General features: G+C 38.2%; 1 protein-coding gene across 2 annotated transcripts; it reads left to right on the forward strand.

The window, feature by feature from the left end:
- Positions 1-1,587: 1,587 nt before the first annotated feature.
- Positions 1,588-51,236, forward strand: IFT56 (intraflagellar transport 56). Of its 2 annotated transcripts, XM_059816471.1 has the most exons (17): positions 1,588-1,725; positions 2,085-2,177; positions 8,574-8,688; positions 16,299-16,348; positions 18,020-18,165; positions 19,488-19,659; positions 20,072-20,146; positions 21,361-21,463; positions 25,615-25,670; positions 27,497-27,550; positions 27,976-28,039; positions 34,614-34,702; positions 39,864-39,947; positions 42,115-42,184; positions 45,051-45,157; positions 48,727-48,860; positions 50,170-51,236. In XM_059816471.1, exons 1-17 carry the CDS (start codon positions 1,588-1,590, stop codon positions 50,279-50,281), a joined length of 1,662 nt encoding a protein of 553 aa, XP_059672454.1. In that variant the 3' UTR covers positions 50,282-51,236. The 2 variants fall into 2 exon arrangements, with proteins under 2 accessions (XP_059672454.1, XP_059672455.1); XM_059816472.1 differs by lacking the exon at positions 2,085-2,177.
- The last annotated feature ends 6,793 nt before the right edge of the window (positions 51,237-58,029 follow it).

The following is a 58,029-nucleotide window of genomic DNA, read 5'->3' on the forward strand; positions in this document are numbered from 1 at the left end:
TGGTGCTGTTGTGCTCCCGTAGTTCCTGGTTGCAGAGTAACCTCTCAGGGACACTTGCAAGCTGGGTATATTGTTCCTGGGTCAAGCCATCTTGAAGTGATCAGGGGAAGGTGAACGTGGAACCCACGCTTTGAAGAAGCAGCACACAGTTCTTTACTGCTGGACTATGTTACAGATGATTGCCGTGTGCAGGATATATTTATTCATACCAAAAAAGCTTCTTTTTTTTCTGATGGAGTGCAAAAAAACCTTTCTTCTCAAGGAAGGAAAAATGGCAGAAATAACAGATACCTCATTAGTCCTGTCCATGGACATGTATTTTTCAGCTAGCTGAGTTGTCAGCAGTGGTGTAACGTATTGGTTGCCTGCCCTGGAATTGCTAATGGTGCAATTCAGGCAATATAAAAATGAAAGTTTGGGGAATTCCACCACATGGTGTTCCTCTGTAACTAGGAGAGATCCGTTTTATTCGCAGCAAACTGCAACATCAGAGATGCTACAGGAAACAAGCTGTGCTTGAAAATTTTCCAGTTTGCCAGAGAGATCAGCTATTGTATGCAGTTAAAATGTACACAACCCACACACCGAATATTTTATATTATGCTCTCCATCTTTATAATTATAGAAATACAGATGGAGTGGCTACATTTACCAGAAAAGTATAAACATCTGTGGGATTCCCTCCCCACAGGGCTGTCACAGAAGAGTGATCAGCCCGTCAAGATCAGCGGGAGAAGCTCTCTGGTCAATGGAAGAAGCTCGTTGGACCACCTTACAGACTGAGGGGGGTTGCTGACTACAAAGCATATGAGACTCATGATGGTACACCAGGGAAGAGCATTTCTGGATTGCACATGACTTACCATGGCATGTTCAGGCAAAGGACCAAAGGTGGGGAAAGGAAGAGAACAAGGGGGTTTGGGGAGGAACAAGTATGAGATGCAGGACAAGGGGATAAAAGGGGCTGGGGATGTGCAAACCAGTTGCTCATCAGCACGTTTTGCTGGCCGTGCCCTGCACCCGATCAGTGCAGTGTCTCTTGTCCTCCTCTTAAACTCCATTTCTAACGATTTTCCTGGGCGAGGGGACTCTGTTCTGCACGTGTGTGTGTATGGAGGTTTAAGTGCCAGCAGCTGGAACTGGAACACAAGTCATAGGGGCCTACGTGTGCGGGGCGCCAGCAACTGGAGAGACTGATTGAGGGGCCGACCCCCATCGGGTCGACCCCCATTGAGGGGCCGACCCCAATGGGCCGACCCCCATTGAGGGGCCGCGACAGAGACCGACGCCCGCCGCAGCGGAGGCGGAACCCTGGGGGGCGGCGCCAGTTGCCAGCCGGCGCCTATTCGCCGCTGCGCTCGGGTCTGGGCCGCCGCCTTCCGCCGTCCCGCGGTTACCCCGGCAACGGCGCCGAGAGCGGGGCGAGGAGGTCGGGCCCGGCGGCAGAATGGTGAGGGGCGGCGGGGTGGGGGGCTGCGGGGCGCGAGCGGGCGCGGCAGGGCGCTTCACTTCCCTCCCCTCACCTCGGGCGGAGGACGCTCCACCGGGGCTCCGCTCTGACCCGGCTCCGCTCTGCTCTCTGCCCAGATGCTCTCCCGGGCTAAGCCGGCCGTGGGGGGTACCCTGCCGCCGGCAGACAGGCGGAGGAAGAAAGGGAAGAAGGTGCCGCAGCTAGAAGAGCTCCTGGCCCTGAGGGACTTCACCGGCGCGATCGCCTTGCTGGAGGTAACGGCTGGGGCGGAGACCCCGGCCCGAGGGCGCCCGCCAGCACCCTGGCCCTCCCGCTCCCCTCGGGATAGCGGTACTGTCGTTGCCAGGCCTGTGCACGACACGGCTGCGGGGCGGGGGGAACCCTTCCCCTGCCTTGTGTCGGCACCCGTTAGGCCCTGTTGCGGCAGCTTTTGCCCTCACTTTGTAGAACTAGGTTTGGCATTTGCTGTTTGACTGCTGCTTCCCTCAGAAATGTGAGAGCAGCTGTTAAACCATCCGTGATATACGATGGCCTAGTATTACTTTGATTATTTGTGGGGCTTTGTAAACTGTGGCAGCTGACAAAATTCTTACGCTCTTTCTTCTCTACAAAGTTTAAACGGCATGTGGATGAGCAGGAGGAGGATGCTGACCTTTGGATCGGATACTCTGCCTTTCATTTGGGTGACTACAAGAGAGCACTGGAGGTAAGGTGGGGAAATCCTGCTCCCTGAGGCTGGAAATCGGGATGTTGTGATAAAGCAATGACAACAGGAGGAAGAAGTTCCGTAACAGGAAACAGTTCTGCCAGCCAGTTAAGGTACAAATGTACAGTAATAAGGCAGATGCTGTGGAAAGCAGTTTGGATTGAAAAAAAGAAAAAGTATTTTCCCATGAAAATAAACCTTTTTTAACGTTATCTGCTGTCTGATTTAATACTAGGCTCAGTATGCTAATTTGCCCTTTTAAGTGTCATGGTTCATGTCCTAAATATTCCATTCCCTTTTTGCAGCTAGCTTTCCACAGTTGGTTGGGGTTTTTTCAGGTTTAGTTATGTCTTTGTCTTCATTGTGTAGCTTATCTGCCGTATGCATGCTTTTTTAGTTCTTTCTTTAAAAGTTGATGCCCTTGGCCATTTAACAGACTTTATTGTTCTTGTATGTTTTCTTGTATTAGGTAATTCAATGAAATGAGACATTCTTGTTCTCCAAAAGCTTTAAGTCACTGAAGGACGTGTTGATTATTCAAATATGCATAAATTCTTAATATTTGCACCATACAATGCTGTTGTGTCTCTTTCAGTATATGAGTCCATATGCAATTCTTTCTCCTGTGTCCATTTATGTCTCCAGTGAAACTCAATTTGTTGCCAATCAATCTGTTGCCAGTGTCATTGGGGTCCCTTTGTCTTCTCAGTTGTCCTAGTGTATTTCTCTGTAGAAGTCTTAACAAATTTTTGTTGCCTGCCTTGCTCTGTACCTCCGAGGGCTTGGAATCAGTGTACACACCAGAACAGGGAGTGTTGTGGAAAGTGGTGTGGTGATACCCACAAGGCTATGTATAAGCTAGTGAAGATTTGGAAACAACTCAGTCTGCCTGAACAGTGTTTCTCTCATTGCTGTATTCCTACAGATGTGAATTGCTGGGTTCATACAATGCTTTATCGCAGCATTTAAGACTTACTGGTTTTGGTCAATGTCAGCCGGGGAGATCTCCATCACAGTGCACTATGAAGTACAGCTGTGCTCTGAGAAAACTTTTCATGGTCTTTAAACTTGTTTTCCCTGGAGGAAATATTAAAAACGGATGATAATTTGAAGTATTAACAAAAGAACATAACCATGGAGAAATAGATTATAGAGCAATGATTATATTTTCTCTCTCAGATAAAATTAGGTGTTTAACTATAGTAATACATGGTCACGTGCACAAGATTCATATGTGAGACAAAAACAGAATTTCTAAAGCTTATGAGTAAGTTCACAAGGCACTTTCCCCTTGCCTTAAAAAATTAAAGAGGAAATATCCATTGGAGACATTAGAAATGCTCAGTGAATCAAATTGACAGTATACACAGCATAGGATGTAGAATAGTAGTATAGAACATAGTGGTAACTTGAATATTCATGTTTGGAGTTCTGGAATTTAGAGATTATGAATGTAGCAAACAGTTGCTTTACTTAATTTCTATCTAGATGTTAGGTGTTAATTGGGAGTGAAAGTTTAGAAAAAGAAAAATGTTTGTATACAAATGAAAAATAACTTGAAATTTCTTTGAAATAAATGTTGCTATTTGGAATACCCAGTAGGTGCTTTTATAGCCAGAGTAGATTGTAAATGTTTCCTTCAATGAAAGAGTAACAGCATTTTTTTTTTTTTTCCTTAGAGATTAGGTTTTGTATGTGGTGTTTGATTCACCACTAGGTGATGCTGTTGATTCAGGCTTTTAAAAGCCTGACTCGTAGTCGTCTTTTTCACGTTTTTCTGCCCAAGTAGGGACAATAAAAGATTTGTATGCATGGTTTGTGGTTGGTTGGTTTGTATGTTTGTTTTAAGTGAGAGATCACAGGGCCTGTCTTTTCAGATTTAAGACTGATTTTTGGCACATTGATGAGTCCTGGTAATTTTGTCATTTTGTGGTGGCATGTGGGAAACAAGCCTGTGCATCGCAACCTAGTTTCTTTTGGGACAGAACACTGTGCTTGTAATTCCCAAGCTTGTAGTAATCAAGGGAAAGAGTGCTGAATGTGGAGGCTGAATTGCCTTTCAGTTATCAGCTTCAAGGTTGAAGTGTAATGCTATATCTTCTCTGCTATGTTATGGGGGCATTGTTGCTGTGTTCTCAAGGACAAATTCCTTTATTATCTGTACTCTGTAGATCTTGGAGCACTCTTTGGTGTGTGCCAGGAGCACTGTAAACAATATACTATGGGTAGAAGATTCTGCAGAATTCTCCAGAGTGACATTACACATGATCTAAATGATTCACCTGCAAGTGAATCTTGCACGTATCTGCAAGGTGCCTAAGTACCTGCAAGTGACAATGCATAGTCTGTGCCACTATATTCCCAGCCTATGATTTGTATTCCATATACCTAATGAGACTCTTCACAAATGCTTCTGCTCAATAATCCTTTTATTTATTATGATACTTTCATAGTGAGCCAGGCGTGCTGGTTGCATGGGATCTTTTGGAGAGGCTTGGGAATTGGAGTGAGGTGGCCATCTGGAGAGGCTTGGGAATTGGAGTGAGGTGGCCATCATCCACTACTGGGAGAAGCAGGGGGAAAATGAAAAACACACAGACCTCCAGCTCCAAGAATATCTTCAGAGAGAATGACAGCAAAATACCTGGCACATCCACATGAGAGAATTCACATTCTCTTATCATAGGCACACCAGCAGTCAGGTATTCTCTAGGTAGAGCACTAACCTCAGCTTCATTAGGGTCACACTTTCCCCTTCTTAGTAGGAAGATGCCTTTCTCAAAGGATATGCCACCCACACAGGTCTGGTGGGATCATCCCTACTGCTGTACACCAGTTTACAAATGGTACTGCACTGGACTCAACTCTTCCAGCAGTCATGGTGGCAGTCCCTCCCTGGGGACTGTCTAGCTTCCTTCACAGACAAATTGATTTTTACCAACACCGAGTGGCTAGTGTCTTCCTGGCATCAAATGGCAACCAGAACTGTCCTAGTGGATGGCACCATCTGATTAGTTTTCTGCAGGCTTCCACATCTACTGTCCCTAATGGGGAAAAACCCACCTGTCTTTCTGCCATGACTTGTTCATAGCACTAATCTTAAACTTTTCCTGAAAAATTTCCCAATGTCACCCAAGGACCGGAATCAGAGCATCAGTCCAATGATTCTGTTTCTGAGCTGCCTGATCTTATAAACTGAAGCAGCCAGAGCTTAAGAAAGGGAGGGTTATAAATCATCAATACCTCAAATATGTCTTAAGAGAGGAATTGGCAAGGGCAGGTGCGCTACTAGGTTGGGTTCAAGAACAGGTTTCACATTTGCACTCTGCACCCTCTGGCGGGGCTTAGCGCACAGGATGCTGGCATGGTACGGCTGCCAGACACAGTAATGCCATTTTGGCCCATCAGCTGCACATGTGAGAGCAAAGCATGATCCCCACGCCAGACCCTTCAATGCATTGTTTCTGTCAAAATCTCACAAGCTACAGCCAGTGATTCCAACAGTCTCTCCTATCTGCTGCCTCCCTCCTAGCAGAGAATCAGGAGCCATTCCCCCTCTTCACTGGACAGGACCTCCTGCGTAACCTGACTTTGCTCAGGACAATTTCAGTCAAATAGTAAATCATGAAAGGAAAAGGGCTACACTAGGATAATGGTTCATTCATGAGCAGTATCTGGTCTTGCTTGAGTACTTCTGCTGGAATTGTGAGAATACAGGTACACTCAAGTTCCTGACAGCTGAAGTTAGAAAGTAAAAGACGGATTTTTGGCTCTGGGAAGTTCTCTAGGCTTCTCTGTCATGACTGTAGCCAGGTTACGATGAGTATTTCCACACCTCCTTTGAGCACTTGTGGGGCAGCCCTATAGGTTGGCCTGTTTATTGGCTCTTCAGGGTCTGTGTTTATGGGCTTGGAGAATCCAAACTAGTAATAAGGGCACTGAGCAGAATCCTGCTGGCCTCAGCATTGTTAGTAGGTGTCCATAGTTGTAGGCAATCAACCTGGCAGCCTGCTTTTGAGGAAAAGTGCATGTGACTCGTGATAGGGGCGAGAGGTGGAGGAGGGTGAAATAGCAAGAAGTTGTTATTCTCCTGCTTGGCAAAAATATGCCACAGGTTGACTGTTGGGAAGCTTTTGGAGTATTTAGTTTGGTTGGTTTTGTTGTGTTTTTGGAGAGGAGGGGGGAAAGTTCTTGTGAAGTAGTCTTGGAGAGACTTATGTTGAATGCCTTTTAGTAAGGAAAGGAGCAACAGCACATAGTCTGGGCTCATGGCCCAGAACTACAGGGTAAGGAGCACTAATAGTCCTCACTTTTATTTACTGTGTTTCCATAGATTCACACTGGTATTGCTAGAGCACTCTATTTATTGCTTGCTTTGAATGGCCAAGCCAGAACATGACTTGTGTTTATGCACTTTGTCTCTTCTAATTAATCTGCCTGAAGCCATAGCTGAAAGAGACCTTCGAGTGCATTTAATCTGAATGGATTTTGAAAGATTCCAGATGGTCCCAATAAACAGCAGTGGCCTGTCGCTCAGAGCTCTGTGACAGGCCTACGTCAAGATTGAACTGGCCTCAGTAGGAAAGGTTGGCCTCTATGTAAATGTTTTACTTTTTTTATTATTATTTATTTTAAATCTTCTTGAAGGACAGCTAGTCCCTGAAGTACTAGCAAGACTGAGCTGGCTTTTAAGGGCATACCTTACCAATATCTTCTCTGTTTGGGAGTGCAGTTTACTTTTACTTGGCAACAGAAAAAAAAAATTCTTTATGCTTGCAAACTATAAACTTTATTGTTGTCAGCATGTTTCTGTTCTTGAGATTCACTCTCCTTTGGGCATGGCTTATTTTATCTAGTGAGATACATATATATATATATATATAGATAGATAGATAGATAGATAGATAGATAGATATGGAAATTCCAGTTCATATGTTTGGTGGAAGAGTACAGAGTCAGCAAGGGGTTGTGTTGCTGGGAGGGATGAGAGGCTTATTGTGATTGGGAGTATGTGGATGGCATTCTTTCAGCAGGTCTTGTGAGAACCTTGTGTGACTCTGCCTGCTTTGCCTTATGCTGCCTGTTGGACGTGGCTGGATGGAGAGCAGGAGCAGCAGCAAGAGGCATTTTCACTGGGATGGTCTTTCCTAGTAATTTAATAGAAACCTGACAGAGGGAGAAAAAAATGGCACTGAGGTCTCCCTGCCTCTGTTTTTAGTACCTATTGTTACGCAGAGCAAAGATGTTCATCTTTAGGAATATCACTGTTTGGTAGCTGCAAAGCTTTTATTCATTAAAAAAGTAGATTGAAAGATTGATCTGTTAAGTTTTTACTGTTTCACAAATAACAAGAAATGAAGCAGTTTATGTGACAGTATTAAGGGATATGTAATGAATGCGGATGTGTAAGAAATAGAATATGGTATCTAGTGGTTTTCTATAGCTGTTGGCTGTAAGTGTTAAAATGGGAAATGGTGAAGTTAGGCACAGTTTAGTAATATTTACTATATTTATATCTTTATCTATTAGGAAACCTTGAATTTGCCCAACACAAACTTGTAGGCTTGTATTTTAATGCAGTGGTCTCCAAACAATTTTGATCATGCGCCCCTATCAATAAAAATTTTTTGAGCACGCTCCCCCAATATGCATACATACGTATAAATATATGTAAATTATATACATGTACTAATATATTGTGTAATTATAAAACATACACAAAAATAGAAATTAAAAAAAAGATGAGAAAAAGATTAAATAAACACTATTTTTAAAAGATTTATTTTAGTTATAATGGTACTAAAAAAATTTTTCTTCCTGCACCCCATGGTATTGTCTTGCACAATGGCTGGGGTGCGTGCACCCCACTTGGGAGAGCACTGTTTTAATCTATACTAAGACACTGCCTACAGGTTTATAAAAACATGTTTAACACTTGCTCCAGTAAGTATTCACAAAGAGATTTCCCTGGTGTTTATGGCTCCCAGGCTTTAAGTGGAGAAGAACTTAGGAAAGCATCAGAAAAGACTGAGGAAAAGTTGGTTATGTTGATGCCTTTATAACTTTAACATATTAATCTTTTATAAATATAAATAATATAATTTTTTATCTATTCATAACTTCAGTATTGACAGAATTCATGTTCCTACAGTGAAGATTTATTGCGCTGCTTGTCCCTGTTGTCTGTTCTATTGCTGTAAACAAAAAAGAGCTAGGGACATGTCTTAAGTTAAAATGTAATAGTTTCGTTGTAAGAATTGCAATGAACTTGAGAATAAGTTGTTTGCTCTCAATAATTTAATGATACATTGTAAAATGGTGGAAGCAAGAATGATATTTAATACAAGTCTGTGCTATTATGCATTTTTAAAAAATTAACTCTTTCTTCTGTTACAGGAATATGAGGCCTTAACCAAACAACCGTCTTGCAATCCAGATGTTTGGGTGAACCTCGCCTGTACATACTTCTTTCTGGGGATGTATACGCAAGCTGAGCAAGCAGCCTTGAAAGGTGAGATGTGTGCCTCTGATTGAGAGAACTACTTGTTGACTTGAACACTTAAAGTGATTTCCAGAGAAAGTATTTGGTGCTTTTTTTCATAGGAATAAAGGATACTTTTGAGTTGTTTGGGTTTGGGTTTTTTGTTTGTTGTTTTTTTTTTTCATTTAGCGAGAGAGTTATGATGCAGTTTGCTTCCTAAAAATACCTTGGGTAGGTGGAGCAGCTGGAACTGAAAGAAGCATGTGGAAAATAATTTCTGTTATTAATTTCTAAATACAAAACCCAGCATATGCTGACCAGCAACAAGAAGTTACTTTTTTTTGACTGATTCCATGTCTCTGAGCCAGTGCAGATGAAGCTAATTAGGCTAGTGAAATTATCAAAAAATAAGCATCTGCGAGAGTTCAGCATTCTCCCTGATGTGGACAAGAACTCTGTTTACATAGTTGCAGTGACTTGGTAGGTGGTCTTGTTGCGTTATAAGTCAGATACTAGGTATCTGATTCTTCAGGGCGTGGAGTTCACTGCAGTCACATCATTACAGTTCTACTTTAATCTGAACATGGATGGGATCATTTAAAGAAGAGGAATGGAAATTAGATTCCAACGCAATTTTTACTGCCTAAAAATGTTTCTGCAGTTTAATTTTGTTACCCATCACTTTCTATTTACCATAGTGATACATATTGTTTCCCATAATCATAGTATCTCAGTGCTTTCTAACTAGAATTAGTAGTAATGATGTTCTCAGTCAATTTCTGACTCTTGCATTTTTAGGATAAGACTCTTATTGAAGTATGGGTTTTCTCTTTCTTTCTTTCTTTAGTCTTCTAGTCTTGGGCTGAAAATAGGGTAGGGAGAAAATAATTGTGTACTTTCTGCTACTGTGGAGGAGTGCCTTCAAAGAGGACAGTTTTGTAGTATTTTTTTAGAAATAATTAGATTCTTGTATCCCTTTAAAATCCTCTGAAAGATCATGCTGAGCTCGAATCCCACAACTGGAAATGTTTTGTTTCCAACTGTAAAAAGTTTCATGCAGAGCTTTGTGATCTGTATTGTTCAAGAGGTGTGTAAATTTCTAATATTCACAAATAATAATTTAATGTACCACAAATTTGAGCTTTGGACATTACAATCTAGGACTTAAACTGGAATCTAAAAATAATTTTGACTTTGACCTAAACCATGGAGGAAGCAAGCAGCTGCATCCTGTACCAGTTGGAGTCATTGTCATCAGCTTCACATCAAGTGAATTACAGTAATCCATTCTAGAGGTGACAGATACACAGCTGGGCATGCACCTTTATTAACTCTGAGCTGGAAGTGAGGGAAAGTTAATTTTTTTGTGCCCCTTCAGATGAGTTCCTAGTAGCATGGTGAGTGGCAGGGTAGGGGGTGTGGTTAGTGGTAGTCAGGTGCTGGAGGGAAGGGCAGGAATATTAAGAAAGGAGTGCAAGACATAGGGAGTGTAGCTGAGGGAGGGAACAGAGAATAACTGAGTGCTCACGCTAGTAATATTGGTTCCTGATTTTATGTCATTATTTAAGAAGGACAGCATACCAGTTTTTATAGTGAGGTGCTAAACCTTTCTTGTGATTACTGTAACACTGATGATTTCTGGCTACTTAAGCTTGGTGGGGAAGCAGTCACAGCTGAAGATTTGTAACACTTGTCCTTTCTCCATTGAAGGCTTCCAAGTGTGATAGTCCCCTTTCCACTCCCATTACTTCAGTCTTTCTTACATTGAGGTTGAACCATTTTATATCTGCTCAAGACAGATCCTCTTTTAGGTTTTTTTAACATCTTAGGATTGCGTCAGTGATGGCTGTTTGCAATACATTATTGACAGCTGAGGCCATAACATCTTGTGATCTCTTCCATGGTTTTGCAAATATCCTGAAAAAGCAAAATATTTCATTGTATATAGACACAACAGGTGAAGTCACTAGATGAACACGATTTATCCAGTACTGCCTTGAATACAGCTGAAAAAAATGGTAGATAGTGTTAGTGTTGGGCTACATACCATTGCTATTTTGGGATTATTTTGCCTGAATTCTTGCATACTGCTTGCTGTTTATTGCTGCTGTTATGCTAAGCCCCTGAAAATAGCATAGTGCTAAAACAAGTGAGGGAGAAATAATTTATTTTCAGCTATAATTCTAAATTTCTACAGTGATGGAATCTCTGTGTGAAAGTGAACATAAATGTCAGCTAGCTTTCTGGAATAGATTTTCCACACAAACATGTAAATATCTGGAAATCAAATAGAATACCTTCTTGCCATTTGCTGTAAGAAATTTATTGTTTACTGTCTGAGGAAAAATAAGCAGGATACTTAAAAATCAGGAAATTAGCATTAAAAGCCATGAGGTAATTATTGCATTTCATACAAGATATATAGTCCACAATCTCTTGTGGAGCAAGGTTTTACGTTTATTTTATAATAAATCTGAAGTTTTCTCTTAGCTTGTCGTTACTTAATTAAAACTTCATGGTACATTCTCTCAGGACAGAATAAATCTGCGTATCAAAAGTCATATAAACCCGAATTACTGCAAATATAACCTAAGAAGTAGAGCAAAAAGGCAATAAAGAAAAATCCTTCTTTGAAGGTTTTTCATTATAGTTGTACTTTATCTTCTATAGGCTTTCTTCCAAATTCCTTTCAGATATTTCTGGCTTCTCCTTTTTCCCTACTGTCCCCTTACATTACAGTTACTAACATTCCTGAATCTGAGGTGAAGGTCAGAAGTAGCTGACTTCAAGTCAGCTACTGTTGTTTCATACTTATCCCACAATGAAGCTACCAAGTGATGCTTTGTTTACTGCTTTTGCATCTGTGCTCACATACATTGGCTGAACATATGTTTTCCAAGCTGTGTGCTAGCCCATCTAGTCTTGGGAGAATGAGGCTGAAAGTCGTCTTCTTGGTTTAATAAATAATAATAAATTACTATTTTTTTCATTATAAAAACAAATAATCTTATGTTGCATTCCCAGTTCCTGTGCCTTGCAAAGGACAAGGACCAGAAACTCAGCCTGGCACACTTGCATGGTGATCCTGGCCACTGATCCTAGTGTTCAAAAGCCTGCATAGTTCTCTCAGAAGCCGTTGGCTAGCTCTGCATTAAGAAAAACAGAAGAACTAACAGTGTTCTTTTAAACCACAAAATGTGCACATAAGTGGGGCTGCAGTTAAATCTGTTATGAAAAACAGTCTTTTAAGGGTAAACAGAATTTTACAATTAAATTTAAGATTCATGCACAGATAGGGTTGTGTTGCTGAACCAGTCATTAGAGTTCTTTTTTTTTTTTTTTTGTCCTTTTTCTTTTTCTCCCTGCTAATTTTTGATGGGCAAAGCTTTGTAATTACTTTACTTCTTCACAACTCTGCGTGTGTCAGATCTGAATGTGGTTTAACTGAACAGAGATACTTCTCATTTCACAGCCTATACTGGAAGGAGCAATATTGTACAAAAGCAGAACAGAGATAGATTAGTAAGAACAATGACATTTTCCAAACCAGTTTTGCTTATACATGTACTAATGTTTGCCAGGTGTCAGATAGTTGTCACCAGTGAAAATGTGCAGTTAGAAGCAGGCATGGAAAAGTTGCTGGGTTTTCTTTTTCTTTAGAGTGCATGTTCACCTACATGCATAAATATCTGCTTTCTGCTTGTACTCTTGTATTTCTTGAGAACAGTAGTTCATTTTCATTGCATTTTAGCTGTGGTTTTGAACCAGCAGAGTTTGATATATGGAACTTTCAAAGTGCACACGTGAAAATATCGATTTATACATATATAAACTTTAAAAACTAATAACCTTATTTTCTTGGTTTGCTTCTTAAAGTATAGTGGAAGCTGCAGAACAGGAATAATTTTATTTTTCTTTCTTCGATGATCTATAACTTACTTTGCTTAGGCATGACTGAAATGAAATATGTATATATTGCAAGGAACTGAACATAGCTGAACTGGCTTTGAAGTATTTTGGGAATGGGAAAATTTCAATGAATGTCCTCTGTAAATTTCATTCAAGAAAATTCTGAACAGTTGAGCTATTCAAGTGTGTGTAAGTGTAAACCTCACTGTTGGACCATGTTTTTTCCAAATGTTTTTCCCATACCCTTGCATTTTCCCTCCATCAGTGAGACTGTGGTTCTGAGGCACAGAGGTCTTCATTCAGCTACTGTATTCAGGTGAGCAGGGCATTGTTTCTCAGGGACAGGAGAATAAGGTTTCCTCTGGTCATATTTTCTGTGCTGTCAGGCTGGAGCCTTCTCAGCACTGTTTCATTCCTACCAGCTCCTGTCTATGTTTGTTTAAGATGTGTTCTATGCCTGGTAATTGTGTGAAGTGCTGCTATAGCATATGCATTATGTCTGCTAGATGGGATTGTTAATGCTGGATGCATGACCAGCATTGCCTTGCACTCTTACGAGAGGGCACAAATGCCAGATTGTCCATGACTGTATTTCATCATCAATATGGAACCCACCAAGAGTCGGAGCTGCCATTTCTAGAGAGATTAACTTTTTGTTTAATAATTACTGAAGATAACTGTCTTCACTCTTATTGTAGCGTTTTATTATACTTCAAAAATACTTCACTAGGTGCCTGTTCAATGTCAGCACATAAAAATATACAGAACACTTTTAAGATCAATGTCAACTATGACTTTAGTGCCTGGAACGTCAGCACTGATCACGACAAAAATTCTAGCATAGAAATATCGGTGTGTTTGCTAGCTGGAAAGAGATATATCCTATCCAGCTATCTCAGTGATGTCTTCAGCACAAGGCCGATACTAGACCTGGAGCAGGGTCCAGTTTGTTGCCATGCAGCATTGTCATCATGTTTGTTATGATCCCTAGATTGCTTAGTACTGATTTAAAAAAAAAAATTTAAAAAATGTACAGTCTTGTTGAAAAAGGAGGACAGGAAAAGAAGATTGTGCTTCCTTGTGGCATTAATAGGTCAGTGACAATGAAATTCGGTAGCAGCAGAGAGTAATAAAAGAACAAGCCTAACGTCCCTTAAAAATCATTATCTCCGATGAGACAGTTATATCACTTCCTGCTCCAGTGATTGACAACAGCTTTATCCAATATTCATAACCAAATTCTTTCTGGAAACTAAGCTGACCTTGTTCATATGTTTCCTTGTCTTCCTCAAAAAATGCATTTGGCACTAGGAGAAAAGAAACAGCTGATATTGAATGTTTCCATGGTTCTGCTTACTATATTGACAGGACTATATTTTTGGGGGTTTTGCCCCTCTCCTTCTCCGGCTGACATTAAGTAAAAATGTCTTATTTTAAAGAATATCAAATCGATAATATCATATAGTATCTTATGAAGCAGGATATTTTTTGTTCATATATCCATGCACACCATCAGAACTCAGGTTTCATCTTTTGCTTGGTTTTAGGTGTAAAATAATGTGGACTAACCCTCCAGCTTTTGCCGAGAAGTAAATAGTAATTTTTATGTCAGATCAGATGACAAGTTTGCAAGGGCAGCACTGAAGTCTTTGGTTGACCAGTGAAACAAGAATTCCTGGGTTTAGATTCTTGAGGGAGTATTGCTTGCAAGTCACAATTTTCGCAGTGAAATTAATGCTAAAACCCACTCAAAAAAAAAAACCAAAACCAAACCCTACTCAAAAAAGGAACATTGGTGTCTCTACCCATAGTACTGTGATTATATAATATGTTATTTTCAGTGTAAATCCCACAATCTGTCCTGCTTGTATTTTTGGAGTCTTTGATGACCAAATGTTTTGAATTGTGAAGGGTTGTTGTGGTTGGTTTTAAGTTTTGCACAAAAGCACGTGTGGGGTCCATGTGCAACCCTTATAAACGTTGATATTCAAACCTATCAATTAATGCTGGGCCACATGTGGAGTTACCACAGTATCATTGCTGACAACATTTCTGAAGAACATGCATTTAAATTAAGGTGCCCTAACTTTCTAACTCAATGGATGAAATAATGTCTATAATGTACTATCATGTCAGTTATACTACTACTGCTTATACAATATTGATTGTAGATCAGAAAAACTTAACACTCTTTAATAATTAGGCTAATGAGAATTCCCACATATATCCTAGAATGAAGACCATTTAGCTTCTTAACAACTTGATGCTCTGTTAGTAATACCTCGCAAGATATTGTGGTTTTGTGATAACTCTCTTGTACCGCCTCTGCCTTTTGGGACTTCTTCATTCTAGCAGTTCTTTAAAGATACAATTCACTGTCCTCTTTTTCTAGGAACATGGTTAAATAACACAGCTTGAGAAGGAGAAAAGGGAAGAAATAATTGTTGTGCCTATCAGAAGTAGGTGGACAGCCTTACGCTGCCAACCTGATGAGAATGACCTGGCATTGTTCACTGTTACAAAGTTTTCTTACTATGTCGAGATAGAGTAAGAAGTCTGGAAATCTCTCCTTAAATTGCTTTTTTTAAAAAATACCTAACTTATTACTAGAAAATTCCATCTTAGAGGCAGGGAGGAAAGAGGTTTTGGTGGTTTGAGCCCTCTTTCATGGTTTAGGATGTCAGAAGAATTATAGCCTTGTGTTACAGGGCATTGCTTTGCTAGCTCTGCACTTTTGTGGCCTCAAAAACACAGTAAGTAATTCTGCTTTTTTGTAAAGATTCCCTATGCATCCTTTCTGTGGAACATAGGTTGCCAGCTGGTTGGTCTGAGCAAGAATGAGAGTGGTCATTAACCGAGTAGGCTAAAGAAAATACAGGAAACAAGGGAAGGCTTTTTGGAAGATTGCTTGCAAAAGAAATTAACAGCTCTGTTGGATGAGGACCTTTGTCACTCTCAGTGAAGCACAAGGCTCTCTAGTGACTTAAAGCTCTACAGTTAAGAATTTGTGTCATACAGAGAGAGTTAAATGGAATTCCTAATCCTGCTTAGAGCAAGAAATTTCATGAACTTTAGTGGCTTTAGAAAGGAGATGTCTCCCTTAAATCTTTCGCCATATCTTAGTTTGAATCTTATCTGCTCTGACTGCAGGATTCTTTCATGTGCCTTTTGTTCCTAAGGACAGAAGAAATATTAGAACTAAGTATAATATAATGTGCATACATAACAAAATGGTAGCAGCAATGGGGTTTGCAATACACTGGAAGTTGACAAGATTCCTAGAATTATGAATCACAACTTACTTCAAGTATGACATATCATAGAAGGAGCCTTGATTATGAGTTTGTCTGTTGCTGCTTTTTATTTTGTAAAAGGTGCTGTGCTGTGCGTTACTTGTGCAAAAACAGAGCTATCCAGAAGGCCCTGCAGGCAAATGATAGTGCAATTCATAAAAGTTTTAAAGCTCATGGAAGGCAGAGGCCAATGAAAAGTTATCTTCAACAGGGATTTCAAAAGAAATGGGGAGGGAATGAAGATAGGAAGTATCTTCATTTTAACCACTCTAAAATTGGTAGAACCTGCCCCGGGGCATGACCTGCAAAGAACTGTACTTGGGCTAGTTAATGAAGGACTATGGGTGCATGTATGTCTATTGAGAAAGGGAGTTAAAAATAAAATAGAGACACCCTGAGTTGTTCTTTGCAGCGATACTTACTGAATTTTCCTTACAGCACCTAAGAGTCGTCTCCAGAACCGTTTACTCTTTCACCTGGCACATAAGGTATGATGTCTTTTCTTCACTCATGCTTTGTTTGTTTTCTTTTCAGTTGGGTAATGTGTAATTTATGCTGGCAACCTGGCAGAATAATTAAAATGTCTGTGGTGGCAGGAGAACAAATGTTTTCAACAACCACCATACTGTATGAAAATGTGGAGATGAAAGTAAGTGTGAAAACATGATCTCAGGATAGATGCCCTCAGCATGTATCTAAGGAAAGTCTTACCAACTCACTTCACATAAGTCATACAACAGGAACCTGATGATATTTTTTGATCACGAGGAACCTGGGACTTGAATAGAATCAGAAATGTATTAAGCCACACATTCTCTTTTTCTTTGAAGTGTACCAAGTGTTCCTAGCTTGCAGCTGTCTTATACTTAGCAATTTGAGCAAAATGGTCTATATGCTATTACTGATCCTCCTAAGTCATTCAGTATACAAGAAGTAATATTGTTTGCAGCATGAAATTGACTTTACTTTAATTTCAATAACAATTACATGCTTATTTCACTTACCACACATAGCTATCTTTCCTCAAATTTGGGTTTATACCATCCTGTGTTATACTTAACAAGTATTGTGCTACTGAAGAGACTGAGTTTGGGGTGAAAGAAAGTATAAATCCTGAATGTTAGCTTTGATGTTAGATTCTCTTTACTTAAATCTCTGTTATGTTTAAGAGAGAAATCTTAAAACATTTTAGTAGTGGCACTGGCACTTATAAATGTCTGTGATAAAGGGAAGTTGGATAATTCCTAGTTCATGTAGTTAGTCTTTGGAAAGAAAGGGTTTTACAAAACTATGAAGCCTGCTGCCTTTTAGTTCTGTTCGGTGCAAAGGCAAGAGAAGTTGCTTCAGTATCATTTTGTGACTGGCTCAAAGGAGGAAAAGGATTTGAAGAAAACTGAGCAGATAGATAGATGAAAAATAAATACATAAGACAGAATTGGTGTGTAAGAGAAATTCATAATTGCTGTTGAACGAGCAGAACAAGCAAAGGGAAGCACTGGAATAAGTGATTTGAGTAGAATGGTTAGGTGAATAGCCTCAACTTTACTACTGTAATACAAATATAACAGGTATGTTTAACTCTGTTCCTTGTTTTTATCCTTGTGTGTGTGTTATGTGCTATACAGCAATGCTTTTAAAAATAAACCATTTAGTTAAAGAAACTGGAATTTTAAGGGGCTGATGAAAGAGAATTTGTTAGTGTTGTAAAGAAGTCTTGCAAAAATTAGTGGTTGTGTGTTGGCAAGTCTTGCATTTTTCTGCTATCCATGAGAAATAAGATTTGGATGTACAAACAGTAAAATTTCTGCTGGCTCAAATAATAACAGTCAAATCTTGTATTGCAAAATTCTGTTTGTGAAATAATTAATTCAGCTCTTCCCCTCTTATCCATCAAGGCATGTAATATGTAATTTTGTCTAAATCACAACTTAAAGGAAAATGTGTACTTAGTTTTAGTCTTACATTTATCTAGTTTCAACTGGTCTGCCTCTTTAATGTTTGGCTTTCTCCACTGGTCAAATTAACTTTAAAGTAACAGAGTTTTTTCCAGGTGCTTAATATGAATCACCTGTTTTTTGCCAGCAAGGACAAAATTAATCCAGCTAATTAAAATGTTTTTCCCACTGAACTCTTCTGAGAATGTGTCACACTCTTTTTAGTTCAGTGATGAGAAGAAACTGATGAGCTCTCACCAGAATCTGCAAGACATTACAGAAGATCAGCTTAGCTTGGCATCTATCCACTACATGCGGTCCCACTACCAAGAAGCTATTGATATCTACAAACGCATTCTTCTTGATAATCGGTGCGCATCTCTACTCTATAAACCTTATTGCAGTGTCTCTGATATTGTTGATATTTGAATTCCATTTAGTTGCTTGGTTTCTGAAAATAGGAATTTTCCCCAATTACTATGTCCCTTTCCCACCACAAAATGTGCACAAGTTGCAGCCCCCTCAATTTTGTTCATTGCAAATCATTATTGAAAAATGCATGGTTAAAAAGAAGTCTGCTGTCTGTTGCTTTCTTTTAGTGATACTTCCTTGTAACTCATTCTGAGATCCTTTTTTATTTTGCTACTTTTTTCTTCTGAAATGATACATAGTTATGTACCTGCTTTGTCTTTTTTTTTCCCCCATCTCTGATGGCCAGTCTGGTGACCCTTTCTTGTGATTATTGACTTCTCCTTCACCTCTTAGCCTTTCTAAGAAGGGTTCAGCTCCTAGTTTTTATGTAGAGAGTTCCTTGCATTCCTTTAACTCTGAAATTCTTTCCATTTCTATTTATCCTGCTATGACACTTTTTGGTGTTTTGGGGTTTTTTTTATCATTTTCTGCATGTTCTTAGTTCAGAATTTAACAAGGAACAAGTTAAATTTTTAAGTGGCTGGAAGTATTGTTTAACAAAAAATAGAAACTGCTGTCCAGAATACATAGCTATCTCTTGGCAGTATCTCCTCTTGAATACTTCAGTGAAAGCTGAGTCCATCATAATGTATGTAAGTATGTCATGAATGCTTGGGGAAAAGATTTTTAACTTCTAAGCCCTGTAGAAGCAATCACTCAAAACTAAATGAGTAACCTTCATAACAATTATCGCTTTACTTACTGTTACCACAAATGTCTGTCTTATTTCTGTGTCTAGTTCTTCTGGCTCGATAGCTTGTAATGGCAAGGATTTTTTTGAAATAATTGTACTTGGTATAAGATAATAAGATTCATTAAAATATTTTCAAGTTTTATGCGTGCATATTAAATGTCATTGCATGTATTGCATAGAAAATCCTATTCTGCCAGGCCAAGTACCCTGCTCTTGTTCTGTGTATTTCCTTAGTGTGAAGTTGCCACCATTTCCCAGATTTGCAAACCAACAGTTTTGTAGGTAATACTTTAAAGCTGCAGTAGCTGCCATTGAAAAAAAACTAATGTGAATCTATCCATATCTGTGCGATCTTATGTAACAAACTAGAGCTCTAAAGATGCCTAATAAGCATTTCTCAGAAACTACAGTTTTGATGTGCTTGTAAAAGATGTATAGACATATGAGAGCTTTATCACTGATTTTAATGTTCTGTAGTATCACTCTCCGGTGGGATTTAAATGTTCTCTTTAATCCCCTTTCCTGCAGGGAATACCTGGCTCTGAATGTATATGTGGCCCTATGCTATTACAAGCTGGATTACTATGATGTATCACAGGAAGTGCTAGCTGTTTACCTTCAGCAAGTTCCTGACAGCACCATTGCTCTCAACCTTAAGGCTTGTAACCATTTTCGACTTTACAATGGGAAGGCTGCTGAGGTATCTATTGGACAGCCCTTCAGCTCACCTTTATTTTAGTTCAAGATTCCATACGGGTTTCTTTTCCTTGTTATCTGTCTTAATCAGTAATGTTGATAATGGCCTTTATCTTGTCATTGTGTCCTTCTCTTAGGAATGTCACCCATTTCAGTTTCCCTGGTATTAAGCCTTCTGTCCACATGTGTGCACACTGGTCTTACAGTTTTCCCAGTCCACTTTTGACCTTGTGTCTATATGTCTAATCCAATTGCTAAAATCATCACATAGAAGTGGGAAGGCAAAAATCTTCCAGTGACCCAGCACTGCTGGAGATGCCTTTCTATCAGCTTTGGGGCTCATATGAAGCTCCATTTATTCTTCTTGTGTGCTTTCTTGGTTTTGTGTTAAGATTTTGGAATGTATGTCATTCCAGGCAGAGCTGAAGAACTTGACGGACAGTGCCTCATCATCTTTTGAGTTTGGCAAGGAGCTCATTAAGCACAATCTGGTGAGTAATATATTTCTCAGCTTTAATATGAACTGCACTCATTTGTAGAGCTTTTCCTGATGATTCATAAAATGGAATATTTTCGGAATTGCAGACCGAATTGAATCTCTGCTGCCATATAAGTCCCATTCCAGAAATCCTACCTGTATAATCAATGTGCCATCAAGTGATTTTTTTTTTTCCCCTGCAATTTTTCTGTCAGTTTGAGACTGTGTCAAGAAAATAATAATGCTGTTGCTTTTACCCCCGAAGGCATATTAAAATAACTTATGTCCTGTAAGAATACCTTTGGAAGCTATTTTGTGAAGTGCAGTCAATAAGGACACTGTAGAAACAAGTCAGAATGCATGACCCTGAACTCTTATTTAGTATGACAACAATGTGAGTGGAAGGTAACTCAGGAAAATGGTCTTCATCCAAAAAGTACTTAACAAGGAGTTCATAGGGAAAAAGATGCTGATAAAAGCCCGAACACCTGTGTGTTCTGCAGTAAAAGAGTCACTAATCACCTGTTAATTTTCCCTGCAGTGGTATTAGTACTTTGCTGAAAAAGCGGTAACAGTAGATTGCTCTTATTTAAAGATGGGCAGTTGCTTGCTTTGTCGTTTTTCAAGAGCAGTCACAACAAGTTAACACTTTTTTCCCCAAGAGTTAAAACTGCTTTCAAACTGGACTTTTGTAAGTTAACATTCTTTTTTTTTTTTGAATGTTCGTCTTTTTGCCAGTGTTTTATTGAATAAGTATGTTAGATTTTGTTGGAGGAACTGCCATGTGAAACTGAAGTATAAAGAATCGACTGATCCTGATTATTTTAGGATCTTGTGGCATTCTAAATAAATATATAGTTGTTAGCCTAATTTTTTCATACGAACACATCATAAGCAAATTGTAATTCTGTAGGTATTCTCCTCACTCTTGTCTCAGACCATATTATTCTTTAAAATCTCTGATATGTAATGTATCACTGCTTTGAGCTGCTAAAAGCTGTAATAAGTTAATCTTTACTGATGGATTAAATACTTTATATTCTTCAGAATAAAGACTGTCACATGTCGTAATTCTACGGTTATATTAAAGCAGGGATTATGCTAATGCAAGTACCACTGACTTCTTCCTACTGTTAGTATAGGAATTTAAGGATTCATTTCCTTGAATTAAGAAATCATAGACAAGATTTTGATACACAGTTATCAATATGCTGCTTTTCTCTGCAGGTGGTGTTCCGAGGAGGAGAAGGGGCTTTGCAGGTCCTGCCTCCTCTGGTTGATGTTATTCCTGAGGCAAGACTGAATCTTGTGATTTACTATCTCCGGCAAGGTAAATACACCTTCCTCTGGTTCTTTCATAGCTTCAGGGATGACATTCATTCATCTGATCTCAACTGACTATTCCATGAAATGCTTTTTGTTCTTTGCAGTAAAACATAATTTATTTCATTTTCTGTTTCTCTGGAAAATAGTGATGTTAAGAGATCCCATGGCTTGCAGAGAAGGGTTTTAATTGTGTGCAATCAAATAAATCTACTTCAGCAGAGTATTAGAGGTTCCTTGGGTTGCAGAAGATGACTTTGGGGATGGTGATGTTTATATATTTATAGTGAGAAGACCTCTCCTCTGCCTGGATATGTAAGAATGGTAGGCGTATGTCCTATGAAAGCAAGGACAACTATGTCCGTAAATACGGCACAAACAGAATATGAGCCAAAGTGACTGTGAACAAGGCTACAGTTTGTGAACAAGGCATTTCATTACAATTCTACTTTACAACTCTTAAAGAATGCAGGTAGGTAGCCAGAATCAGTGGGAAAGTATTTTCTACTTGTTTCTCTCCTTAGTTGGCCGACTTCTTTGAGTTTTATCAGAGTTTAGTTTCAGAGCCATTCCTATTCTCCCATTGCGTTCCTTTATTCAACAGTGGGTTGACTGGCTGAGTGATGAGTAGGTGTTAACTGCAGTCACCTAATATAAAGTGATGTGATGATTGCTTTTCCATCTACTGTTTTATAAGCCTTGTATTTTGTCACCTTTTAAAGGTAAACAAAATATGTTTAAATACGTTAAAGGTGACAAAATACTTTTAGATGACCAGAGCATCTGAAAGCAGAAAAATGTATTTTCTTACTTTTTAAATAAGTCCATGACTGCAATTTTTTTTCCAAAATGTTGAAAAATTACCATGAAAAAAGGAGAGATATTCTCCTGGCAGAAGTACGTGACACCAACTTTATATTCTTTGTATCCCAGTAAGTACACCAGAGAATCTGAGCATATGTAAACACAATACATCGAAAAAGTTTTGTGAGCTTTTTATAGTGTGACTGAATTTGAGTTTCAGATACTGATTCTGAGTAACAGCTTCATCATTTGTAATCAACAAGGTTGATGAGATTTAATCTCTGTAGTTGGAGTAAGTTCTTTTTGGTGCTCAGTTGTATCCAGGACTGCTTCTTTTGTCTGCATGCACGATTGAAACACTGCCTCATCATTTCAGTTCAGCTCAGACTGTGACAAATTTTAGAACATCCCACTACTGATGACTATAAGCGGTTATAGAACTTCTTATTGTGGCTAATACTGTGCAATGAAATTTAATTAATCTGACTCTGCTAATCTGCAAACATCACAGTTCACAAAATATGGCAATTCTATCCCTATTTTGTTTTATTTGATACTAGAGAATGACAATTAGGTTATTTAAATGTCATATGAGGATATTTAAATTTCATCATCGTTGTAAATTAGGTATACATTCTCGAGTAAATTCAAATGGTCACAATTGTATATTATTAAAAGTACATTAACACCTGCCTTATATTGTATAAATTTATAGAGTTCTAGGTAAATAACAGAATCACATTAGTAGTGAGAAGGGACCTCTGGAGATCTCTAGCACAACATTTTATTCAAGGCGGGTCAAATTAGATCAGGTTGCTTAGAGCCTTGTCCAGACAAGCATCTAGTCAGAACTTCCTCTGTTCCACCTTGTGTCCACTGCCTTTCATCTCACCCTATGGAATCTGTCTCCATCTTCTCTGCACCCTCCCATTAGTTAGTTGTAGATCTCCTTTGAACCTTCTCCTCTAAAAGCTAAGCACATGCAGTTCTCTTGATCTCTCCTCAGCCCCCTACCTGCCTTGGGAGTCCTCAGGTGGGCTCACTCCAGTATTTCAATGTCTGTCTTGATCAAGGGATCCCAAAACCAGACACAGTACTCCAGGTGCAGTTTCACAAGTGCCAGATAAAGAATCCTTTCCCTTGCCCTGATGGCTACATTCTTGCTAATATGATCCAGTGTGTGGTTTGCCTCCCTTACTGCAAGAGTGCACTGTCTATCGGGACCCCCAGGTTGCCTTTTAGCCAGTTAGCCCTCCCGCCTGTCTCGTTGCTTAGGTTGTTTCAAACCAAACAAAATGCAGAACTTGCGTTTTGCCTCCATTGAGCTTCATGAGATTTCTTTCAGCCCAATTTTTTAAGCGTGTTGAGTTTTTTCTCAATAACTGGGAGCTTTCTTGCCAGTCTTTTATCATTTGCAAACTTGCTGAGAGTACTCTCTATCCTATCATCTGGGTTGTTAATATAAGACATTCAACAGTATCAGTCCCTGGGGGATTCTATTAGTAATGAGCCACCAGTTGGATTTTGAACAACTTATCACCATCCTTTGGTAGTCCAGACAGTTTCACATCCCTTTATCATCTTACTTAGCCAGTCCAACCTCTCAAGTTTGGCTATGACAAAGGTATAAGAGACCATGTCAAAGACCTTGCTAAAGTCAAGGTGTACAGCATCCACTGCTATCCCCTTATCCATACATCCAGTCATCGATTGGGTTAGTCAGTACACTTTGGCATTGGTAAATCTATGCCTGCTCTTCCCAGCCACCTTTCTGTCCAGTATTATTGTTGCCAGTATCACTGTGGGTAATATTGGTATTATTAACAATTATCTTGTCCAATAATATTGTTAATAATAATATATGTTTCAAATTAAGTTCTACTTGCAGAAGATGTAATTTGCTTCTATGTATCACTTAAAAATCAGTCTTGTTTACTCATTTGCTGTCAACCTTGCAGTAATTTTCATTAGTTAGGGTCTGTTCTTCACTGTGGTATGCAAATGACTTGCATACTGACAAAGGAGGCCAAGGCGAATTAGGATTAAAACGTCTTTCCTGGTTAGGCTAAGTTTCCATTTTAAAGTCTTGCTAGTGTAGCAGCATCGGTTAAGAATGAGAGAAATCATTACTTCTAGTGACTACAGCTGTCTCTCCAAAATTTACATGGTCTCCGATAAAAGTAGGCTTGTGTTAAGACATGCTATGAACTGGAGTGACTGCAGCACAAACATGCGTCCCACTTTTTTCAACTCTTTAAGGTAGTGACTTTTAGCAGGGTTTGGGGCCAGGTATCCAGTTGTAATCTGCTCCAGTGAGATTTGCTAGAACCTTCTGTTGAAGCCTGAAGAGCATAGCTCTGTGTTGATGGTCTACACTGATGAAAATAAGGGCTGCTGGTTTTTTTTTTTTTTTTGGCTCACTGTTGGTGAGCTGAGCTAGCCAAAAATAACAAAAAATGTATTTCTATTTAGAAAGAAAAAAAAAAGAAGTTATGACTTTTGGCTAGTCTAGTACCTTGTGCTGGCTTACTATCTGACTGCTTAAGGGAATGGGTAGGAAAGCAAAGGGGTTGGATAGGAGCCTGGCAGCTCCAATGTATATTGCCTTAAGTCACCCTGGAGTACTGTCGCCGCACTGTGTGGATAGTATGTACTAGCAAAAAAAGTTTTGATAAGGCTTGTTCTTATGGGCAGCTGGTATAATGCTGTATTAAAATTTTTACAGTAAAAAGTGCATCTTTACTAGGTTGGGTTACTAAGCAGACCATAGTGCCAACGTCTTTTTTGATTTAAGTAAAGTTTAGGATCTTTTCAGCTTACTTATTTCTAGGGTGGGAAGGGAGTTGTTTACTGAATTTAAACTTTACATTTAAACTTTTATACTAGTAATGCTTTTGCTTGTTAGAATTAGGAGCAGGTAAGAGCTGCTGGACAGATTTTGAAATATTAGTAAAGAAAAGATGAAGTTTCCCTTCGGAATCATGTTACCCTATCCTCCTTGAGGGGTAAATAAATATGAGAAGAGAAGAGACAGGAATATGATGGATTTATTGTCTTGACCTTGTACTGTTGAGAAGGTAGCCACTGGATTATGAACAAGGGGGCCAAGTCATCTCTACTAGGAAAATTGTAGTAATAAAGAAGCTATTACTCACTCCATGTTTGTTATTTGAGTTCTAGAAAACCATCACCATTGTGGTATAAATTCACAGTGATTTATAGTTACCTTTCACCTCCTGTCTAAATGCTTTATTTCTTAGTCTGTGACTACTGAGGAATGTTGTAGAGGATGAGTGATTTGTTCTAATACAGTGTGCTATGGGTTGTCATACATTCTAACGTCTGGTATTTCAGATGATGTGCAGGAGGCTTATAACCTGATTAAGGACCTGGAACCTACAGCTCCACAGGTAATTGGAAACTGATGTCATGGTACATAACGACAGAAGTTATAAGTTGGTATGAAATCTGCCATATATAAAACTAGTATCCTGAGGACAGCTTACCCCATTCCCACTTTTAAAACTCTTGTGTTTTCCATCTTTTTATCAACAATAGACTTAATGTGCATGCGTAAAATATTATATATGAGTACGTAGCATGTTTGTTGCCATACCACCTGGGGACAATAAGAATACAGCTCTGTTGTGTGCAGACGTGATTCTAGTGAGCTGACCATCAGTGCATAGATAAAAGCCCTCTTCCAACTACAGCTACGTGTCCTTTCTGCCCTGGTGATAGTTACCATCCCTCAGATCTACTAGCTCAAGATGCTCATGTAGTTTGTCCTGAAGCCATTTCAATAAAAATGAGCTAGATTAGATTAAACAGTTTAAATAATAAGTCTTTTCTAATTCCATCTCACTTTGGCTGCAGTGAGTGAAAACTGCAGTGTCCCTTGGCTGCTACTGCAATTTTCTTTTGTGGCTGTTCCAACACCTTTGGTCTCTGATTTATTCCTCTTTGCAGTTTATTTTCCAGAGGTCATATAGCTGGGCATGAAAGGGACCTGTCATGAGTCTGTGTGAGGATTAGATGGAGGGAAAAGGAAAACATCAAGAACACAGATCTAGTAATTCTGTGCTGAGGAGTGTCTTCTGCTGTTGCTTTTCACTGCTTGCATTTTTTAGGATAGCAAGACTTACTTGAACAGTTTTCTGCAGTTATGGGTCCTTTAGCCTCTGTTTTCCCCATATAGGTGCCTAATATAAACAAAATTATATCATTCTTGATCACAATTTGAAATTAGTATCTTCGTGCTTTTTTTTCCATTTTCTCACTCACACTTGGAAGGAACTCCACGCTAAGACTTGCAAAACTACTTGTAAATCCTCCTTCAGTTCTCAAATTTCATCTTTGTCATGACATCTATAGGATAATAATTTGGCATCTGTAAGAGAGTTGGTGTGCTAAAATGATTACTTAGTGTACTGGCTAGTACTCTCAGATTGTTTCCTTGCACTCCGTTGTTGGTCTGTGTACATGTCTGTGTACGTGTCTGTTTCTCTTTTTTCCATCTTTACATTGGTGACAGGGCTGTCCAGGTTTATCAGGAGTACCTACTTCAACAGATTTATGGCTCTAACTCTTATTTGTCTTATTCAAATTTTACAATTGAGTCTGTTACATGCTGAGAAAATCTTGCTCAGAGAAGAATTAAACTATAGTTTTATCTCGTAGTAGAGACTACAGTGTACTCTACTCCTATTCCTAATTTCAGTAGAGAAACATGACCACAGAGCACAAACTTCCTGACATTTTTGCCCTGATGAGAAAAGCTATGCATTTTTGAGCAAGATGGTAATGGTTATGGTTTAACCAATGTGCATACTTGGAGTGGGATCTGTGCATTAATATAACAATATTGCACTTGATTATTGGTCATATGATGGTGAAGAGGGCATGATAGTATGTTATGGTGTTCCTTCCAGTGCATCATCTTTGAGCATAAGACTTACCAGAAAACACACTACACCGTTGCATCCCACATATTTAGCAGAAGTGACTAGCTAACAAGTAGAATGGTTTTTCGGGGGGTGTAATTTTGTACTACTGTGCTGAAGCACTATCGTAGTATCACAGTAACCAGCTACCTATTAAACTGAGTTGGGATGATGTTGAATTTAGGAAGAAAATAATGTACAAGTAGGCTTTTATGTGTCTCCTGAAATCTTCCCCTTGTTTTATCTGATACTTTTTACTTTTCTTTTTTCTTTTTTTTTTTTTTCCCCTCCAGGAGTACATCCTCAAAGGAGTGGTAAATGCAGCACTTGGACAAGAAATGGGCTCGGTGAGTGAAGCCCATGAGGTTCTCCAGCTTATCCAACCGTAGGATGTGAACAGATCTGTGGGGACTGGAATGGAGTGAAACAGGCAGTCATTTCTCATTTAGATTGTAGGATCTCTGAGTCTCTTAATCTTCTTCCATACAGTATTCAGTCCAGAATGAGTGAAATGCAAATCTCTGTTGCTAGTCCTGACAATAAATCAAGCTGAATTTGGTTTCTCTGTCCTGCTTCCAAAAAACCTGTTTGCTTTCTACAGTGTTCTTGTGTATCTAGGCACATACAGCAGCACATTTACCTTTTCTGGTTTTCCTTCAGCCCTTTTCTTCAGTCTGTTAGTTGCTCCCCATCTGTTCCTCAGAGCATATTTTCACTGTGTATTGTAGCATCAACTCTGGAACTCACTGGCTTTCTTTTTTTCCTCTCCCAGAGAGATCATCTGAAAATTGCTCAGCAGTTCTTCCAGTTGGTGGGTGAATCAGCCAGCGAATGTGGTATGTTTGAAATGTTCTTCCTCCATTATGTAATCCTTCTTACAGTATGCAAATATATACCATCGTATCTTTGTCTAACTGCTGACTGTTAGCATGACTATTGCTAGGCATTTTATTGCTACAGTACGAGTAACAGAAAGTCTCTAATTTATAGTCTTACACAAATTTGCAAGTTTAAATTCTAAGGCTCAATTAATTCCAAACCTTACTATATGAATTTGGCTGGAAAAGAGGCTACACTGCAAACTGCTAGTCTTCACTGACAGACGCTGTGGCAGCTTGCCTTTGACTGATAATCCCCATTATAGAAACAGAAGACAACAGCCTAATTAGATGAAGTGTATGGCTGAAACCTCTCAGGTACAGACACTCATGGGTACAAATCTAGGACTGCTAATGAAAGCCTATCAAGTACATATAGTCCTAGCACGGAGTGTGCCCTGGAACTGAGGGTGATAAAAACATAAAGAAGAATTTGGCTACAGACAAAAATGGAGGCTCTGGGGCTAACTCCTTGGTTGAATCAAAAAAGCCATGATAAAACCCAATTAAAAAATCAATAGATTTTCAATATTTATTCTTACTTATTCAATAGTAGACCAAAACAAAACCTTGTCTTCTCTTCCCCTTGCTGAAGTAAACCCAAAAATCCCAAATCAAAAAAGCCAGTAGTTGGAACACAGAAATTCAGGTGAAATAGGACTTCCCATTTTCCTTTGTAGGCATTTTCAGTAGGACTATTTCTTTAGGTGGGTATTTATGCATGTTTATGGTGCGACAGCTCGTGGTCCTCAGAGACAGAATGCTGTCTCCTGTGTCCATGGTGATTAAAGAGAAGGAGCTCAAGAGACAGAGCAGCAGTACTGATGAAACTTTCAGAAATACTGTTGAGCCATTCTGTTTCCCTTGCAGCCCTTGTACTGTTGAGATCATGCAGTAGAGCGCTTCACATTGGAAGGCTGGAAGTGGTTCCATTGATGAGCCTTCCTTAACACATTCCTCTTGCATGGAGGCTATCCCTTTGGAGTTGGGATCCCAGCTAACAGAAAGAAGCAATATGAACTGTAGTAGTGGAGGAGTCTGTTAGTGGGCATATAGCTAAGTGGGTTTCTGATGCCAGTAAAGTCACAGGGCAAGTGATACAATGGTGGTGGACCTCTGAATGCCTGTAACAGTCATGCAGGTGTGATGAGTGACCATAGCATACATGAATAAAAATAATACAGAGATAGTCTGAGAAAAGATACCCTGAAAAGATGTATAGTGAAGATATAGCCCAAAACCAAAATTGAAATTGTTAGGAAGCGAAAAGTCTTAATTTTACTGTGAAATATTTTTAAACCCAAATGCAAAACAAGATAGAGAGGCTGAGACTTGAGGTATGGTTGTGGCGGGGTGGAAGGGAACAGAAATGTAGTCCAATTAGGAAGGTGGGATAATTGAAAAAAATGAGCCTATGGGAGGGATTGGTTCCAACTAAAGGTAAATGGAAACATTAGTACTGCAAGCATCTTACACTCTTGGTACTTCCATTTAAAAACTGCTTTGTCATCTTTTTAAAAACTTGTGGGAGAAAGCTGACATACAGAAGAGCACACAGTTCAAGGTAACTCCTCCTTTAAAGGTGAAATAAGGTGAAGGCTTTTTTCTATCCTTAAATGAAGGACAAGTGGAGATCAACAAACTGTAGTTAGGAAATAGAAGAGGCAAACAGAGTTCAACTTAGATAGGACATAACAAAACAAAAACACATGAAGACCAAATATGTAAGTGTTTTTATACAAATATTAGATGTTTTACAAGAAGATGAATAAAGTGGAACACCCGGTTTTAGAAGAGGAAGCTATAAACCTAAAATATTTTTTTAATGTGATAGGAGGAAGGTAACATGTAGGATATTGTTCTTATTTAATTTACAGTGGGGTATTACTAAATAGAGATGCCAGTGGAGAAATGGTTCTAAACATCATAGAAACCTTCTCTCAACATACAATAAATATCTTTTCTTTATCAGTGAGTAACATCAAATTGTTTTAAATTACATGCTCAGCTAGGAGACTCATCATATTGAGGCTAAATTATTCACCAGCCAGCCTGGATGGGAACAGTGACTGGCATATTAAAGAGGTTAGAGATTTTATATAGCTAGATAATTAAATAATAGTTGGAGACTTCTATTCTGTCCATACTGACCTAGTAAATGCAATGACATGGCATGATATAGAGAATGAATTTTTAAATGCGAAGTTTTAATCTTTCTTAGAGAACACACAAGTGAACAGGTAACTCTACACCAATACAGAGATTACATATAACCCGATTTGAAATTTTGTGATGAAAATTCAATTCTGTTACAGTGATCTGAGTATAATCAAATTCAAAAACCATGTGTTAGCAAATACCTCAAAAAATTTCCACACTACTAATTTCAAGAAGGGAAGCTACATAACAACATTTCTCATTTCTAACAGAAAATTTTCAGTGAAGTAGCAGTGAATAGGATAAAACGCACCTGATTTGAACACTTGAAAGAACCTTTTGTTTCTTTAAAGAAAGGGCTCATATTCATAATTAATGAGCTACAGGAGACAAATAATGACATGACTAGGTTTGCCAAAGGTACAAAATTACCCATAGTAGGAAAAATGAAAGCCTCCACAATGATGAAAGCTGTGGAAGAATATATGAGGCTGGGTAATAATATGCAAATTAAATTTAGCTTTGATAAATGCCAAGTAGTACATAGGGGGGGAAAAACCCCTTAAACTGTATTTGCAAAATTATCAGAAAAGTTGATGAGAATCTTAGGAATTGATGAGGAAAGAGAGAACAAAACAAAAATAATTACTGTGTCATTGTGTACAGATGTGGTTCCCTTTCTTGAATACTGTCTGCAGTTCTGGTTCTTACGTTTCAAAAAAATACAGTAGAACAGGAAAGGGTACAATAAAGGATGATCAGAGAAAGGAGATATCTTCTTGAACAAGGAGAGATTAAATAAAGGAGGATACATGTCCTGGAAAATGATGACTGAGTTTGGTTATGTTTGTGATACAGAACATCATAAATTACAAGGAGAAAAGGAATGGAGAAGAATTAGTTGCTGTACCAAAAAAACAAGGAGCATTGACATAAATTGTCAACGCAAGACAATTAAAATAAACAGCACTAATTACTTATTTGGTAACTTATTTGATATAGAATCTTGTGAGAACCAGAAGGTATAAAGAAATTTGTAGAAGAAAAGTCCATTAGCTGTTTAACACAATTTTTTCAGTGATGATTAGGAAGTCCTCAGTGCAGATTGCTGGAAGCTGGGAGAAACTTCAAAGGAAGTGGCAGTACATACCACAGCATGTATTATATGTGAAATCAGAATATAGTCTTTCTGTAGCTGTATATTCTTACTCAGCAAGCTTCTGAACCAGATAGACCTTGGATCCAATATGATAATTTTATCTTCTTATGTAACTTGGCGTATTAGCCACTATGTTGTATATTTGTGGTCATTTTTGGTCTGCTGCCTTTGTTGCTGTTTGTATACTTGGGCTTTTGCTAAGTAGCCAGCCGTGCTATTCAAGCATGTAAGTCATGCTTCAGCACTTCCAACTGTGCCAATCCTTGCAAGGAGGCAGTACCACTAGATTGTCTAAGATCTGTGTCAAGTTACTTAGCTGCTTTGCACATTTATAATACAAAAGTAGATTGTGCTCACTAGAGTGAGGAAACCCTATGCTGTGTCTTTGCTCGCAACTGGGCCTACAAGGCTCCCGATTTTAATGTGGATTATAAAAAAATTAACGGATTAAAATGAAGATGTGGAATACTTTTTTTCAAAACAAGGTCCTATCTTTCTGACTTGCTCTTGTTAACTGTAGAAATCCAATGACCGCATTAAGAAAAAAGCAGCAACAGACAGTTTAGGAAGAATACACTGTCATGTATTTGTAAAGTCATTTGGAGTCATCAATTAAGCCCTTTGCTATTTTTAATTAAATCTCTGACTTGGAGCTTCAAGGAACATAGAGCAAACAGACTTAATGTGAAAGTCCTTTCCAATACATGTACACATTTCATCTCATGTAGAAAGTTATGTACTTTAAGAGGAGCAGGAACACCCAAAACAAAAAAATCCAGGAAGCACTTAGAGGGTAGGAGTCAATATTCACCCTCCAGCAGCCATAAATAACGCCCAGAACAGCAGCTTGGTTTACTGTTTTGGGCTTTTTTTAAACCTTAATAAAAATTCTTAATCACAATGACGTGAAATGGAAGTAGCATTACAAAAGAGGATATAACTAGATTTTTATAGTTCATTCTCATGCTCTTCTCCCAGGGTCTCAACTGGGTGAAAAATTAAACAGATCAGATTTCTGACATGAGTTGAGAAGGAAATGGGACAAGAGGAACACTAGTGAAAGTAAATGAACATTAACTTTTCCATTAAATGCAGTGTTTCTGGTGCTTAACGTAAGTCTTACAAACTACCCTAAAAACACTGCAAGCATAATGGAGAAAAGCACCACTTAAATTTTCAGTGGTCCTCTTTTAGGACCAAGTCAGGCATATCTCGTGTTGGGTGGGAGGAATGAAACATTTCTTCTGGACTTTGTGCAGTCTTTTCTTTGAGGTAGTCTTAGGTCACCCTAAGTAATTTTTCAAAATGAGAACTTTTTCCTCTTCCTGCATGAGTCACATGGGATGAATTAGAACTATAAAACTCTGGTTTTCCTGTCACTAGTAGTATTCATTGCTGGGTTGTATGAGATCTACAGATGTTTTACTTGTTTGGTTTTTTAATGAAATCTTTCACTAAAGGTATATGGAGGATGGTATGCTGGGATAACAAAATTTCCTGCCAAAATGTGGACATAAGAATAAATACGGAAACTTAGAAACTCTCCAATCATATCTGGAAAAAGAAAAGTGTGGTTCTAATATTTTGTTACTGTGATTCATTTTTACTGAAAATGTATTCTTAGTTTTAAGTCTTCTTTGCATGTTTATTTGCTTTTTTTTTTTTAAATGAACTTCAGAAATTGAATGTGAGAGAAAAGGAGCACTTTTGAGGTACCTGCGTTCTTGTTACAACAAAAAAAACAGAGTGGAGGAACACTGAGGAAAACTGTTTCTTTTATTGTCCTGTCAAGGCATATATGTGTCATGATAAGTATGCCTGCATGTAAAAAAGGACAGACAGATATACAGGCCAGTTCTGCTCCAAGTGAACACTTCATAAATAACCAAATAATTTTCTTAAGTTGGAGAACTGAATGATGTGGTTCAGACATAGATAAGGATGGATTGTCTCTAGATGGAAATGACAGGACATCCAAGCTCAGTATATCCTAGTGCTAAAAGATTAAAAATGAGAAAATTCTGCTTTCCTTTTTGAAATATATTTTGAGATCTTATGTAGTGCTTTTCAGGAATAATTACTACCCTACCTTATTTAAAGGAGAATGTATAATTTTGCAGTGGAATGCTGTATTTTGTGCTGTAGTATGGAGTCAAAATATTGGTCTTCAGATACATGAAATTTCTGTATACAGAAAAGAGATTTTTAATTTCCTAGTGTGGATGGATTGATGGTAACTAACCTACAGGAGCAGATTACTGCAGGGCTGTTGGTAGCCTTAGGATCTTATCTCCTGTCACCTTACCAAACTGCACAGAGCAGCATGCTTTCTAATGATCATTTGACATAGTGAAATAGTAGTGATTAGACATCACTTGCATTTATGCCTTCTCAGCTGCTACTTGGGTTAATCCATCTCCGATGAATCTCTGCTGGTTGGGTCTAACAAAAATTAGTCCTAGTAAGCTTACTTCAGAATCTCTAAAAAAGCTTTGAAATAGTTTTTCAGTAATACAGCTTGCAATTTCAGAGTAGATGATAGCACAGTATGATGGCAGCAAAGTTTATGATAACATAGATGGCAGCAAAGTTTACTGACACTCATTTGAACTGATACGCTTAAGTAATTTATGGCTTTACCACTTGTGAGCAATGTGGTAATCCCAAATGCATGGAAATTAATTTTCATATTGTATTTTATCGCTGAATATTTTTCCTGTGCATGTATTAAGTTTTTATATAACAATATTTTCAGTGTATCAAGTTTACTCTGTTACTGGAACTAAAATTAAAATATGTAGAGCTTCTTTGTCCAGGATAACTGAAAAGCATAATTTTGAAGAAAAAAGGCTAATGAGGTTAGAATAACAAACTCAGGCTTTGTCTCAAGTGTCATTTCCTAAGGGTAAGAATAACTCACGGTAAAATTACGCTACATAAATTATGTCATGGAAAAGGCCTGTTTCTTAAACAGTTTGTCTCTGTAGAATTTGCTGTTGAATACAGTCTTGCAATAGTTATTGTATGCTGTAGAGAAAGTTGACAAGATGATCTAAGGGTTTTTCTAACCTCCAGTATGGTCCTTTGCCTGAAAAGGCAAGTTACACTATTTTTAGAAGTTAGCTGCTTTCATAGTTGCCAGCAATCTTGGCAGTGATTTCCATTACCATGTGATTTTTAAATTCTACAAATCTGCATTTATCTTTTGAATTTTAGATACCATTCCAGGGAGACAGTGCATGTCCTCCTGCTTCTTTCTTCTTAGACAGTTTGGTAATGTCCTGATTTACCTCAACTCAGTCAAGGTTAGTATTATTATTTAGTATTGGTAGTACTCTAATGCATGGAATCACTACTTATGGAATCAAACTGTACTGTGTGAGGCACTATGTAAACATTAAAAAGATACAGAAACACAACAGTAACAAGAAAACACAGGAACAACAGTGGGACATAAGTGGTCAATACAGCAAATGGATCAAAATGTAAAGAAGCAGTTTATAAGATAGCATTGTGCAGCATGGTGGGCATGATGGTCTCACCACACTTGCAATTTAATTCCTGGTGGCATCGCAGAAGATGAGGAAGATAATTAAAGGAAGACAATGAAAAAATTTGTGGATATTTATAGGGTGGATAGCATGGAGGAAAAAACCCAGATGTTTTCTTAAGACTTATCAAATGAGTGATGGAGATTATTGTCCCTGGTTAATAATTGAGGACAACATTTTAACGAACAAGCGTGTGTAAGGAAGATAGGACATGAGGACTTTGAATGTAATAACACATTTTACAGGGAAAGCAGTCACTGAAGGGCTAAGATAGGGCAGTATTACTAAAGCAGTAGGCTAAGAACATTATTTTTGCAGAAGTAATCTGAGTGGTACCCTGCAGGCAATGTTGCATTTTTTCGAAGTAAGAGAAGGAGTTTGCAGTTATCATAATACAGCATTATCAGATCACCAGTGTTCAATGGATAAAATGGAAATAACTTACAAATATCCAGTTATAAGTCAGATGTGAGAAAAAAGAGAGAGGCTGGAGCGTGATTATAGGGTTAAGTGATTGCAGTCTTGTTCCAGTGATTTGAAACTACAGTTGCAAGAACTCTGTTTTTGGTAGGAAGAGGAATGACAATCTAAAAAGAAATTATTAGGGAGACACACAAGATGAGCACAATTACAATGTTCTAAGGGGGGTGAGATCTAGAGAAAAACATGTGGTTGTAACGGTGCCAAAAGCAGCTGGTGGGTGAAAAATGATGGAGGTGTACTGTTTTTAAACTTTGTCTGGAAAGAGGTCATTGAAGAAATCTCAAATGGCTGTAGCCACTGGAATGGCTCCACTGTAGTGGAATGAAGAGACACCCCACCACCACACCACCCCAAATTGGACTGTGTGTGTAACTGAAGAAAAGGAGAGCTGGCAACTAACAGTGAGAGATTTGTTTTGCCTAACTTGAGCCATCTAAAAGTCAGATTTCTAGTTATAACTGATCATCTGGTCTCAGTCTATAGCCAATGGGGTCAGATGGTAATTTCCAGAGGAGAATTCATCCTGTGTATTTTTTACACTTAGAATGGAATGAGTCACCCCATAGAAATGCCCAGGTCTTTCAATTTCCTTTAAAAAGTTCTTAAACAACTAGTTCTAACCTGAAAAAGTTAAAGTTAAATGTGATTACTCACCACCTCCAAGATACATGGGAAAGCTTAGAAATGAGAGAGAGAGAAAAGTAGCATCTGGGGAGGCAAATGGAGTTGTCATTAATAATGGAAAGTAAGGGTAGTGTTTGTAAAGGAAAGAGCCAGAAACAAGCAAGACACTAAACAGAAATTAAGAGTGTGAAAGTGGTCAGAGGATAGGTCAGTCATGAGGCAAGAGATGTGCTTCAGGGAGAGGATTAGGTGAGACAATTCTGCATCTGTGAGGGTATAAAGGAAAGTGTTGTAGGAAGGGTTGGAAAGAAAATCTGAAGGGAAGAGTACAGAATACTTGGTGTTATTTTGTAAGATGTTAGTAAAAGCCCATGCAGAGGGAAATATAGGTGAGGAATAGATCTAATGTTTAAAAACTGTCAGGAAGGGGGCAGAAATAGTGACAGGTATAGGTATGCAAGCCTTCAATCCTGCTATGTTTATCAACTAGAAGAAGGAGCATTCTTACCTTGTCAGATTTGGGAGAAACAATATTATTATGTGTGCATAGGAGGGGGGAGGAAGGGTTATCTGACTGCTTGTTTCGGTGTTTTGTTTTGTTTTAAAAACCTAGCTATTTTGCTGAAAGTATGTAGAACTACTGTTGCACATTATAACATATATATATATGTGGATCTTGGTGTGCAAGCTGGACTTGTCCACATATATATGCCTTTGGCATCAGTAACCATATATCTGTTTTTATTTGACTCATTTAGGCAAAGTTAATAATTTTTTTTAAAATATTCCCTCGGTTTTCACAGTTGTAATGTGAATGCATTTATAGATTGATGCCTTTTATCGCAGTCTTACTTGAAATACTGGCCACTGCCCCCTCAAATGAGGAAAGAAAGGTGATTCAGAGAATAATTAGAAATTGAAGTATTGTCTTAAGGGATTTAGAAGATAGATATTGTTTACTAAAGAGGGAAGTTAAGAAAATAAAATAATGCAAAATGAGGATAAACAAAGTAGATTTGAAACCTCCAGTTGTATTAGGCGAGGCTGAAAACAAGATACAGCTTGCTGGAATTGCAGCAAATTCACAATGTCTTTTCTAAGAAAATGCACTTTGTCCCTCTCAAAACACAGTTGGTTTATATGGAACATGTTGTCATAGTTCAAGATAGGGTTGAGGTTGCAAGTTTGAAAGGTTTTATTGATTGTGTCTAGCAAGTTGCAAAATGATCAAGCTTAAATAAAATATGTATGTGTTAAATTCTTGAAGGGGATCATAAATACTGGTAATTTGAGACGTAATGCAGCTGATAAATAGCAAGGACTAAGGACAAAAGTTTTCTGCCTACTACCACTTTCCTTGCATGGTCCTTTTGAAGTAGTTGATCATTCTCATCGTTTTTTTAGCTGAGACTAGCCACTGCTCGGATTTACTTAGGTCATTCCACTTCAGGTCACAGGGATGCAAATAATTCTTCCTGTACCATGTTACAGGCAAGGTTTAGGTGGCTTTACAGTCACCTTTGTGTTTCATTCACAGGCACAAACTTCAGTAGAATCTCTGCAGCTCTTTAAGTGGAGCTGTGCACTCTGTGAAGATTGTTTACATGATATTCTCTCAGGAAACACCACCTTCATCCATGATTGATTAAAACTGCTTTAGGCATGAGAATGTCTCAAAGGACACCTTATTATAAATGTATTGCTAGCTGCCCTGAGGGTGACATTATAACACTGAGGATCAACTGAGAAGACAAGCTAATTTAGGCTCAGCTGAGTTCTGGCCACAACGAATGCATTGTTCAACTGAGTATCTGAGCATCTCATTGAAATGGACATCACTCAGAACAGAGTTAGTTTTATGAAAAGATTGAAGACCACTAAAAAGACCACAGAAGAGTGAAGTCCAGTGCATATAATGTGGTTTAAAAAAGAAAAAGAAATAGAACATCTAGCTGCTGTGAATGTGTTGCACTATCAGCAGCACTAGTTCATTTCTACTGGTTTTATTTTTGCAGCAGGTCTGGTCTCTAGTATTAATACAGCCAGGATAGAATGACAGAGTTTTTGAGTTTGGTTGCTGACAGAGTTTCTTTTCCATTTTAATTCAAAAATACAATGGGAGCTATTTGAACAGAAGAAACTATTCATGCAGTAAAACTAGCATCTTGCTCACCAGATTTGCTTAACCTGGGACTTGTGCTGATTCACACGAAACTATCATTGAGGAAGAATACAGTAAAGTGTTGTAATTCTCATACGGTAAAACCAGTTAGTTCACCCTAAGGGTACTGAAATGTTTTAACAAACTGAGCTTAAGATTCACCCTATTGGTTCATCCTCATGGTTTCACATAGCTTTCTATATTTGCCAGCTTTTGGACCCTCACATAAACTATTTGGGTGAAACCTAGACATCTGGCAAATGGTGGCAACCCCCCACCTCTCCTCTCAAGGCACTAGCTTGATGTATGTGGGTGGACTGGAACAGTACCCTTTGTTGACTGCCTGTGACAGGGAAGGGAAAAGGTTCCTCAGGTGTCCCTACATCATGAAAGAAGATAGAGAGCCCTTGCTTCCCATATCTTTTGTACAGTCCCAAGTATGCTTTTTACCTCCTTCTCACTCTTTAACGAGGGAACAAAACAAAAGTTTGATCTTCCTACACAAGTTCTGTTTCTTTTGTAGATGTTATATAAGGCAAAACATTTCTTCTTCCATACACCTTACTGCTATGCACCCAGGAAGGGTTTTCTTACAGTTACTATAGTGGATAAAACACCCTGCTTTTTTCTCCATGCTCTTTAGTAAGCACTGCACCTCTCCTCGGTAGGGATCCTCAATGCCATCCACGCTTGTAGCTGTGGTATTGTGTTCCACCTTACCTCTACCAGGTCTAGTAGTGCAGCAGTGTGAGACAGTGCTGAATGTAGAACACACTCAGCTGACTTTTGGTCATCTGAGTTATACTTCAGTCTGGACATCTGACCATGATCAAATCTAAGCTATTTGGGTCAAATTCAAACATCAGGCTAACCTGTACCTAGAGTTACATTTCCTGCTTTGGCCCATGCAGCTTTTCAGAAAAGATACAGCTAGATCAACCTGATCTGTCATTAACCAGGTGTGTCCAGTCTAATATCATGGGAGGTAAAATCTTAGTGTTGCACTTCAGATAGAGAGAAGGGTGCCTGTAAGCAAGACTTGAGCTTAAGGAGGTCCTGTTACACAGTGTGCTGCCTAGCTACAGCCCAGTACTGCAGCTCCACCTCCATTGTGTAATCCAGTGTGTCAGACTAGCATCTATCACATAACCAGATCCACAGGATCTCTTGTTGAACCTTGAGAAGTCTTGGAAAAACAAACTTCATCTCCTTAAGCCATTAGGGAGTCAACTGTCTATTTACCACCCTAGTGGTGAAATAAGTGCTTGGGAGGTGAAAGAGACCATGGCAGCACAGCGTGTCTTCACATGACCAAAGTGAAAATTATACCCATAAAATAAAAGCTGCCACTGCAATTTTGAGCTTGGAGCATTCTCCAGGTCTCTCATGGTTAATACTATGGAATGTTCCAGCTCTGTTTGTAGTCACGAATGTAAGATGGAAAGTCAGCCCATAATTTTCTACCCACTGTTTATAAATGCCGTATGTTCATAATGTTGGGTTTTCTTTTTCCTTCCCATTGCCTTGATATAGTCAGACTCAGATTTGGGGGGCTGGGGGGAGTATTTTTAATGTTGTTATACTATGGGAGGAGGGGGGTTTTTTGTTTTATTTATTTGGGTTTTGTCTGTGTGGCTTATTTTTCAGAGTTACTTCTACAACGATGACACTTTTAACTTCAACTACGCCCAAGCCAAAGCTGCCATGGGCAATTTTAGTGAGGCTGAAGAGGTATGTATTTACTTTCTTTAAAAAACAACGGAAACATTTCCCATACTCTCCTCTTTCCTTCTTTGTCTCACTCCAGATCTTCATGTTGGTTGAAAATAAGCAGGCTGAGTGGAACATCATCTTCCCCTTCTTAGAGGAACTGAAACTCTCAGTGAACAGTATTCAGAAAATATTATCTTGCTAATCTTGTAATATGAGGTATATGGGGAGTCATGCTGCTTGTGGTGCATCGCAAGAGTGCTTGCAGCTATCTCTAATTGATCAAAGAATGCCCTTTTAATCAGATTTCCTACACTTTGTCTGGGATCCCAGGCAATCTTACTGTTCAGACTGACTAGGGCATGCTGAGTAAAAGATACTGAATAGTTAAGAGCTTCTGGGTGTCCCTAGAAATTTGTGTTTAAAAAAAAATGATGATGATAATTTCTTCCTCTGGGAAATGTGGGAGGAAAAGAGGAAGTGCTCACTATCTTATTCAGCAGCATCCAGATGCAGCTGGAAGAGATTAACTTCTACACACAGCATTTTTTTGTGTCTATGTGCAGTAGAAACTTAATTACAACTAAAATATGCAAAAGCAAATAGCTATTATGAAGATGGAAGCAACATTTTCCACAAGACCAGAAAGAAGACAAGCCAGAAAAAACCAAAACAACCACCATGTAGTCTAAAATGAATCATAGAGGTTTGGTTGGTTTGGGGTTTTTTTGTTTTTCCTGTCTTTTTAACTTTTTAACTCTTCAGGTTTCTTGACAACAGAGCCCCCTTGGGTTCCGCGCCCCCCTCAGCACCGCCCCCCCCCGCCCCGCCCCCACCCCCGTAATTTCTGTGACCTGAAATTGCATCTCTCTTTAAGAAAAGTATCCAAGACTGTCAGGCAAAATGGATTTATATTTCAATTCACCCAGCTTAATTTAGTAGCTTAATGAAAATGCAGGTGAGTATCTTAAAACTATGCTAGCAGGTTATGCTGATAAAAATGATAATGCTATAAGTAAGCTTTAGCTGCAGCCAGGCAACAAAGAAACAGAAAGGTGTAAACTGCTGTTAATCCACATTTTGCCTCTTATGTTCTTAGAAATGATTCTATATAAACTTGTGTTATGTAGCTGATGCATTTAAATAACAGGATTATGTAATTAAATTGATGAGTCTGTCCTAATGCCTGATCTTTGCCTGTGATGATACTTTCATATAAAGATCACCCTTCCCCAGTGTCTCATAAACTTGTAAAATATCTCCACATATAGCATTTATTAATTTACTAAAAAGCTTACCCCCCTGGACATAATGAAATAAAACCTGTGATAAAGTGCTACTTACACTGATAACACTGCTTTTTTGTTTGTTTGTTTGTTTTTAATTTCTTCCCCACCCCCAAAATTAGGCGGTCAGCAATGTTTAACCAATAAAAATGTCAGTAATTTGTGGAACTCACTGTTCCAGTACGTACATCGGCTCCTATAAAGGTATTTTGAGTTCTGCCGGTAGCATCCTAGTATAGTTACAAATGTACCTGCAGAGAGGCATAAATAGCTTTTTTTTTCTTCTGTGAGTAAAGCCAGAGTACATTTTAAAATGTATAACTTCCCCCCACGCATCCCTTTAGATGTAGAACGTAATAAGCCTGTATTATAACCAGTAAGTTACAAAAGACAAATGTTTTGCCTTAGAACCTTACTGAAACCAAAATGGTTAGAAATGGCTTATTGCTGACCTGGAATGATCTCTGACATGTATGGGAGGAAAGACATATATATATATATGTGAAACTTCTAGTATTTCAAGAAGATGCTAATGTAATTGCTTGCATTGCTTTCTAAACAAACACATTCCAAATAGCTTTTCCCACAGACCCAGTGTTCCTTTGTGCTGTTTGTGTTGCATGGCCGCCCACTGGCACTTGTTCAGAGCAGGCCGCACCCTCTGAACAGCTTGGTGTTTTAAAGCTGCAGAAGTGCCTTGATAAGCATGGCACTGTTTGAATCCTCCACCTACCCGACACAGAGAGAGGCCCCAGCACTGCACTTGCATACCCTAACTCTTCTTATAAAGCAGTTGTTTGTGTGGCTTAAGCCTTAGCTGCATGTTGAAACGAGGCAGGTCTGCCTTCTGTTTCTTTAAAAGTACATACATGTATAATCTTTTATTTTCCTTCTTCCTGCAGGTGTTCCTTTTGATCCAGAGTGAGAAGATAAAGAATGATTTTGTTTACCTTAGCTGGCTAGCTCGCTGCTGTGAGTCACTTTACTCTCAACATTGCAGAATACAGATCTTCCTTTATTGCATCAGTCTTGGCAATCCACTTTCCTAATTGAATTTAATGTTGTAGGTGGATTCAGGACTATGAAAGTGAAAAGCTGATTGCACTAGTTACAGCGTGGGTGGTTATTGCACCTTTCATACATCTGGCTTTAGTAAGCAATTACTGCTTCAGTGCAATGCTGTTCTAGTCCCATCAATGCAGCTTTGTCCTAACCAGTGAACCTTTTTCTTCTCAGTTGTCTACTTGATTGTTTGAGTGAAGACTTTCTGTCTTAAAAAGACTGAGTTACCGCTCAGTAATGTTCAGAGTACAACACAAAATAGAAGCATCCATGCTGGGTTAGGCCCAAGGGTCTGTCTGCCTCCAAGAGTAGCCAATGTCAGATGTCTAGGGAAGAGATGAATAGGTCAAGCGTATGCAGTATTTTTCTTCCTACCGCGTGGACAGCTTTTCGTGTTGTCCAAACTCCTGTGCCTGAGGGATGTCCTTTATAATCTCCAGCATGTTTTTCTTTCAAAAACTTTTCCGTTCTTTCCTTGAACCCAGAAAACTTTGCTATGTTTAATATCCTATAGCAAATTTTATTTAGCTTTTCTGAACCAGTTTTTAAAACATGGCAGAGTACACCTCAGTACAGATATAGCTGCAGTGCCACATGCAAAATAGTATAGAGGTGGGTTTTTCTAATGACTCAAGTCTGAGACTCCCTAGGCTAATTTGTGTTCCTTACAGTGCCTCAATACAAAAATGTTCTCTTACCAAACAATTTTCAGTAGTTGTACTTGGAATGTAAATATATATGTTTTGGGACATTATACTATATCGCAAATGTGGTCAACATCTCTAACGTGATCTTTCCAGACAGGCACATCACACCTATGGATGCCTATCTATGACTCTATTTTAGGACGTGCCAGTTTATTTCCTTTTTCATTAAGCTGCAGTACCTGGTTGTGTTTGAGTGTTTTATATGTGAATGTTTTATGTGAATTTTTTTGACGGAAGAACTCCCATTGCAAAGGGAAATCATGGTTGTTCAGTAGACAGCGTTCATCACTTTGATTCTGTGCTATAGTAGTTCTTTGACATACATCTGGGGATGCAGAACTCTTTGAAGGTGCTACTTACTACACAAGAAGTAGAATTAACACCATGTTATCAATTAAAAATTTTCTATCTCTTTCATAAGAGTTGCTATTTATTCTTGAGTATGCCTTTTGCCATTCTGAATTCCTGCTGAAGTTTCAGCAGAGCTGGTGTATTCTTCTGTGTCTGTCTTAAAATTTTGATTTTTCATTCCCAAGCAGCTGCTAGAATTCTTTGCAGAAAAAGATGTTCAGTGGTGAATATAGTTATCTCTTTGTGTCAAGTATGTAAATTACTATTAGATCCTTCTGGATAAAAGCTGCTGTAGAAATTACAAAGCATTGTAATACATTCATGTCAAAGTATGATTAGATATTGAGTCATAAACAATTCAATGCTGAAATATTTCTATAGAGCCAAAAGTACCAGAGGTGCATCTTTTTGGATGCTAGACAGTAGTTTTTGTTTAATATTATTGTACTATTTATACCAAATTCTTCTTGAAGACAAGGTAAAAAAACATTGAATTAGCACAATACTCCATATGTCTAGATAGATGGGTTGGTATTTGGAAATTAAGACCCGACTGTTTGCCACTGTGCATGGTATCCGGAGCTGATGAAAGAAAAATCTAATTTGACATCTTGCTGCCTCCTAAATGAGAAGTGTCTATAAATCCTGTGATTTTGTGTTACATGTTGGACTTGATGATCTTAAAGGTCTTTTCCAACCGAAATGATTCTATGATTCTGTGTTGATATTGCCACCCATTCTACCTAAAACATATGTATTGGCACAGTGGGCATGGATATAATAAGCTAAACAGCCCCTCTTTTGAAAGAGCACAAGAGTGGTTCATGTGTGAACAGCCAGCTACTCTGTGAGTAGCTGGTAAGACTTGAAAAAGAAAGGAATACTTAATTTCATTTTCTTTTCTCCCAGTTCTTGAATGAGTCTGCAATTGCCAATATCAACCTCAGATTCAAGAGAAATGGGTTCTTATCTCCAGAAAATAAAATTTCAGAATTCTTTGTGTTCAAACACCGCAGTAGAATTTCCACTAGCTGAGATGGAAGATTCAGATTCTTTTATTTCTAATTGTGTATAGAAGTAATGTTTAAAGTTAAAGGCCAATGAAAAATTCTAGTCACATAGGCAAATTTAAAAGCAGCGCCAAATCTCAGGAATTTGGAAAAAATTTTTCTAGTAGATGCATAATGACAAGTTTTGTTTATGTTTGCAGGGGCTTTGTGCTCCCCCCTGCCTTTGGTTTGCTATGATTCATGGGAATTGAATGTTTAGATTGAGGTGGGCACCAAGTATTAAAGATCTTAGTTCAGTGCCAATTAGATTTTTTCTGTGTGTAAGAACACATAATCCTAAATCTCACCACCTAAATGGATTGCCATAGTTCATTGTCCTGCATAAAATAACTTCTCTAATGCTTTCCATTCTATTCCTTAATCACATCTGAAATCATGAAAGTCGTGCTTATTGCTGTATCAGTGAAATATAAATTGAGATGTAAACGCCATAATTATTCCTCTTGACGTTGGTATTCTCTGATGAATTGCTGTTATCGCTAGTAAGGTAGAAGATAAGGACAAGTTTCCCTTCCCAACCTCATGCTCACACGCTGAGGCATGCATTTACATTAAGCAAAGCAATTTAGGAACATTTATTCCATGTGCCATTGGGTATTGTGTGTGGCATATTCTTCTCACAATCCCAGCTTTTTGTTGTTATTGCAGATATTATGAATAAGAAACCACAGTTGGCCTGGAAGCTCTATCTGAAGATGGAGACCTCAGGAGAGTCCTTTAACCTTTTGCAGCTCATTGCAAATGATTGCTACAAAGTGAGTCTTCTCTTTAAAACTTGGTGTGTGGCATGTTAATTCAGTGCTTGTACTAACAGCCATTTTTTTGATACTTTCCATCATTGTCATCACTAGTAAACTTTCTTTTATAACAGTGGAGTGTCTAATAATGTAGATGAGTTGGCAAGGATTAGTCAGCTTTTTAACCTACAGGTCTTCTTGATGACAACCCACTGATTAAAACATTGGTAAATTACTGCATGCTTGAGCCATCAGTAACAATAACAGTTTCTTCTCCTACTAGGGATTCATTGTTGGTAGGTGACAAGAAACTTTTAAGAAAAAAAAATCTAGCATAGATTCAGCAAGGAACCTCATGCTGCATTTTTTTTCTGGGACAGTGTTATTTTTTCCTTAAAGCTTGTATTGGCAATGGGAGATACTCCTTTGTTAATCATAAGGGAATGGAAAGAGAATTCCCACAACTACTATTCTATCTGCCCAAGTGGGGCAAAGAGACACTGGGGGGGTGTATGTGTGGTCATTTGGAATGAAACTACTCAGAAAAAATTATTAACTTAACTGCCTATAGCGGGATCCCTGCTAACATGTAATAATTGTTCTTTTGAACCTTTTCTAGAGGGGACTTGTAAAGACCTGAGGTTAGAGTAAGCTGTCTAACATTTTTAAGAGTCAAGCTAGACAAGACAATGTTCACTTTAGTAGGGATGCTCTGGGCACTTTAGAACAAGTTAAAATATATGCTACCTTACTTGTACTAAGCTTCTAGACTGTGTTTACTAGTTCTGATGCACTGCGAATACGCTGCTGGCACACCTCCAAATTCTAGTTTATACAAAGGTATGTTAATAGTGAGGAGATCTTGCAAAGCTGATTATAATTTGCCTGAATTCCTAACATCTGATTCTTCAGATGGTGTCTACATACAGTGCAACTTAGCTCTGATTCAAGTTTTTTTGCTGTTCTGCAAAACATGGAAAGAAAACATGAGAGCTTCAGCCACAGGATGGATGTAGAGGCATATAAAGAAAACCTGTTTGAGAGGATTGTAAATGGCACTATAGGAGAAAGAAAAATTGGTTGTCCTATGCAGAGTATTGCTGTGCAAGACTTCAGTAGACAGTAATAGAATGCTGTATCCGGCATCCTTTCTGCCATCTACAAGGATGATTGCACTGTCTTGGGACCTAGAGGAGTAGCAGCTCAGTGATAGGAGAAAAGGATGTTCTTTGAAAAAGTGTCATGGTGAGACACAGGCCATCCACTTTACAGAATTTATTGGCCAGAGCCAGAAGGTGGACTGAAGTTATTTGGGGAACAACCATTTTAGATTTAATTTAAATTAGAATATAAAGACAGATTGTAATTTTGTGATTGTCCAACTATAGTAGTTCACTGTTTTAAGAAGTCAGATGTGAGAAGAGCAGAACACAGATAATAGGTGTAAAGCTCATGGAGCTGGTTCAGTGGAGCCTAATGCAAATGAATACACAAGAGCTAGCAGCTATTAGCATAGGCTTATTAGAGATACAGTGACCAAACTTGCCATCATAGAGGAAAGATAATAATCTGAGTCCTACTGGAAAACTTCCCGATGATTCTCAGTTCGGCCAAGCTCTTCAAAGAGCAGCAATAGCCGCATGCTATCTGTAACATTCTTTTTTACTGTTTTCCTTCATCTGGCAATGTAACATGTTCTTAAAATCCTAACAAACACATAACTGAAAGTCAGAAAATCTACCTTGTGATCTCAAAAGTATTCTTCTAAAACTGAGCAAATTATCTCTTGCACATCTTTCAAGTATTCAATCCACCATCTCACCCTGAAAGTCTTGTTGCTCAAGCAAGTGACTATGTCTCTGGTGTTTCCCATAGCTGCAATTTGTGAAAGCAAGTGGATAATCAGACCTTATGTAAAATTTCTCTTTAGACCATTTTAAGCCTCACTTATATCAGTTGATTACTTTGCCTAAATTCTTCTCAAAATCTTAGTGTACTCTAGAAGAGAAGCAGCTCCACACTTTGGATTTGCACTTACAGGACTAAATTTTTCAGCTTAACTGTGTGTCCACATTTGGCCATAAATGACTGCTCCAAAGATCAAGGAATTTAATTTCAAAAATGATTACTATAGTGTTATAACTTGTCTTTCTACACTACCAGCTGTTTGTACCTCTTCCACTAAATGGCAAGGCCTATGTTGTTTGTGTTTATGTAGCATTTTCCAGTTTCTGAAACATTATATTATATCAGAGGTCCACAGACAGCACCATAGCTGTAACTTAAGGCAGCAGTCGCACTAGGCTTCACTCAACAGAACATGAATGGAGCAAGGTCAACAGTGTCCTCAGACTAGGTGTAGCTGGATGCCCCGTTATTATGCTGATAGTAGTTGTTCAGTGAGGAAGCTGGGATGCAGGCTAATTTCTTGCTGCTATTCATGCAATAGTCCATCTTCTCCATATAGGGAACAGCACATGACTTGGGGTGAAGCATTTCCTGCTTTTATGTCAGACAGGAGGAGGACATTAAACCAGTATCTGCTTAATGGAACTAGATCAGATGCCAGTTTGGAGAGATCAGTATTCAATTTTTACTTTTTAGCTGACACATCTGATACTGTTTATACTCACTATCTTTATTCCCATCCATTTAAGTGCTTGCCAGTCACCTGTGGTTAAAATCACCATTTATGTGAAGAAAAGGGAATTACTGCTCATTCTGTAGTACCTGTGTTTGTCTGACTAAGGTTTTCAAACTTAACTCCCACAGCCTGTCCTTTTTTTCTCAGCAGATGCAGGCTTCCAGCCACCAAAGGATGGGAGGTTGTGCTCAGTCTGCCTTCTGTGCTCTCTCATGGGAAGATGCTAGCCACAAACAACATTGCTATTCAGGCCTGCCCAAGTGAAGAACACTCACAGTCATAGATAAGGTCCACATGAGTTACGCTGACTTCAAAAGCCACAGTTACTGTGGTCACTCCTTTCGCACTGACTGTTGCCAACCAACTTGCGTCTTGTTCCCATTTACAAGTAGAGAACCTAAGGCAGAAAAGATAGGGTGTACAGTGGATTTTCCTATGCTCAGGAAAATTTTGGATTATAGTCAGTGAATCTTATCTAAATTAAACCCAAAAGATAACCAAGTATGTCTCTGTGACCATCTCTAGATGAGAAGTGGTTCCATTTTCAAATGTTTGGACTAGTTTGACATTGATATTCTATCAAGGACTTTGGTGTAGTTGGTACAACACTAGATAGGTCACCTCATAAAAAAGGAGTTCTGTAAGTTAGTGTTATCTGTGTATGATCAAAACAGTGCTGATCATTGCCAACTAATAAAGTTCATAGTGCAGTTTGTCTACAATATCTTCAAAGACATAGACAAGTAATGTTATAATACCACCTGTTTCCCTATGTAGAATTGAAATGGACCTGTTCTGTGTCACTTGCTGCTTGTATAAAAACAGGAAAATGCACATTGCTTCTATGACTTACTGCTGATTTCAGAAAACTGAGCTCAAAATTTTTAATACCCTTCTGAAAGATGGTCAAAAAGTCAGGAATAATGTTTCACTTTCTGTGCAGATGCGTCAGTTTTATTATTCAGCCAAAGCATTTGATGTTCTGGAGAGACTGGACAGTAATCCTGAACACTGGGAAGGCAAGAGAGGTGCTTGTGTGGGTGTCTTTCAAATGATCTTAGCTGGCCGAGAAGCAAAGTGAGTATTCTGTGTTGTATCTGGATTTATTTTGCTCTTTTCCTATTTCCAGTTAGCTGTAAGCCAGAATCATAATCTTAGCTTTAGGACTATGTATCCCCTTCCAATTCTTTGTTGACCTTTCAGAGAATAGACACTCTGGCCAGTGGTTCCATATGCAGTGTTCAATTTTAAGTGTATCTTCCACAACAGTTATAGAATATATGGTGGAGAATAACTTATCAGCAAATGCTATGAACTGTAGGAAACGAAAATACATTAGCCATTATACTAGGAAGAGCTAAGTTATAAATGTAGTATGTTCATGAACTGAGGGAAAAGAACCTCATTTCATGTTGATGGTGTAAGAATGGAAAACTGTCCCATGACATTTTAAGGTTCATAGAACAGAAATAAGGAAACATTTACTCAGTGCTGTAGAAAGGACACAATTTCTCTAAACAATGAGTAGATGAGACTGTGTTTTCACTAAGATTTGCTTTCTGAAGACACTGTCCATGTCAGACAAATATACTTACGTGATGAAAGCTTAAAGGAAATTATCTGTGTTACTGATAATTTTGCTTTTGGCCCATTTCACTGGATGGGAGAATGAGAGAGAATAGTGAGGCTGTATTTAAGAACTGTTCCCTTGTGAATATTCTGTTGTGACGCCAGATGGCCATTCTCCCCTGGCCAAAGCTGCTGTTCCATACATGACTGGTAGGTGTGCATCTTTGCTTCTACACCTTTCTTGTATTTCCTTCTCTGCTGGAATAATCTCATTAACTTTTAGCAATTACTGCAGTAGATGCAGTAAAATACACATAGCTTGCCTGTTTTTCACTATGTGTGCAAGTTCTTGCTGGCAAACTGCAGCTTCATACTGGTTTATCCTATTGGTAATGTTCATTTCCATGTTATTTATATTCATGTGTAAGGTGCTATGGCAGCATTAAGGTAGATGTTGCCATAGCGAAGACTAGCAAGTTGTTAAAAAAAAAGTTTGTTTTGTTCTGGGGAACTATTTTGCAAGAGTAAAGGTTTATATATAAATACACACACGCACGCACACTGAACTCCAATTACATTTTGCTGATTTTCTTTTTTTCACACTTTTAATTTCTCTCCTTGTTACAATTGTACGCAAGACTTTTTTTTGTCCCCAGGGATCTAATCTACTGTGCATTTTTACCTATTCCTGCTCTGCAGATGAATGGACCTCTCTGACTAGGAACCATGTTTTGTAAAATAGTTTGGATGTGGGTGGTTGATTATTGTGTCAGTTGCATCTCACCCTCATTTAAATCTTTGCTTTTCACCTTTGTAGAGAGACTCTACGGGAAGTACTGCATCTTCTGAAGAGCACTGGTAATTCTCAAGTAGAATACATTGTCCGCATCATGAAAAAGTGGGCCAAGGAGAACAGAGTCCCTGTCTAAGTCAGTGCCACAAAATGAACCGGGTCAGTTAGCATTGTGTGTGTGGCTGTAAGATGTGGGTCTTGGTTTTTCCTGTGCATTCTGGGTATCTACTTCCTTGCAGGACTTTAGACTATCAAGCAGGTTGACCCAGCTGAGCAACAGCGTAGTGCAGTGAGATTGCAAAACATTCAGCAAGTATTTTTTTTCATTAGAGCTTTATTGGTACTTTTTCTGTTGCACCACTCTCTATTCCTCATTCAAAGTTTCTCATTTTTTTTAGTAGTAATTCCAACTGTCCACAAGTCAAAGTGCTCCTCATATGTTCCCCAGATTTCTCAACACAAGTTACTAGAGTGCTTTGTGGGGTTTTTATTCAGCAAGTCTTCTGGCCTCTGGAGAAGAATCATTTGTTAAATGGCTGAGACAAATATACTCGAGCAAGAAGTGGAATGTGTGAAGTAGAGCGTATGACGGTGAAAACCAAAAGCCAGTACTAGGGTATCAGGTAATACATAAAGACTTCTATATATTACGTGTCTGGGGTAAAATACAAACTGTATTCTGAGCACTGTCCTTTTCTGGATAAATCTCAATAACTAATACCTTCATCTCTTGTTTTTGTCTATAAAGATTGTTGATTAATTCTGAAGATGAGGGTTAATCAACCCAAAATGCAAAGCATGACGGTACCATCTTTTTCAGAGCATGGAGATTTGACAGACTGTATTGTTCAGTCTTGCTTTGAGGTCTGACACTCAAAACGTTTATTCATGTTAATATAATTTGTGTGAGTAATTCATTGAGTCTAGCAATCTGATGGATAAAAGAACTGGATGTTTTGAATAATTTTCTTCAGCATTTACCACCCTAGTTAGCAATATATTTATTATACTATTGGATTTATTACACTCTCCTGTTTTCTAAGGAGAACAGTTCAGGGAATACATAATTCTAAAAGAAGGTAATAGTTGTAACATAGAAATGTATTATATGTTTTGCAGCAAAAAACATTTATATATTATTTGTAAAAGAAAAATTTACAATTTGTAAATTTGTAAAATACTTACAAAGTATTTTTTTATCTTTTGGGGGGAACTCAGAATGCTGTATTCTCTACTGTCTGTGCTTTGATTAAAGCTCTTAATTGAATCTACAGTCCAATGTCTTGTTGCTTCATACTGAAGAAGTTGAAATCGTATATTCATTTTGCTGTGGAAGAGGGCATATTTGTGACTGCTTGTTAAGTGTATGTTCAATAATCAGTCAAAGGCAAGCCAGTGGCTTTGGTCCCAATTTCATGGTGGTTTGATGCTGAAAATAAGGAGACTGGGTGTATAAGGAACATATACACCTTTCTGCCATATAGCATGTCAGTATTTTTACTGCTTTAAGCAAAAACTGTGTGTATCATCATTCAGGTATGCAGAAGTACATTGATGGTTGTGGCTACTTGCATTTACATGTATTTCAATCTGGAAAACTGATCCATCATACTAGCAACAATAATAGAGCCTTTCAGCAGGGGCAATGTTACACTGATTCAAAAGAGGTGTGAAAGGAGAAGTATTTTCACCAAAAGCAGTTAGAAAACACCTTTCACTTGTAAAAGGCATTTTTATTTTCCCTCCCACTTGAATTAACTTGGAAACAGATCAGGAATACAATTATGAATCTTGGTACAAAGCTTCCAAAAATCATGTTGGTGGCTTTGTAGCAGATGTTAAATGCATCTGATTACTGCCTTTGAAACTTAACTTTATTGAAACTTAACCTGCAGGAGAGCTGAAGAGCATCCAAATCACTGCAGACCATTTTACATGTTGGTTGAATCTTCTGAAATAAGTGTGATGGCATTACAGCATATGGGCTTGGGGACTAATTTTAAATTCTCTGTCCGTGACCAGTGAAGAAGTTTTTGAAAGCCTCACCTTTATTCACTATAGTCACAAAGTCATACTTGATATGCTAAATAATGCAGTTTTTAGCACAGTGCATTTTATTGACTGGTAATAAAGCTCTTGTCATTTACGACAAAGAACAGGGGACTGCAGGGCTTTGCCTTGAGCAGTGATGAAATAGAAGAGATATTACATATTGTCCTAGCATTTAGGGTCTTGGTAATGGAACAGATATGTAGGTACTATTAAAATGCAGAACAAGAAAAGTGCTGAAATATTGGTGTTTATTTTACCGTAGAAATACGTTCTAAGAACATCTTCCATTGTTTAATCTGAGATCATATTCAAAGAACAGAAGTGTGAATAGGAGTTGCCTTTGCTGATACAGAAAGGGAAGTTAAAGAATTTCTAAAGCTGTTTCTCAGGTAGAGTTAACAAAATTTTATCCCTGCCCATTTCCATATTTCCCTGAACTGTGGGAATTTAAGGAGTCAAGGTACTCTAAATAGGACAGCTAGGAGTGAAGGTAGATTTGGAGGAAAACAACAACAAAAGTGACCTATACACAACAAGCAGGCAGTGAGGAATGCATGTGGAGAGTCAGGGAAACACGTAAGTTTATGGGGTCAGGAGTAAGTGAGTATAAAATTGAAACTGGCATTTCAGATAGTGTAGTGGAAGACAAACTAAGGCAGAAAGAAACTGCTGTATCATTAGAACTTCAAGGAAGAGTATGGAAAATAGTTATTTCTTATACTCTGAATAAGCATCTGATTCTGGAAAATAAGCTATAGAGAATGCACAGAAGGTACTGTGCTAGCAATCATATCATTAATAGTGACCATTAGAGAAAGCCAAACCCAAACCAGCATGTAACTGCTTTTAGTTGGGCGCTGACCCATTCCTGATCGATGAGGAAGATGGCCTTTAATTAAACTTGGTAATACCTGAACAACATTTATGCCAATAACATCTAAGTGAATTACACTGCAGGGGAGGACATGTATCCTGTCTGTTGCTGCAAGTGAGTTCCAGGATAACATCTGCTTTGGCTAGCATCTGAACTGATCCAATATAGCAGCAACCCTCCTGGATTAATTCTGGAATCCAGCATAACTTCTAAGCATAGTAACAGCTGGAGCCAAGTAAGTCCTCAACTGGAGGTGGCAAGTTCATTGTGAAGGAAAAGTCACATCATGTTCCAACTCTGTGGACTGTAGCAGGCATTTAGGTTAATGTAGTTCCCTCAGCTTGAAGATTGCTCATTGATCTTCATAAGAAAGTTGTCTAAGGTTGAATAAGGAACTTGCCATTAGCTAGTAAGACACAAATAAACAATTACATGTATAGCTGTTGCTACATGTAGCTTCACTATATGGGAGCTATACATACATTGAGGAACACATCTGGGTTTTGCCCATTGGTTTACTCTTTAGCCAAGTTTTCCCTGTATTATCTCCAGAAGTAATTTTCAGTCACTCTTTTCTGAGTTTTATTTCCAGACTTCACCCTCCCCATTTCATCTATTCATACGATCATTGATTAAGCAGATTACTGCATGAAAGTGTCACCAGTAACCATTAAAATCAAGTCATTAATTGACTACTAGATAATCTGGCCTGCCCCTACATAGTGCAAGATGGTACATTTCATCTGCTAATATTTGTGTTGAATCCAGTAACTTGGATTTCCATGAAAATATTTGTCAGAAAAACTTGAGTCCTAATTTGAAGGTGGCTAATGAAAAATCTATAGTTTTACTTTGCAATTTATTCAAATTATTAAATCACTTTTGCTCTTTTAGAAATTATACCTTAATTCTAAATTCAGCTTGTTTGGCCTTGTTTTCTAATATTTAATTCTTCCAATGTTCATCTTTGCTGTTAGTCATTAAAGCCTAACATTCTTTGCTTTGGTTTGGTTTTTTGGTGGGATTTTTTTTTTCATCTTTAGATATGCGTAAACTGCAAGCAAGTCACCTCTGTCTGTACTGAAGACAGCATCCCTTGTAAGGATATTTTCCAGGCTGGAAAACTGGCAGTCAGTTTGTCGACAAATGTTTTTAAAAATGTGGCCATGAAGCACTGGGCATAATTTATCACTGTATGTGACACTGGAACATGCTCCTCCATACTGCTGCTCACTATTCTCCTACATGTGTAACTCAAAGACTGCATTCACCTTTTTGCCATATTATCACAGGGGGACCTTGCATTAAATTGCTTCTCGACTGTGACATGACTTCTAGGGTTTCTCCAGAACTGGTATTTTCCAGGATACAGTCTACCCTTCAGAAGAGACAGCCTACCTTTAGCTCTACAAAAAATATATTTTGTTTGAATGGGCTTAGTTTTCCAGCTTATGCAGATCACTCTGTGTAACTATCTTATCCTCACTAATTACTAGTCTGTTTCTCTGCAGCCTTTTATTAGTGCTGGTTTACATCTCTATCTGGATCATCAAGGGATATGTTGGATCCTCCATCCTTCCAGGACCCTACTAAAGTAAACCCCCAAAACATTCTATTAATGATGACTGATGGCTACTTTTCATCATTTGTCATTCTCAACTTATTTAACATGTACCTTATAGATACTGTATTGCACTATTCTTTTAAATTTGATATATGACATTAGAAATGTATGTATTGCATTTGTATAACTGCAATATCGTTGTATTCAGCTAAACTTGTAAAAGATCCGTGTCATGGGAGCTAATACTTCCCACTCATTCTTTATTAGGTGAACCTTACAGCATCCCAGAAAGATTGATGGAGTCCCGTTGTTCAAGGCTGCTTGCAGAATTTGAAACAACTTTTTTTTTGCCCTGTAATCACATTTAGAAGCCACACACCAAAAGCTTAATTTTGACTTTGTAGAGTTTAAACTTCCATTTGGAACAAATAAAGCAGGTATTTCACATCTGTGGGCAAGGGACAGTTCCTAAATTTTTTATAGGTCTTGCTTAATTGATGAATTACACTAGCACCTATTTATAGACTTTAAAATAAAAATCTATATTTACTAAGAGCTATGACTTTTGAGAAGACAAATAAAAAGAGAACTTCTGTTTCAATTCATTTTTATACATTATATTGTGCTTAATTGTTCCACATTATGTTATTCTTAAAGAATTACTACAAGGATTTTTAAAATAATTAATGCAGTAAAATAAGTAATGGTCTTTAAAATATTTTTACAAGTAGATCTTCAAGGACCTGGGGCTTCAGTTATTTTGACAGGAAACATGCTATGGGATAGTTTGTAGCAGTTCTCAGATACAACTAAACCTAACTGAAAAGTGGGATACTACCTGTGCTGTTGTCTCTGCATTGCACTTTCGTGGACCTAGGAATTGCATTGCTTTTTTGGAGTCCTCAAACCACACTTTAAGCTGGCCCTTAACTAGGGAAAAGTGATGAGCCTCAGACTCCCCCATATGTTCCTTGATCACTGTAAGCAACTTCCATGTGGTCAGTTCTGTGAAAAAAAAACACAGGACAATGCAGAATTATATAATATGCAATAACATTTTAAGAATACCTATAATGATGCTGAGATGGTTTATGTCACATAGAAAAGAACCGTGTTTCAATTCTAACAGTTACATTGCGCATTGTAACAGCTGTAATTTTCTTTGACGATTTTGTCCTTCTTAAGCATGGTGGGATCAATATGCCCATCTCCTCTAAAGCTACTGGTAATCTTTTTCTTGCCTCACATCAGTGGGTGAGGCCATTATGTGGGTATCCATTATGTGACAAAACACAATGTCTTACTTTGCAGAGCTGGTGAATTAATTCATATCACAGGAAGTAAATGTATCTCTTGAATATCAATCCATGTGCGATAGCTGTGTCGAAGAAAACTTTAGAAGAATTAAATTACAAAAACCGCTAAACCAGGTCTTAAACTGCTTGGTATGTTCCCAATACTGATGGTTATCATAATATTGGTATTCTACAAGTTCAATCTTACTTTTGTCTGACTTACTCATGATGCAACATGTGCTGAACTTAGTCATCACTGAACAAACTGCGAAGTTATTTATTTATATAAAACAATGGTGGTTTTCCCCACCATTTAAAGGCAAAAGAGCTATTTTCAGGTCACAGCAAAGTAATCTCTGCAGCAAGCTTTACAAGACCTCCCGCTCAGTTTAGCTAGCTATCCCCAAACAGGGTCTGTCGCTGTGTTCGCTTTTCATTTCTGCACGTTCTCCTTCCCTGCCGAGTGTTTTCCCTTCCCATCTTATCCACTAACAGGACTACCATGAAGTACTGCCAAAGTACTGCTGTTTTTCCATGTATCTCTTCCCTCACCCCACCTCTGAACATTACTTGCCTCCCTCTGCTTCACAGGCATTCTAGTCAAGATTTATTCAAATTTATAAAATATGCTAAGTCCTATGGAGGACTAGAAATTAGTACAGCACTAAGAAATAACTCAGTCTCTTAAAACGGTGAGGAAGCATTCAGATAAGTACTCAATATGAGTTAAATCTGACTGCACACTTACTTATCAGTGTAAGGGGGAATTCTTTTAAGGCCAGGAAATGACATTTGAAATATAGCTGTCATACAGAAAATGTAACTTGTTTTCACAAGCATTTCTGATATGTAGCATCCACTCTATTCTTAAAATCATCACTGCTATTGCTGCTATTCTACACCTGTTTTAATATGCTCAAAAATCTTTAAATTTCATATGTCTTCTCAAAATACAACTTGAGGTGGTAAGAAAACAGAGTTTAATAAAATTCCATTTGTCTATTTAAATTATTAATGTATGGAAAATCAGTAATTTTTCAGATGCTATTTTTAATGCTGTGGCAACTCAAAAGCAGCTTTGTGTTGAATCTGCAAGGTCGGTATGTAGTTAATTCTCAGTGATGAATATGTGCTTTGCTTTTTGAAGGCAATTTGGCTTGGAAATAAAATCATGGAAGTATGAAAATGCTGAACTGCACATGCAAAGTATGCCTCTGACTATTCTGATCGTAAGCTTGTATGAATGTTAAAAATGTGGTAATTCGTTTATGCAATCACCCTCAGCTGCCTGTGATAATGTGCACTTATTTAGATGTAGAACTTTATATAAGTAAAAGCAGTTCCCAAAGTGCTGAGACGCATTGAAAAAAATGGTTAGGAAATTGCAGTTTTTTGTAAAATCAGTCTGAAGGTCAAAGGAGGAACTAGAGAAAAAATAAAGAAAATTCCTCCAAGGTAAAATTCCTCCAAGGTCACAGCCAAATATTATGTTGCATGTCTTTATGATTCCTAGAAGGTTACTTTGCAATCTACATAGGTGTTATATGTAATAATTCTTTTTGGGAGGGTGAACATCGCTTGACAGTTGTTTCCTGAACAGTAACTATACTCATTTTTATTATATTACAGTATTTAATAACTGAAATAATTTTGCTAATTATTAGAATATTTGTATTTCACTAAAAAACATAAAATATCACAGCGGTGAGTGACCAAGGCTATTCTGGCCTGCAGTCTGACTGGCTCCGTTTTCATGGGCAATGAGAGACTGCTTGCCTTGTCCTAGGTCAGCACTCACAAAAGAAACCCTCAGCAAGAGCAAATCTACAGCACATTAGCTTCTGTATTGCTGTGAATTACTTCCAGACCCTTTTACCTCACTAAACAGCATTACTACTGCTTTTAGTGTAGAAATTGCCATTCGAGCTAAGAATTCCCTACACGGTCTATCTTTCTTATTCGTGTTACAGGTGGGTGGGGTAGCTACTTGAAATTGTGACTCATATATTCTTGTGTGTTTTTAATTACTGTTGGAAGAATAAAACCAGCAGACAACAATACAGAGATAAGACAATAACCTGACTCCAAAGTTTCAGACA

The sequence above is a fragment of the Gavia stellata genome, chromosome 4, assembly GCF_030936135.1.
Source record: "Gavia stellata isolate bGavSte3 chromosome 4, bGavSte3.hap2, whole genome shotgun sequence".
Lineage (NCBI taxonomy): Eukaryota > Metazoa > Chordata > Aves > Gaviiformes > Gaviidae > Gavia > Gavia stellata.

Excerpts from the sequence above, each read along its gene's own strand:
- IFT56 (XM_059816471.1), top strand. The coding sequence starts at position 1,588 with ATGCTCTCCCGGGCTAAGCCGGCCGTGGGGGGTACCCTGCCGCCGGCA. Across the intron at positions 8,689-16,298 it reads TGAGCAAGCAGCCTTGAAAG|CACCTAAGAGTCGTCTCCAG; the intron begins GTGAGATGTGTG and ends TTTTCCTTACAG. Across the intron at positions 20,147-21,360 it reads AGCTCATTAAGCACAATCTG|GTGGTGTTCCGAGGAGGAGA; the intron begins GTGAGTAATATA and ends TTTTCTCTGCAG.